The following is a 72089-nucleotide window of genomic DNA, read 5'->3' as shown; positions in this document are numbered from 1 at the left end:
TAATGATCCCATGTGGGAACCTCGCTAGTTGCCATGTTTTGTTTGTCTGACATGAGTAGGGGACACAGTGAGCTCCAAAATCACTACGGACCACATGCACCCACCTCACGTCTCCGGACCAGGCCAGGGAATGAATGGCAGTGTCTGGACCTCAGCCACTGTTCCAAAGAAGCATGTTGTCATTGACCCACCCCATAACACAGTGCCCCAGAATTAGAGTCCAAGGTGAGATCTCCACAACATCACAGAGGAGGCCTTGGAATGACTCCTGGGTCTGCAAGTGCATCTACAGAATGCTGCTCTGCAGACGCCACGTGAGAGAGACTGTGAGCTCGTTCCCTCTCCTACAAGCAGAATTGCTGCACCAGTACAAAAGGTTCATAGGAGTGTCTGTGTGTGGGGACTGGGAACTGAGTCTCCTTGTCCTTGTCATGTTCCAGTTTGGATTCCCCTTGGAAGAAACCCAGGAGCTGCAGACACCAGATCCAGCTACTAGAGAAATCACTAAATTGGAGGGAGCAGACCTTTGGTCTGTCAGCTCCAACCCCACCCACCGTGCCTCTAGTCACTGAGTGCAGGAGATCTCTCTGCTGGAAGCAATATAGAGTTTCCTGTCATCTCTGTGAGCTGCACACCAGAGTGTGCCTCCTTCCATGCACAGAGATCTGTTTTCAGCCCAGCCCAGCCCCTGCGATAAATTGTCCTCCAGAAAGAGGCACTACAGGCTTTGGATCCCTAAGTGCCTACCAACTCTTAATAAAGGGGCTTCCCTGAACCGAGGGACCCTGGAAGCCCCCAGGAGAATGAGCTGCCTTGGCTATAGTAGCTCTTACCCTGCCCCTGAGCCACTAGAGGGTGATGCCGTTCCAGCCCCAGGACCTGGAGCCTGGCTCTGGGCAATCTGCTAATGCCTCACATCCTGTTGGTTTTAGGTCTTTGGAAAGATCTTCTCAGAGGGGCAGAGAAGATTCTTCTTCCGGACAGTGCAGTGCTGGTCATCCATGACCCCCTGCTGGGCTGCTCCTCACCTACTCCCTCCTGGGGGAAGCCCAGCAGCTGATTGGGGACAAGGTAAGCAGTGGGATTAGACTCAGGAGATTGGGGCAGGGCCCAGGCCTCATTGCCATCCTATCGCCATTCGCTGGCCTGGCAGCAAGGAGCCTGGTGGGGAATGAGAGTGCTACTGGGAAAGGAAATGAATTCACTTCCATGAGCAGGAGGGAGCCAGTTTGTCCCCTGAGCAGCTCCAACCCAGCTCTTTAGCAAGGCTAATTAATGACAGGCATTACCTCATCATGGACTTATATTCTTAGGACACAGTACTATCACTCCTGGGAAGGGCAGGAGAATCCCCTAAGTACCATCTGAAAGTTTTTCCTGCCTGTCCCACAGGGCCACACCCAGGTCCCAGTGGCCTAGTGTCCGTGTCACCCCAGTCACCATCCAGAGTTGCTCCCATCACTGGCAGTCTAGGAGGTCAGGGACTGTCGGGTGATGGTGACTGATACGGCAGAGCTGAGGCACATGAGCGGGGGAAGGTTTTTCCTGCTGCTGGCAGGGCTGGGCCCCCTCTAAAGAGAACAGGAGAATTCAGTCAGCAGGGGTTGCCGACCTGCCCCATTCACCAGGGTTGCCATTCTGCGGCTTCAGCATTAGTAGCTGGGGTGACTTGCGGAAAGGCCTCAACCACCTCACATCCCACTTCACTGCTGCCAGAATCCCTCCTTCCCCACTCCCTGCTAGAGCCCCCCCTGCCAGAGCCCCCTCCCTGCCCTGCCTGGGGTGGAGGAGAAGGTTGTGAGAACCTGAGCTGCGTCCCTGGGTGGTTGGAGGTAGAACAGCTGCCAAGGGCACTCAGGGGAGGTGGCAGGAGCTCACCCTACAAAGAGAGGGGTTGGCACTGGAGATCACTAGGGAGGACAACAAGCAGTGGGGACAAGTCACCTCATCCTATCAAACCATGCAATGCTGCATCTCAAAGAGGCTTATATGGAAGATCCCTCCTCCTTCTTGAGGTAAGAAGTATTCACTCCTCTGGGCATGTGGGTCTTTTGGGGGAGAAATGGGGCCCCTGCTACATAGCCTGGCTGGGAGCTTCCCCCACCCCTGTCTGCCAGCCCTGGGACAGAGATGTCTTCATCATCATGGTGTCCCTGTTTTGTTCCTAGGAAGAGACTCCCCAGAGATGTCCTGGCACTTGGATTCCAGAGAGCATTTCGGCAGGGTGCTCCAGCCCCTGGAAGACAGCATCATAGAGCCTCATTCACATAGCAACTCTGCTCTCCAGCTCTGCTCCCCACAGCAGGAAAAATGAACCCCTTAGCTCCCAGAGTCCTGATTCTTTGAGCTCTTTGTGGTCAGCACTAGGGTTTATCCGGCTCTCACACCACACCTGACCACCTCTGAATGAAGAAGGGCCTGAATGTCAGAGTTCTCCTGGATCCAGAACTCCTGTTCCAGCTCATGGTGTCTGTGTGCAATCAGACCCTCTGGAAACCAGCCTGAAATACCAAGCAAAGACCTCAGCCCAATTACAGCAGAGCAGACATGTAATAAGATGACTTTTCCTTGACCTGGAGAGTCTGGTGCTGAGCCAACCTGATCAGGGAATTCCCCATAAAGAGCCAGGCTTAAGTAGAAATAGAGGCCAGCTGGGGAAAAAGTTAGAGTAAGAGAGAGATAGGAATCTCAGTGGAAAAGGGAAACTCTTCAGACAAGGAGGCCTGGGAGAGACCCTGACTAAAGCAAGGAAATGACTAGGAGACCCGGAGGGGAACTTGAGAAGAGAGGTAGGAAATGTCCCAGGGAAAACTGCAGCAAAGGTAAAGGAGCAGACCTAGCTGTGTGGTTCACTGCCTTGGACTGGAATCCAGAGTTGTGGATGGAACTGGGTTCCCATGCTGGTGCCAAAGAAGGGGGTGTACGAGCCCACAGAAAGGGTTACCAGGTCCAACAAGAGTAGCTGAAGATAGGCTGAAGAAGAGCCTCAGAGAGGGTGGAAGGACTTGCTGTCAAAAGCACATTTGGAGTCTTAGTTAATTTGGGAGAAGTGGGACCCTGGAAGGGGTACACTGGAGACTGTGACCTGGCTAGATGGCTGAATTACCAGGCTGAGGAAACCACCACAGTGCCAGAGCCACCGTCGACAGGGGTGCTAGCCCAGCAAGTACTGCCACGCTTACCTGGACAAGAGGGGGCACCTAGTGGTGAGTGACCTCTGTTAACAAACCCTGTTCTGTCCTGGAAACCCCCTGTCATTAGAGTGAGGTGGGGAGAATAGGGCGGGTGGTGTGCAGGAAGGGGAGAGATGGCTGGGTTGGCAGGCTGGAAGGGGATTAGAAAGGTGACCTATCTTGTGGGTGGGCTCCTGCTGGCTGTGTCTGGAGCACTATGTAGTTTCTTCTATGGGAAGTGCCTGTGGTAGGGGCATGCACAAGGTGGGGCAAGCAGGGGCACCCCAATAATCACCTCTGCCATTGTCCCCAGCTTCTGTCCTGCCCCCCTGCCATGGGAGTCCCTCCCCTGAGCCCATCCTTGCCCCTTTCTGCCAGGGTGGGAGTTGGACTGAGTGTGGCTTAAGGGGTGCACCTGAGAAAGGCAGTGCAGCTAGCACTCCTGCTGAGCCCCACTAGATGGCACCCAGAGCAGAGAAGCCCAGCTGGCAGTACAGCTCTGCTAGAGGGGGCATAGGGAAGCCTGCTGAGTCCCATCCCTTCTTCGCCTGCAGCTTCCATGTGCAACCTCAGGTTCCATGACCCTCCTGCCCAGATCCCTAATCCCAGTGCTGCTCAGGTCCAGAGCCAGGAGTCACTGTTCCTCCCACTTCCAGGTCACCTCTCACCAGTGGCTGTTCCCCTCCTTTGGCAGAGTGGGTGGGAACAGTCCCTCTCTCCTGGCTGGAGGGTTGATTTGACTCCATCAGTATTAGGATGGCTATGGGAGAGGATGGCAGGAGGGGTCATACAGCAAGGTCCAGTGATGAGAGCAGGGAGCGGGTTGTATTGCAGACCTGCTGCTGACTGGTAGCATGACCTTGGCCAGGTCACTGTCCCACCTAGTGTCTTGCTTTTTTCATCTCTGAAGTGGGTAAAATCCTGACCCACATTTAAAAAGTATTTGATTCTCTATTTGACTTCCCAAGTCCCTGTCCTCTGTGGCCCCACATCAGCCTGAGGCCCATTCTACGAACTTCCATACCCTTGTCACCCAGTGTACCCCACCATTACACTGCCAAATCTAATGCTGTCAGGCCACTGTGCAAACTGAAGCTGCATCAGGATGGTGCAATCTAATTTCTGCAATCTAATTTCCTGTGAGCAGCCCTGCACAGCATATTAACCATGGGTGTTGTCCTTCCCCATACCCATGTTGAGGTAGATCATCAACCTATACCTCTTTTTCAGGAGGAGGATGGCAGCTGGAGCTGCTGATATGGGGTGCGGTTGGCAGAGGTGGAAACAGCCCATGAGGTTAAGAAATGGTAGTGAGAGCCTCTTCCCTCCATGGGAGATTATGTTGCCCCTCCGTAGGCAATCCTTTCTTTCCTCACGCTGTGCTTTGGTTCCTGGACTCTGCCAGGAAGCCTAGCTCACATCTCTAGCAGCTTGGCTGTTCCATACCCTGCTATGTAGCAGACCCTCTGCAGAGAACTGCTCTGGGCAAGGACTGCAGAGCCAGCTGTCACCCTGTCAGGTGTAGCCCCAGGTTCCATAACCCTGATCCATGGTCTCCCTCCGCTGGCAGGCTCTGAACAAGGCCTGCCCAGAGCCATGGATGCCATACGAAGGAGCCTGCTGACAGCAACCCTCAGCACAAGCTCCAGCACATCTTGGAAGAGGGCAAAGTGGAGAGGGGCAGTGAGGTGGGATTTACCTTAATCTTGGGAAGTGAAACTAGAAGATCCACTTTTCTGTTGTGTTCTCCTAGCTGGGGCCCCATTGGGCCACCCTTGGTCAGAGTAGTCAGTGCAATGCAATGTTGGGGCCTTTCCTCTTCTGGTGACAGGGGAAGGATCTGGGATTCCAAGCCAGGCTTTGACTGGTTCTATTCAGCACTAACCACTTTGGGAGTGAGCGCATGTAAGATCCAGGAGATGCTCCTCAGAGCAGAATCACTGCTTTCCTCTTAAGGATACCCTGAAAAACACACGGATCATCAGGGAATCAGGTTTGTCCTTAATCACTCCCTTTGTCCAACAGAGAGCATTCTGAGGTCCCACACACAAACCTGGTGGAGAGCTTGGAACTGAACTGTATCCCACCTTAGTGCCTTTATTCTCACTTTATTCTCTCCTGCCCGTATTCGCTTTGGCCATTCTTCTATGGGGTCTGAGAGTGATATGAACAGGAAGTTCCTCCCCACCTGTTTTGCAGGCTCTGGGATCTGTCCCAGCCTCCCACATGGACACAGCTGGCCCAGCTGAGGGAGAAGTGAAGAAGGATGACTTCTTCCTGTCAAAGCAAGCAGTGTGGGTCTCCGTGAAGCTTAGATGGAAGATCACATATCCCTCATGAAGGTAAGGGGTCCCTGCTACAGAGTCTACCTGGAAGGTTGTCCTAGCCCTGGGACAGAGACCTATTTCTCATTGTGATGTCCTTATTTTATTCCCAGATGAGATATCCTGGATACTGCTTCCTGCAGGAGGTTTCAGCTACCTTCACAGTTCAGCTAGACATCAATGTTTTATACAATTTCTCCACCCTTTTCTTCTTTCCAGCTCTGCTTCCTCCAGAAGGACAGAGTCGTGATTTGCTGCCATTCAAGGGCTGAGGGGTAGCGCTTGTGTTGTCCCCACCATCAGCTGTTTTTACTATGAGAATCTCTGTAGAACAATGAAGAAATCTCCTGAACTTGTAGAACCAGCCCCCTCAGTAATCTCACCCAATTTCTTCTCATCTGAGCTGATTTGTTTGCATCTTGCTTTTCTATAGTCTGACTAGGGCTCACCATCCATTCTGGAGCTGAACACCAGATGAGACCTGATTATCTTTGACTTGCCATGTCATCATGTGGGTGATGGAGCTGTGTGTCAGAGAGGCCCAGCAGCAGATGTGGCCAGGAACAGGCTAAACAGCCTCCAATGACAGGTGAGTAAAACCATGGCCACAGAGACACCACAGGCATCCACGGGGACTGAATTTGAGCCCTTCACCAAGAGCACAAACCCCTCTCACCAAAAATCAAGGAGTAACCACAGATGTTATGCTCCCAGCCTCTCTAAGGTGGGTCAGTATTATCTCCAAATTCTGGACTCAGAGATGGAAAGGGATTGGCTGCAAGGCCACTCACTGCCAGAGGCAGGACTGACACACGGTACTGATACCACTCCAGCAGCAACCACTAGACCACACCCACTTCAAAATCCAGACAACCCAGGAGGCCTGACTCTGACAGCTAGGCCTCAAATGACAAGCATGAACTCCCTCCCATTCAGGAAGCCATAGATGGGACCATCTACTGAGACCCACTCTGCAATGCCACTGTCAAGAGACCATTGCTAGTGGGTGTCAAGTGACTGAGTAGGCTGCTCCTCGGGGCTGCCCCATTGGGTTTCACTGTGAACTTCTGGGAGCCACGCAAAGACTGCAGCATTGGAGAGACTCTCCTGCTCTAACAAAGAGTTTCTGTTGTCCCAGATAATCAGCTAGTGAGGCCAGCTTTCAGAATGTGGAAATGCTGTTTGTGATGGGCTGGAGAATTTACCACGTAGGTGGCAGCAGGCGCAGTCCCTGGAGTCACCATGAACCAAACCATGCACTCCTGACACTGAAGACTAACCTCCCACTGCTCTCAGTGAGGACTCAGATATTTACATGAGGCTGATGGATGGCAAATGCAGCCATCTGAAGAGGTGAAAGAGCAAAGCAGGGACATTGCCTGAGCTCTTGTAATAAAATGACTATAGTCAGGAGACAGAAGATGGGGAAACTCTCTGAAGGTGGCTGGCAGCAGCAATGAGGAAAAGCAGTTTGGCAGCCAGGAGATTAGAAATAAATCTGAAATTTGATTCGGAGGGCTTTTTCCTGTGTGGTGAAGGATTTGGAACTGGTCTCTTTACTATTAAACTGACTGTGAAAACTTTTCACTGACCATTCCATCTGAAATGGTCATGATCCAGCTTAAAGCTGAGCAGGATCATCCCTGCAATTTCATGCAGGGCAACTCACTTGAACCAAATTTTTCATCAGTGGTGTGTTCACTGTGTGTGTGTGTGTGTGTGTGTGTGTGACTTGAGACTGGGGGTATGTCTACACTACGGGATTATTCCGACTTTACAGAAACCAGTTTTTTAAAACAGATTGTATAAAGTCGAGTGCACGCGGCCACACTAAGCACATTAATTCGACGGTGTGCGTCCATGTACCGAGGCTAGCGTCGATTTCCAGAGTGTTGCACTGTGGGTAGCTATCTCATAGCTATCCCATAGTTCCCACAGTCTCCCCCGTCCATTGGAATGCTGAGTTGAGATCCCAGTGCCTGATAGGGCAAAAAACATTGCCGCTGGTACTTCTGGGGTACAGCCTCACCCCTCCCTCCGTGAAAGCAGCAGCCAACCATTTCACACCTTTTTTCCTGGGTGAACTGTGCAGACGCCATTCCACAGCAAGCATGGACCCTGCTGAGCTCAAGACAGCAATCATGGACATTTTAAACATCTTGCGCATTCTCATGCAGTCAATGCTGAACCAGGACCTGCAAAGCCAGGTAAGGAGGTGATGGCTACAGCAGAGCGGCAACGAGAGTGATGAGGCCATGGACACAGAATTCTGTCAAACTGCGGGCCCCTGCACTTTGGAGATCCTACTGGTAATGGGGCACTTCTAGCCATTGAACACTGATTTTGGGCCCAGGAAATAAGCACAGACTGGTGGGACTGCATAGTGTTGCAGGTGTGGGACGATTCCCAGTGGCTGCGAAACTTTCACATGCATAAGAGCACTTTCATGGAACTTTGTGACTTGCTTTCTCCTGCCCTGAAACGCCAGAATACCAAGATGAGAGCAGCCCTCACAGTTGAGAAGCGAGTGGCAATAGCCCTCTGGAAGCTTGCAACGCCAGACAGCTACCAGTCAGATGGGAATCAATTTGGAGTGGGCAAATCTACTGTGGGGGCTGCTGTGATGCAAGTAGCCAAAGCAATCACTAAGCTGCTGCTACGAAAGGTTGTGACTCTGGGAAATGTGCAGGTCATAGTGGATGGCTTTCCTGCAATGGGATTCCCTGACTGTGATGGGGCAATAGATGGAACCCATATCCCTATCTTGGCACCGGAGCACCAGGGCACCCACTACATAAACCGCAAGGGGTACTCTTCCATGGTGCTGCAAGCACTGGTGGATCACAAGGGACGTTTCACCAACATTCACATGGGATGGCCGGGAAGGGTTCATGACGCTCGCGTCTTCAGGAACACTACTCTGCTTAAACGGCTGCAGCAAGGGAATTACTTCCCAGACCAGAAAATAACAGTTGGGGATGTTGAAATGCCTGTAGTTATCCTGGGTGACCCAGCCTACCCCTTGATGCCATGGCTCATGAAGCCATACACAGGCAGCCTGGACAGTAGTCAGGAGCTGTTCAACTACAGGCTGAGCAAGTGCAGAATGGTGGTAGAATGTGCATTTGGCTGTTTAAAGGCGCGCTGGCGCACATTACTGACTCTTTCAGACCTCAGCCAAACCAATGTCCCCATTGTTATTGCTGCTTGCTGTGTGCTCCACAGTCTCTGTGAGAGTAAGGGGGAGACCTTTATGGCAGGGTGGGAGGCTGAGGCAAATCACCTGGCCACTGATTACGCACAGCCAGACACCAGGGCGATTAGAAGAGCACACCAGGAAGTGATGCGCATTAGAGAAGCTTTGAAAACCAGTTTCATCACTGGCCAGGGTACAATGTGACTGTTGTGTTTGTTTCTCCTTGATGAAACCTTCCACCCCTTGATTGACTCATTCCCTGAAAGCCACCCCGCCTTCGATCACAGCTTGCTTTCTAAGGAAATAAAAGTCACTCTCATTTAAAAATCATGTATTCTTTATTACTTAATTATAAAAAGAGGGAGAGAACTGACAAGGTAGCCTGGGTGGGGTTTGGGAGGAGGATAGTAGGGAAGGAAAAGGCCACTAAAATAATTTCATAATAATGAGAGCCTTTTGGTTGGGCTATCCACTGGGGTGGAGTGGGCAGGTACACGGAGCCTACCCCCACGAGTTCTTACTCATCTGGCGGGTGAGGAGGCTAAGGTACATGGTGAGGGGGGACGGTGGTTACACAGGGGCTGCAGCAGCACTCTGTGATCCTGCTGCCGTTCCTGAAGCTCCACCATACACCGGAGCATGTCAGTTTGATCACACACCAGCCCCAGAGTTGGATCCCGCCACCACTGATTTTCCTGCCGCCACCTCTCATCTCGAGCATTCTCCTCTCATCTCAAGCGTCTCTCCTATGCTCACGTTCATCCCTCCTGTTCTCACGTTGGTCCCTCCTGTCCTCACAGTCACTGGCATATTTCCTGTACTTTGCTACCACATCCTTCCACTCATTCAGATGAGCTCTTTCATTGCAGGTCACTTCCATTATTTCCGAAAACATTTTTTCTCGCGTCTTTTTTTTCCACTGCCTTATCTGAGATAGCCTTCGGGATGGAGTAGAGAGGCTTGAAAAATTTGTAGCTGCATGAGGGAGGGAAGAAAGGGAGAGAAGTATTTAAAAAGATACATTTTAGAGAACGATGGTCATACTCTTTCATGGTGACCAACACTGTTCACCTTACATAGCACATGTGTTTTCACTATGAGGTCGCATTTTGCATCTTAATATTGAGTGCCTGTGTCTTTGGTGTTACAGATCACAGATGCAGGTCCGGGCAGCAGAATTCAGCTTGCATGAAGCCATGGTAAGCCATTATCTTCCGTCTTCTGCAGCCTTCATCTATCCAGCGCCCTCCTTTCCCAAATAGCAAGCAAAGCCCGTTGAGTGCTGCTTCTTTCCTGTTAACATGCAGCAGCAGAAACCACCCCGTAGCTGGTATCTTGGAAGATCACTGCTAAACACCCCCTTTCCCTCCCCCCCAACTGTGTGTGGCTGGTATCATGGAACACCCCCCTTCCCCGCCCTCAACCGCGTGGCTGGTAGCAGGGAAGATCACTGCTAGCCAAACGCAGAAAAGCTCAGTGCCAATCACCCCCCGCATTTCCCTCCGCTTGGCTACTGGCAGGGAAGAATTTCTTTTAAGCCACAGGCAAACAGCCCAGTAGGAATGGCCCTCTCCGTCCCCTTACTTAAATTCCTGAATTTCAACCAGGTTACCATGACCGATATCGCTCTCCTGAAGATAACACAGCGAGATAAAGAACGGATGTTGTTTGAATGCCAACAATCACCGGGACCATACGCAGCTAGGCTTTGTCATGCAATGATTCCAGATTACTTGCTACATGCAAGGCATGGTCAAGTGTCCTACCATGGAGGACGTAATAAAGCAGCACTGCCCAGAAACCTGCAAAGGCTTTTGGAGTAGCTCCAGGAGAGCTTCATGGAGATGTCCCTGGAGGATTTCCGCTCCATCCCCAGACATGTTAACAGACTTTTTCCATAACTGTACTGGCCGCAAATGCATCCCAAGTCCTCAGGGCAAATTAATCATTAAAAAATGCTTGCTTTTAAACCATGTTTTATATTTACAAAGGTACACTCATGAGAGGTCCCTTCCATGGCTTCATTGTCTAGGATAGTGGCTTGGGAGGGCTGGGAGGGTAATTCCGTCAGGGTGAGAAAAAGCTCCTGGCTGTTAGGGAGAATGGACTGCTGTGTGCTCTCTACAAGCTCGTACTCCTCTTCCTCCTCATCTTCCCCATCCGCAGAATCCTCAGCCATGGCTGCGATTACTACCCCTACCTCGGAATCCACGGACAGGGGTGGATAGTGGTGGTGGACCCCCCTAGAATTGCATGTAGCTCAGCATAGAAGCGGCATGTTTTCAGCCCTGCCCTGGACTTTCCGTTTGCTTCTTTGGTTTTCTGGTAGGCTTGTCTGAGCTCCTTAACTTTCACACGGCACTGTACTGAGTCCCTGGTGAGGCCTCTCTGCATCATGGCCTTGGAAATTTTTTCAAAAGTTTTTTCATTTAGTCTTTTGGAACGGAGTTCTGTTAGCATGGAATCCTCTCCCCATACAGCGATCAGATCCAGTACCTCCCGTGCAGTCCATGCTGGAGCTCTTTTCGATACTCAGGAGACTGCATTGTTACCTGATGAGCTCTGCGTGGTCACCTGTGCTGATGATCTCTCCACACTGGGCGAACAGGAAATGAAATTCAAAAGTTCACAGGGCTTTTCCTGTCTACCTGGCCAGTGCATCCGAGTTCAGATGGCTTTCCAGAGTGGTCACAATGGTGCACTGTGGAATAGCTCCCGGAGGCCAATAGCGTCGAATTGCGGCCACACTAACCCTAATCTGACATGGCAATACCAATTTCAGCGCTACTCCCCTCATCGAGGAGGAGTACAGAAATCGGTTTTAAAAGCTCTTTATATTGATATAAAGGGCTTCGTTGTGTGGACGGGTGCAGTGTAAAATCAGTTTAACGCTGCTAAATTTGGTATAAACACGTAGTGTAGACCAGGCCAGGGAGTCTGATTGGCAAGAGTACTGTGCACTCACAGTTGCAACTGAAGTCAGTGGGAGTTGTACTTTGAATATATATTATAGCCTGCTCTATAATGCTACATTACTCTGAAAAGTTAGGTTCTTAGGGACAAAGTAGGAACCTATAATTAGCGGATATATTTGATTTTTATGGCTCTGGACCTCAGTTTCCCATTATAAATGTATTATGCCATTTTACTAGTCCTTGTGAAGCACTTAAATACTGTAAGGATGAGCCTCATAGAAAAGCCCATGAAGAAAAACAATTCAGTGCTCTGAGCAAGGTTCGAATTGTGTGGTAACTAAGGCCTGCAGCCACACATTGAACAACAGAGATTAAACAAAATATTGAATTGTTGCTTAAGTGAACACCATTGTGTCCACTAAATGAAGCAGGTGTCCCACTGAAAAAGTTTAATTACATGTCAGCTGCTATCTCAATGCATATGTGTGACAGGTTGGACCACAGAACCACCCTTGGGAACTGCCACCTGATATGCCTAGACTACCTCTAAGCCCATTTTCCCTGGCAACTTGGGACTTCAGTGCCCTGCCTGGTTTGAGCCAGACATGCTAGCCTGCTACAAACCCAGTCCCAGGTCTGAACAACATTCCCCAAAGGCAGCAGCTTAACTAAAAACAGTTTAAGAAATGTTCCTGTCTTCAACACTCGGATGCCCAGCTCCCAGTGGGATCCAAACTCCAAATAAATCCATTTTTCCCTGTATAAAGCGTATACAAGATAAACTCATAAATTGTTCGCCCTCTATAACACTGATAGAGAGATATGCACAGTTGTTTGCTCCCCCAGGTATTAATACATACTCTGGGTTAATTAATAAGTAAAACATGATTTTATTTAAATACAAAAAGTAGGATTTAAGTGGTTCCGAGTAATAACAGACAGAACAAAGTGAATTACCAAGCACAATAAAATAAAACACGCAAGTCTAAGCCTAGTACAGTAAGAAAACTGAATACAGATAAAATCTCACCCTCAGACGTTTCAATAAGCTTCTGTCACAGACTGGATGCCTTCCTAGTCTGGGCACAATCATTTCCCCTGGTGCAGCCCTTGTTCCAGTTCAGGTGGTAGCTAAGGGATTTTTCATGATTGCAGCCTCTTTTGTTCTGTTCCACCCCCTTTTATATCTTTTGCACAAGGCAGGAATCCTTTTTCCCATTTTGGGTTCCCGCCCCTCCTTCTACATGGAAAAGCACCAGGTTAAAGATAGATTCCAGTTCAGGTGATATGATCACAAGTCAGTGTAAGACTCCAAGCCTTCATTACTCCCAGCCTGACTCACAGGAAGGCCTGCAAGCAAACAGAGCCATCCACAGTCAATTGTCCTGGTTGATGGGAGCCATCAAGATTCCAAACCACCATTAATGGACCACACTTTGCACAATTACAATAGGCCCTCAGACTTATATTTCATACTTTTAGTTTCAGATACAAAAATGATGCATATATACAAATAGGATGACCACAATCAGTAGATTATAAATTTTGTAATGATACTTTACAAGAGACCTTTTGTATGAAGCATATTCCAGTTACATTATATTCACGCTCATTAGCATATTTTCATAAAATCATATCGAGTGTGATGTCACAATATGCACAAGGAGACTAACTTAAGGCTGCATAAGCAGTTTGTGAGCCTGGTAAACCAAGCACCAGCTCTGCCCAAAGCTGTAGGCATTAGCTAAGAACTGACAAACTCATGCTGGAAACCAAACCAGCTCATCTGTATGTTAGTTTTGTTCAAAACAGGTAATAGTCTTATAAAAATGTATTTAGTGTTTAGACTCTGAAATGCTTGTAAGTTGCTACATGCATTAATCTCACTTGTGATGTCTATTTCATGCTCTAAGAAAATATCAAAGTTTTGCTTTTGTAACTTTGAAAATGTTTGCTCTGAACTTGTGAAGCCAGGCATGCGAATCCTGTTTTCTCTTCCTCCCCGCAACCCCCATTCAGGATGCCTGTCAAGATTAAATGGGCCATTAAGGAACATTGCATCACAAAGGATTGGTGAATGGCCTTATCACACATTAGAAATGCCAGATGCAAAGGACCTTGTTGCATAGACTAAAAGACTAAATGTAAAAGGTAAAACAGGGTCACAAGAGAATCTCTCATCTTTGTTGCTTGAACTCTCACAGGATCAGAGACACTAAAGCAGGGGTAGGCAACCTATGGCACACGTGGCGAAGGCGGCACGCGAGCTGATTTTCAGTGGCCCTCACACTGTCCGGGTCCTGGCCACCAGTACGGGGGGCTCTGCATTTTAATTTAATTTTAAATGAAGCTTCTTAAACATTTTAAAAGCATTATTTACTTTACATACAACAATAGTTTAGTTATATATGATAAACTTAAAAAGAGACCTTCTAAAAACATTAATATATATTACTGGCACGCGAAACCTTAAATTAGAGTGAGCAAATGAAGACTCGGCACAGCACTTCTGAAAGGTTGCTGACCCCTGCACTAAAGTACAGCAGAGATCCCCAGGCTCAACCTGGATCTGAAAAGACAATTTGAATGGACAGATTACTCCATCTGTGATTTTTAGGAACCATAAATGGTAACTCATTTGTGTGTATGTTGGCTTGCTTTAATCTGCATACAACTCATTTTTTTTCCTAGTGAATACACCTTTAGATAGTTTCACAGGATTGGCTACAGGTGTTGTCCTTGGTGTAATATCTAGGTTACCAATTGTTTGGGGTAAGTGACTAGTCTATTGGGACTGGAATTTTTTTTTGAATATGTGACTATTTATCACTAATTCCAGTTTGCCTGAGTAGCAAGATAGAATGGGGACCCCAAGGGGACTGTCTGTGACTCCATGGTAAGACTGGGATTGATCTAGGGGTTCACATATTACTGCCTTAATGAAATCTAATTATAGAACACACCACCTGTTTGGGGTGCCTGTTCTATTTTTTTTGACAATCTGCTTTGAGGTAGGCACTCCTGGTTATGAACCACTCCAGACAGCATGGCAGCCTTAAGTACTCCAAATTTAAAAAAAATGTAGAATTAACTTTGCAAACAATCTTTTACAGTAGTTTTGTATGTAATTAGTATTGGAATAATTACTTTCCTTAATCACCTCAGGTAGGGGAGGCCACATAGAGAATTCTAGAGCCTTTTACAGTGAAGACTTGGAAAATATTTTTAAACTGCAGCACTGAAGTCACCTTATCTGCTTTGCTTTCTGTAGCACATTGACTGCTCAAAATCAAACAGATATATTACAGACTGATGCTAGCTTAAATTTTCTCATCTGTTTACACAGCAGTAATCAAAACCATGAGGCACTACAAAGCTTCTTAATTTCACCATAAAATGAATACTTACTGCAATAAGAACAGAGATGTGGATCTATTTTGTAACTTTTCCCATAACCTCCAGACATTTATTTTGAAATTAGGTGTATAGATACATAAAGCATAATCATGAAATATTTAAGAAGGGAGGAACACAAGGAAGAAAGTGGTTTTTTGCTGTTGCTTAAGGATACCAAACACTATGGACTTAAACCATTTTCAGTGAAAATGGTTTATCTCAAAGGGGGAAAAACGGTATTTTGCCCCCTCATGTCCTCCCACTCTGGCACACAACATGTGAGGCTCTAGCAGTTGATGGAAAGATAATGGCAAGAGTGTTTGGTGTAACTTCATTTTTCTTATTCTATGTAATGCAGTGGATCAGCGTCCTCATCACACCACCTGCCAGTACCTGACAGCAGTCAGGGAAGCTAATGATCCAACCAGCTCAACGAATTCCACAAGCACCGACAACCCCAGAATGCAGCCTGGGGACTTCTATGTCGTGGATCCAGCTCTACACGTGTTACAAATCCATGTGGAGGGTTTAATCGGCTGCCAAGCATGATTTACCTGGTGTTCTTGCTCATCAACATACTATCAACATCATTTGCTTGCAAGAGACACACGCGGCAACCGCTGAAGCCAAGTGTTACAGTATTGATGGCTTCAACCTGCTGTGCCATGTGTCACATCTGAGGCACGGCCGAGCCACAGATGGCATCTGCAATATCAGAGCAAACATTCGGCCGATGTATACTTAATTCTGTGACGCCATTCAGATTGTCAGTTTCTGGCTGGCAAATATTTACAAGCGTCAGCTGGAACCAACAGGTTCTACCAAGCCTGCCACACCCAGCTATCTAGGTCAGAGACTTCAACAGCCTTCATACAGACTGGGGATATAAGGAGGTTGATACGGACAGTGAACAACTTGCAGACTGGGCATCTGAAAATGATCTCGCCCTTATCCATGATGCTAAGCATCAAGGCAGGTTCCATTCTTCTAGATGGGATCATGACTACTCTCCTGACTTGTGCGGGGCCAGATCAGTTCAGTTCATGGCCATCCTCAGCCAGCAACATGCCGAGTCTTGGATAACTTTCCACGCAGCCAACACAGACCATCGCTGATCCATATCGGGCAACAGCCCCCGGTTGTCAAGACTTACAGAAAGAAGCGGTGGAACTTCTGAAAGACCAACTAGGAAAAATACCGAGAAGCGCTGGAAAAGAGTGTAGTGACAACACCAGCCCGGCATACCTCTGTAAATGAGACCTACTGTTGTTTCTGTGGTGCCATTTACAAAGCAGCCTGTGGAGCCATCCCACGTGGTTGCTGCCTGGTCTCCAACCCTGGTCTCGACGAGGAGAGCGCTGCCTTGCTCGAGCAGTATGATGCATCTAGTGACCTAGATGTTGCTAACCATCTGATTCAGTCATTGGACACTGCTCGCCGAGCCAGATGGGAGGAGACGACTGAGAAGATGAGCTTTACCTGCTCCAGCCACAAATGTTGGAGTCTGCTCCAACACTTTGCAGCAGCCACCTGCACTCTGCCGACCCTCAGTGACACCCAGCCAGATAGCTGGACCTACTTAAAGTGGCCAGAGCACCTTTGGAGAATCAGGCACGAAGACAAGTGAGGAACGAACGGTGTATGTTTAAACATGTACACCATATCAGAAGCTGCCCAAACAACACATCTCCAGAATTCCTGAAAAACTCTGGCCCCTGTGCTTTGCTTTGGCTTGTGAAATTCTTTACCAGGGTCATCAGTGAAGGCAGGCTACTGAAGATATGGCGCACCGCAAAAGTCATTGGCCTCCTAAAGCCTGGAAAGGACGCAAATCAAGCATCAAGCTGTTGTCCCATTTCATTACTGTTGGTGTGCTTCAAGGCACTGGAGAGCTTGGTCCTACAGCGCAGCACATATTACCCAACATGGAGAGAATTTTGAGCCCTGACCAAGCTTGCGTTCGCCAAGGCCATAGCACATGCTGACCACATTCGTTTAAAATGATTTACAGAGAAACTTGAAAACAGGTGCTGTTTTCATCGGTCTAACAGTGGTGTATGATATGGTATGGCACACTGGCCTGCTCGTGAAGATATCATGGGTCCTGCCACCTTGGGTCACGGGCATCATTGAACTGTTCCTCTGTGATAGGTAGTTCATAGTCCATATGGGGGAGAAGACAAGTGCTTGGAGACGACAGAGGCTCTGTGCTTTCTCCAACTCTGTTCAACCTTTACATCAATGACCTGCCAACAACAGAGTCACGAACATTCATTTATGCAGATGACATCTGTTGTGGTACCCAGCCCGGACATTTCACGAGTTTGATGCCACTTTAAACCAGGACATGATAAAGTTAGCTCACTACAGTTAGACTTGGCACCTCCAGCCAAGCGTCATAAAAACAGTCTCCAGTTTGTTCCTTCTTCATCACGCTAGCACAACCCAAGAACTGAATGTTTATCTGAATGGTCAGAAGGTGAAGCATGAAGTAAAACTGGTCTATTTAGGTGTTGCCTTAGACAGCACACTAAGTTTCCATGCCCACCTGAAGAAGACAGCAGGTAAAGTTAAGACACACAACAATCTCCTTAGCAAACTGGCAGATTCGCAGGTTCATCATCGGGTGCTCGTGCTCCAACTTTGCGGACATCAGCTCTTGCCACCTGTATTCGGTGGCAAAGTACTGAGCACCAGTATGGAGTTGATTTGTCACACACCAAACTGGTGGATATGCAGTTACATGCCGCTATGCGCATCATTTCCGGCACTCTGCGTCCAACTTCACTCCCATGGATTCCAGTTCTGAGCAATATTGCTCCTCCTCATATCAGACAAGAGGTTGCCATTGGCAAGTTACTGGAGAAAGTACACATCAACAGAAGCTTGCCGCTGCACAATGACCCTTTTAAACCACCAGCTACAGGTTTGCTGTCATGTCACCCTTTATGGTCTCATCCACCACTCCAGGATGTTAGGGCAGAAACACTCCGGCAAGAGGAATGGATATCTGGTATAATCCCCAACCAGTCCCTTGTCATTGACCCCACAATCTGCCCACCTGGTTTTGACCTGCCCCGTCATCAGTGGTCTCTGTTGAACAGGTTCCTGACTGGGCAAGGTCTCTGTGCAGCCAACCAGTATCACTGGGGCCTTCATGACAGCCCTTTGTGCAGCTGCGGCGCAACACAGTCGATGACGCACATGGTCGATGAACGTCTGTTCACTAGGTTCAGCGGTGGCCTAGAAGAACTGCATCACGCCACTGAAGATGCCATCACTTGGCAAAACGACTATGCACAGGCTAAATAAATAAATTACAACGATCAGTAACTGAAAATGTAAGAAGCAGGGTTAACTTATGTTTATCGGGATTTTCAGTTGCTCTAACTGCTGTGAGATACAGCTTAAAACTTTTCCAGTTACAGTCATATTTCCTATAGTAAGCAGTTTAGCTGGAGGCTTGACCAATTCTGACTTAGCTTATAGCCCTTATCTTTTCTTGAGCGGCAGCTGCGTGGTTGCCTTTTTAAAAATTCTTTTGGATTTGTGTCAGCACTCCTGGAACCATGGAAAGATTAGTAATAACTGAGAGCAGCTATGTCAGCTAGAGCAACAATATGGGCCTCTTGCTTCAGGTTTAATCAGCACGAAGGGGATCCCATGACAGCAGCACTTTGCTGTAGAAGCTTTATTGGTTTTGAACATATTGAAGCACGTTTTTACCCACCAGTTCTCTCTTCCCTCTCTGCTCTATACACACCTGACTCCACTCTATCCTCAAACAATTCTTTATTTAAAACACATTTTATTGTCTAGCATTGTAGTGCCTCATGGCCTAAGCCCAGATCAAGGCCTCATTGTGCTAGGTGCTGCACAGATTCATACTTAGAGAGGTTCCCGACCTTGAAAAGCTTGCAATCTAAACAGACAAGACAGATAAAGGGTGGAAGGAGAAATAGAGGCCTAGAGCTGTGAGGGGACTTGCCTAAGGTGACACAGTAAATCAGTGGCAGAATCAGCAATAGAATCAAACTCTCCTGGCTTTAGTCACTGGACCTTATTGCCTTCCAATTCTCCAGCACTATGCTAATTAAGATAACAATATAATGCATATTATTTATTTTCTGAGTGGCAATAATAGATACTCTGGTAAGCCAGTGGTCTCAGTGATCTCTCCCCTGCTTTCTATTGATGAACAGGATGGAGCAGACTGCCCTTACTTGGCCTACATGATCAGAAAGACCTGCTTTGCCATATAGTCATCATTTGTGGCTGTTTTGGGGTAAAATTCACTTTAGTCTTGAACATAAAGGTATGAAATGGCATCTTCATTGCACGACTAACTGAAGTGTATTTAATATGCCCTGGAGGGGGTCATCCTACCCTTACCCTCGCTTGCTGAGCAGGAGGTAGCAAGATGCCAAATCCAAGTGAAAGTCAGCAAGGGTGGGGACAGGTGGTCCTAGCTGGTGGTGAGGACTCTGTTTAAAGTGTCCTAGATATCCAGTGTTTAAAAGCAGAGCTGATCAGACTCAAGTCAGAGTCCCTGTTTCTTCTTAGAGATCTCTAGAGCTGAAAACACTGAAGAACAGAGCTAGTGGCTGAGCCTTAGGCCTGCTGGGAGGATAGTGGTGTGATGAAACACAGCACACAGGATGCAGCTGCAGAAAGGTTCCCTACTACTCAGAAAAGTCACTATGAGCTGAAATCACTAAAAACTGAGCTAGTGGTGGAACCTCTGAACATGGCATTGTAGCTAGCGGCAGCAGCTACAACAGTATTGCTCAACTCTGTCCTTCCGGGATGGGAGGTGAACCTATGTGAATGCACCTCTGAATTCTGAGATCTCACTGATCTTGGACAACCAAATGTGAGCAGGGTTCAGTAGAGAGAAAGTGGAGGGCCATGTTAAAGGGACATATCTCTGTTAGACTTTCACCTTGCCAGATGGGAAACTGAGGCAAAGGACTACTGCCTAAGATAGTGTGGGGTGAGTGTTTTCTTATGGTTTGCATACTTTTGAATCACTATTGCAATGTTTTTCCCAAAATTAATTCCAACTTCCTTCTGCTCTTGAGAACAGTTTCATTTTGTTATACATAGACTCAGTGCTTGTGAGTGGGGCAGTATTGCTTTTCTCAGATTGTTGGGCTGGGGCTCATGCTAGTGCTGTTTTGTAGGGTTGAGCAAGAGATATTGAACTTAGCCATTGTTGCTGCCATCACCAGCTGGCAGCAGGGTTACACTATCGATTATCATTAATAATAATTTATCTGGCAATTTCATCCAAGGATTTCAAAGCATTTTATAAAGATTAGTAGGTATCATCATTTTAGGAACACATTCTGATTGTATAGATAAACAGAAGCATAGAGGTTAAAGCCCACATCTGCAAATGTGTCTAATAATTTTAGGTCCTTTTTTTCTGGACACCTGATATGAGAAATGTAAAATTGCTGAAGTTGGGTCTCCAAAAAAAGTCTAAGTGACTTGTCCAAGGACTCTCAGGAACTCAGTGGCAGAGTCTGGAATAGAACCAAGTTTCCTCGTCTACTCATCATTATATCATTCGGCCTGCCTCCCAAATACTGACTAATCATACAAGATCAGTCCTTTATGTACGTCAGTAACTAAAACTTTCCTTTAGGGCAGGTCTTCATTCACTACCTGCTGTCTAGTTTAGACGTGATAAAATCGATCCCCCATCACACTCCTCATTGACTCCAGAACTCCATCTCGCGAGAGGCGGAAGCGGAGTTGAGGTCGGAGCGGCAGCGGTTGACTCGCCGCCGTCCTCACCGCCAGGTAAGTCGACCTAAGATATACTGACTTCAGCTATGCTATTTGCGTAGCTGAAGTTGCGTATCTTAGGTCGACCCCCCTGCTAGTATAGACCTGGGCTAAGTCAAATTACGGTGGAGGTGGGGTGAGCAACAGCATTGAACAGGTGTATCTGAAAGTAAAATCAGGCCTGCAAAGTGTAGCCTGGCCCCCTTCCTGTCCACTGGCCCAATATCACATTGTTCAAGACAGGATAAGTCCGTGTTGTGGCTTTTTACACAATTTGGGATACTGGGTGTCATAAACAGATAGTTAAGGGTTAATGTCTCTTTTACCTGTAAAGGGTTAACAAGCTCAGTGAACCTGGCTGACACCTGACCAAAGGACCAATTCGGGGACAAGATACTTTCAAATCTTGGTGGAGGGAAGTCTTTGTTTGTGCTGTTTGTGTTGTTCTTTGTTCTCTCTTGGGGCTAAGAGAGGCCAGACGTGCAACCAGATCTTTCTCCAATCTTTCTGAAACAGTCTCTTACATTCAAAATAGTAAGTACTAGCTAGAAGGCGGATTAGTCTTTTGTTTGTTTTCTTTATTTGAAAATGTGTGTTTTGCTGGAAGGATATTTTACCTCTGTTTGCTGTAACTTGTAACTTGGGCTAGGGGGGAGGGAGTCCCTCTAGTCTATATAAGCTAAAGACCCTGTAAACATTTTCCATCCTGGGTTTACAGAGAAAGTTTTTACTTTTTCTTTCTTTAATTAAAAGCTTTCTTTTTTAAGAACCTGATTGATTTTTTTCCTTGTGTAAGACCCAAGGGGATTGGGTCTGAACTCACCAGGGAGTGGCGGGGGGAAGAAGACGGGGAAAGGTTAATTCCTCTCTGTTTTAAGATTCAAGGAGTTTGGATCACAGTGATCTCTCAGGAAAAGTCTGGGAGGGGGAAAGGAGGGGGAATGGTTTATTTTCCCTTGTTTTAAGACCCAAGGGATTTGTGTCTTGGGTCCCCCAGGGAAGGTTTTGGGGGACAGGAAGTGTACCAAAACACTATATTTTTGGTTGGTGGCAGCACTATCAGATCTAAGCTAGGAATTAAGCTTAGAAGGGTACATGCAGGTCCCCACTTTCTGGACCCTAAAGTTCAAAGTGGGAATGATACCTTGACACTGGGCGTAAAATTTCTCCATGTGCTCTGTGTTGTGTGTCAGTGTGTATTCACCTCAGATCAAACCCACTCAGACAAACCACCAGGAACAAAGTTTTATTCTGTAAGAAACATAGAACAGGATTACAGTCCAGTAGCCTCCTCTCTGCTTGCTTGCCTTGTGCTCCCAGCTTCAGTTAGTGCTGAAACTTCCTGCTGCGAGAGGCAGAGGGTACTGCCTGGCAGGAACCAGGAAGTTCTCCCAACATGTCACTGTTTGTAGTCCACAATTTATAGTTCCCATGGCTGCTGCTGAAGCACACTGGACCTTGGGCTACAAAAGTTTACTGCTTTATTGTTAAGAGGTGCAGAGACTAAGTCACTTACACTGCACAACAGCAATGCACTTCACTAGATGGACCTACATAATACATGAACGTAGTTTCATGTACTAGCTACTGGCAGTTTAGCTATTTTCTAGCTACGTACATATACAGGCCTGTTTCTCAGTTACAATAAGGTCCCTTGATGCCTCTCATCCAGTGTAAACAGGCCTGCAAGTTCATGCATAACTTTTTCACACACTCTTTGAGGTCAATATTCCCTAGTAGAACAGTAGAAAAGGGACTTGGTGCAAAGAAGAATCTGGGCCATCGGCACTCCCCAGCACTGGACCATTAATACAGGTGAGCCTCCCCTCCTGCTTCCTTGGTCAGTGCCTACACATTTCAAAAGGTCTCTGCAAATACCAGAGAAGGAAATATTGTTTGGGGCAGTTGTGAAGGGAATTTCAGGGGCTGTTTACTGATCATTGAGTATTGTAATTATTACTGCTGCTGAGTGATTGGAGTATACCAAACCTCTCAGGTACTAGTAGTGTGCCAGGCGTACTATGACTCTGAGACAAGTGGTGAAGGCAGTTCAGTGGCTAGGTCTTGGAGGCACTAGCCACGGTAGGTCCCAATAATCACTTATATTTGACTAAAATGAGAGTGTGTTTTACTAGGGCTGGCAGGAAAAGGACAGGTTGCCTACACCTAACATAGCTGCAGGCAGGGGTGGCTCAAGGCCCCAGCACGCCAAGCACGTGCTTGGGGCGGCATGCGTAGGGGGCGCTCTGCTGGTCGCCGGGAGGGCGGCAGGCAGGCAGCCTTCGGCGGCATGTCTGCGGAGGGTCCACTGGTCCCACGGCTCTGGTGGACCTCCCACAGGCGTGCCTGCAGAGGGTCCGCTGGTCCCGCGGCTTCGGTGGAGCCACGGGACCAGCGGACCCTCCGCAGGCACGCCTGTGGGAGGTCCACTGGAGCCACGGGACCGGCGACCGACAGAGCGCCCCCCGCGGCATGCCGCCGTGCTTGGGGCGGCAAAATGTCTACAGCCGCCCCTGGCTGCAGGCACTTAAGCAGTTGCCTGGCCAGGAGGAAAGGAATGTTGATGACAATCATAGTGTCCGACTTAGCAGATCCATCACAGTATATTCTGAAAAATGTTATTTTTCTTTTAAGTTTCCCTATACACAAACATCACTGAATGTTTTCTTTGGCCCTTCCCATGTTTCTGTTCTGCTTCTACTACCCCACTGAACAGCTCCTGTGTCCACTTTGTTCTTCTGCCACTTTCCGTCATAATGAAGGTGCTAGCTTCTAGACCTAGGATGCGTCTCTCTGAATTAGTAACACAGAGCATTTCTAGTCAGCCGACTCCTTTACAAGTTCATTGGATGGAAACCAATGCAGGAATCAGGTAAAAGTACACCTGTGTATTTACTTGGTCCATGTAGAAACCCCAAAGAGCACATGTCCTCTTAGTGCACCAGTGATATGCAGTGCTTGCAGAGACAGATACACCTGATGAAAATTACTGATGTGGGAAAGTGCTACTATAATTCTTTCTAAGCTGTCCCAAGGCATTCCCTGCAGAGGATCTACTTCCCTTCAGAAGAAATAGGTATAAACTGAGCACAGTGTCCTTTTTTCTGTTCTCATTTCTACAATACCAAGCCACTTAATACAACAATTGCTTGTGTGCATACAGCAGAGAGCTCACAGCTGTTGAGCTCCAACACAAGCCCTGTACACGAGTGCAAGTGTCATGACCCTTTGTCTCACTCATTAGCAGTACCTGAACTGGGGATCTTCAGTATTAAAAGCATTCCCCTCTGACTATTGTCAGCACCAGGAACTGGTAGACACAATAGGCCTGTAGTCTGTCATGTGCACTGGCCACTAGAGAAGGACATGACACACACTGCGTCAGGGTGCTCTGTGCTTGCGTTGTTAGGAAAAGCTCATCCCTTGCACAGCAGACTTCAAGCCCTGCACCAGGCTGCCATTTCTGTGGGTCATCAGTGGGATCTGAACATTGGACCTTGACCATTGAAATCATGGACCTGTATCACATTATGGAAATCGTGGACCTGTATCACTCCATTAGCTAGTTACAGCAATTGGCTTTTATTCCCTTATGTGGGCCAACCATTGTAAGAAGACATGGCAAACACTGTGCCAATGCATGACACCACATAGTCCATGGTGGTCTTGGTCTCAAGTGAGGTGTCTAGATTCAAATGCTAACCACATATGGGTGGTGAAGGGTTTGAGCATTAGCCTGCTAAACCCAAAGCTGTAAATTCAATCCTTGAGGGGGCCATCTAGGGCAAAAAAAAATCTGTCTGGGGATTAGTCCTGCTTTGAGCAGGGGGTTGGACTAGATGATCTCCTGAGGTCCCTTCCAACCCTGATATTCTATGATATATATTTTCTCTTTATAATGTGCAATAGTTTGAATTTGATCAAAAAATTTTATGTTTAATTATTGGTGTTTGTAAAAACAGATACTAACTAGGAATATTGGCTCAAATTCTGTCCCCTGTGACAGGCAGGAAACTCCGGTGACCCAAATAAGGTTGTACAAAGGAGGGTGGAGGCAGAATTTCAGGCCAGCATATTCAAAATTTTCATATACTGTGAGTCAAACTCTGAGTTCAGCTCCCACTGAACTTAACAGAAGTCATGTGAATGTATCAAAGGACAGATATTTGGCCCTATGAATGAAAAAGAAATAATTCATTAATGTTTCTCATTGTAAAGTGTTAACACTTTAAAACTGCAATAATTGTATGGCACAAAAAACATGTGGTACAATCCATTTCCTTACAGATGTGATCTAAAATTAGTTCATTCTTCATTCTGACTCCATTATTGCCAGCAAGCCAGTGATGTGGAATTACATACTTCTTCACCATATGGTCTTTTGAGGATAGAGAGGATACCTCCTTAGTTTACCCTAATTAATACATTTCATGTAGCAGAAGTTCATTCTGATTCTTAATTTTATGTTAACTAAACTCTACAAATACAAAGGGGAAGGAAGAATTTACAATTACATGTTACTCTTGCTTTTTGTTCCTGTTGGGTTTTATTTATTTTAAAATCAAAAGTTTCCACTCAATTGTGGGGTAATATTTCATGGTTACGTATTAAGAAATGGTGAAGCAGAGACCAAGTTTAACCTGAGTTCTAATCCATCCAGATTAGTTTTAGATGTTCATGCTTTTAACTAAAAATGTTATCCTTTTCAAGGGTTAATTGCAGCAGAAAAGCAAGTTCTACATGTCAGGAGAGAGAAAGCCCCCCCCCCTTTTGCTGACTCATTTAGCAGAAAGATCAGCTGACTAGCAGCAGCTTTTTAACATTATTAATTATTATTATTAGTAGTAGTAGTAGTTATTTACTGTTAATAGTATGGTTTGCCCCCCTGGGGTTTTTCAAATGGTCAGGAAGACAGAAAAGATGCAGGTCAAGATGTCTGATTAAATCTGCAGCCAGCTAAACAAATATTGGGAGCTTCAATAGAGGGAGGGGCAAAAAAATTAACTGGGAAAGGTCATCTGGAAAGTTTTCAAACACTTGGTGCAATTTCCCAATTTATGGAAGGTTTGAAATATAGTGCATAACAAAAGTTTTCATGCAAACAAATAATACATCTACATGATATTTATCTGGAAAGTTTTGTTAAAATACCAACAATGTGCAACCAAATTAACACAAACATGAAAAAAGCCTTTCCAAATGCCACCACATCAACACTGTGTTGGTACTGGTTGTTCACAAGATGACTGTGAGTGGCCAATGTGATGCAGCTGTGCAAAAAGGCTAATGAGCTCTTAGACTGCAAGGTATTTCTAGTTGAGAGAGAGTGTCAACAAATAATATTTTTCTACACCCCAGGGGATAGCCCTGTAAATCCCACATTCATCATTTGTATATGTTTATATTGCATATAAAGCGTGCCTTCTAAGGTATCAAGGGAAAGGTTATGATCTGCTAAAACCCACTGATCCATCTAAATACAGTATGTACATTGTTAATGCATAAGTTATGAGATTGTGTTGTATGGTTGTCACTAAAATATGCTGTGGGTTTGGGAAATGCCCAGATACTAGCTCCACAAAGACAATAACTAGGGGGATAACCAGTGCCCAGGTGGATGTTGAACAACCATCAATAGCCATTGTCCAGCAAGGAGTTACAATTCAATGACTCACCTCCATAAGGCCACACCAAGGGAATTGCTCAACCTTGCCTGGGGACTCAGCAATGCCCACCAGATGTACTTGGACTTGTGTTCTCCAAGCACATGGACTAAGGGTATAAAAAGGGTATAAGGCCTTTTCTCCTCCCCACATCTATGCTGCGAGCAGCAAGGACACTGAGAAGACTGAAGACCCCAACAGAGGAGATTGGCCCAGGTTTCAAGGGTGAAAATTGTGTGTCTACTAATAGGATTGAGAGTTTAAACTGCATACTTATATTTTATTTTATTTTGTTTTGGTAATCACTGACTTTTTGCCCATCACCTATAATCACTTAAAATCTATCTTTTGTAGTTAGTAAACTTGTTTTACTGTTTATCTTTACCAGTGAGTTTGCCTGAAGTGTTTAGTAAATCTGCTCAGGTTTACAAAGGCTAGTGTTTATCCAGTTTCCATTCATGCAATCAGGTTGGGTGTGGGGCTCCACATGCGGTTGCGCTGAGTGATAACAGCACCTGGAGGGGTTTGCTGCTTGTCACTAACAAAGCATTGTGAGATACAGCCCAGGCTGGAGAGTTAAGGGAACAAAGCGGTCCCCACAGTCCTAGGCAGCACCCTGGGGATCCTGTCACATTATTACCATTGTTCAAGGCACTGATGAGACCTCAACTAGAATACTGTGCATGGTTCTAGTCTCCCATGGTTAAAAAAGATGATGGCTTCAAACTGGAACAGCTGCAGAGAAGGGTTACTAGGATGATCAGAGGAATGGAGAACCTACATTATGAGAGGAGACTTAAGGAGCCTGGGTTGTTTAGTCAACCAAAAGAAGGCTGAGGGGAGATATGACTGCTCTCAGTAAATACATCAGAGGGATAAATACCAGGAAGGGAGGAGTTATTTGAGTTAAGGTCAATGTTGGCACAAGAACAAATGGATATAAATAAGCCATTAGCAACTGTAGGCTTGAAATTAGACAAAGGTTTCTAAACACTGGAGTAATGAAGTTCTGGAACAGAATATCAAGTGGAGCAGCGGAGGCAAAAAGCCTAACTGGCTTCAAGACTGAGTTTGATAAGTTTATGGAGGGGTATGATGAGATTACCTACAATGGCATGTGGTCCATCTGTGACTGCTAGTAGCAAATATCTCCAACAGCTGGAGATGAGAAGAGCTCTGAGTTACTACTGTGAATTTTTTCCCAGGTGTGTGGCTGGTGGGTCTTGCCAATATGCTATATTTGGGGTCAGGGAGGAATTTCCCCCCAGGTCAGATTGGCAAAGAACCTCAGAGTTTTTTGCGTTCCTCTGCAGCATGGAGCATGAGTAAATAGTGGATTCTCTTTAACTTGAAGTCTTCAAATTGTCATTTGAGGACTTCAGTAACTTAGCCAGAGGTTATGGCTCTATTACAGGAGTGGGTAGATGAGCTTCTGTCGCCAACAATGGGCAGATCAAACTAGATGATCATGGTGGTCCCTTCTGATCTTAAAAATTGTAAACACATACAAAGAAAAAAACAACCTCTGATAAACTAAAACCAACTCCACCCAATCCCTTGCAACACCAGACTTCTATAGCCATTTCCAATCAACAAAGGGTTTCCTACACCCCTCCTGCTGGATAGTTATTTATAAATCAAATATTTCTATGTCTGAATAGTTTCTCACCAAACTTTCTTAAAAAAAATTACTTGCTCTCCCTTTCTTTTTGTTCTCTCTCCACTTGAGTTTCTCTCCATGTGCGGTTACCTGTTTCTTTCCTTTGTTTTGTTTTTTGTGTAAGCAAATTTTCTATTCTACTTCAGACCTTTCGGTGTCTCTCTCCTTCTCCTTGTGTTCTTCAGCTTACTCTTCCTGCTCCTTGCTCCCATATTCCCTCCTTCCTTTCCTCTCCCCGTTTATCCCTTTCTTTGATCCACCACTCTTTACACAGCTTCTTTCCCCTGCTCACTATCCTCAGACTCTTCTTTCCTATATTTTTTAAGTATCCAAATAATCCAACAGTGTCTTGCTTTCACTTATTCTTTGCCCATGTAATTGCCCTCTAGGGGAACTAGTTATTTCACAACAGTCCTGGTAGAGAAACTGAGCAGTGGTGGCTGCACAGCTCAAAGGTTATTTACACAAATGGTTGGGGGTGGGGGATGAGGGGAACTATTGGGACTGTGGGGCCTATCATTTCATAAGGAAAGGAGAGAAAGTACATTACAAAAGTCCTCACCAGTGTTTACCAAAGGAAGTGGTGTTTACCAAAGGTAGAAGATGTCTAAATTCATATTTATAGGCCTTTAACACCACATAGTGGAACTGAAGGAGATGTGAATGGTTTATTCTCCTTCAGGGAGGCTCATCTTTTGGAAGTTTGGGCAATGTTACCTGAAGGAACAAAAAAACCCAACAACACACACTTTCTTTTTGGAGGTGGGGTGTGGGTGGGTGGGGTGTTAAGTGTTTGCCATAGCTGTCAGAGTGGAAACCAAAGTCAGGTCTTGTGCTCTCTGGTAAGTTCATTGGCAGATAAAACTAGTTTCATGGAGTGCATAATTTAGCCTAGCTCTGCACTGGTGCAAAAGATGGAGGCAAAGTAACAGGGACCCTCTCCTCACTTCCACACGTGTGCAGGAGCAGACACATTGTGCTCCCTCCCCAGACACCAGGACCACACAACGCTATCCACACCAGCCCCTCCAAAATGAGTGGCAAGGACAAGAGCATTAGAGCCCTTCCATTCCCCCCGCCCCTGCACCCAGCAGACCTGAGTGAGTATAGAGGGGCGGTGGTGCGACCATGCCCCAGGAAGCATTGTGCCTGAGACAGGAACAGAAACTCAATTACTGGGCACCCGAGCAAGGTTTTAAGGCTTGTCTACACAGGAGAGAGTTTTACCAGTTGCAATGGTAGAGTAAACTGCTACATTTACACTGATATAACTCTCCACATGGACACACTCATTCTGATATTGTACTGGCTTTTAGTTTAGCTTAAATATCGTCCAAAGTGACATAAGCTAGCCTGAACAAAGGCACTCATACTGGAGTAGAGTTATACTGGTTAAACTACAGCCATTTAAATTGACACCTTAGTTTATACTGGTATAGCTTTCCTGTGGAGACAGGTCCTTAGATTATATAGACCTCCTTCCATGCCATCCCTATGCATAGACCTCACACCTAATCCCCATTTGAGAAACTCCTGCCACTTCTCATTCAAACCATTCACTTCTTCCACAAAGCCCATTATAAGACTGATCAATTAAGCAGAAAAATCAAATTGGCTAAATTGGAGCCATCCACAAAAGCCCAGATCAAAAACTATGTAATCACACCATCTTATTGCTGTAATTCTTGTCCTCCTGTTCCCCCCAGAGTTTGTTGCATCATTTTCATAATTAGGTCACAAGAACCTTGGGACAAGAATTGCTTTTATTATCTGTATTATAGTAGCACCAAGAGATCCCAAAACAGGGACTGGGAACCCACAGTGTAGACCAGGGATTGGCAACCTTTGGCACATGGCCCATCAGGGTAAGCCCCCTGGTGGGTTGGGCCAGCTTGTTTACCTGCTGCGTTTGCAGGTTTGGCTGATCTTAGCTCCCACTGGCCATGGTTTGCTGCTCCAGGCCATTGGGAGCTGCGGGAAGCAGTGTGGGCCGAGGAATGTGCTGGCCACCGCTTCCCACCACCCACATTGGCCTGGAAAGACAAACTGCAGCCAGTGGGAGCTGCGATCGGCCAAACTTACAGATGCGGCAGGTAAACAAACAGGCCTGGCCCGCCAGAGGGCTTACCCTAGCAGGCCATGTGCCAAAGGTTGCTGATGCCTGGTGTAGATGCTGCACAAATATAACAGTAAGATGGATTGTAAACTCTTTGTGGCAGGGACTAAGACAAGAGACAACAGCTAGATACAACAAGTGGTTTGGAGGAGCACAATTCAGCAGCAAGGTAATGATCAGAGCACAAAGCAGAAATGTGTCACTTACTCTTTTGGTAAAGCAGCTAGCACAGCGTTGATTTGCATCACAACATAATAATGCTGTACCTTTCCCACACTCCTTTGAGCAAGTCTCCAATGTTGCTGCTCCTCAGATGGTGGCTTCCTGACTGCCCCCAAAAGTTCCAGTATTTATTAGGATCATAAAGTGGCAAACTGAGTAGCCTTGCAGATCAGCACTGGTACGAGCCATCTGGTCACATGGAAGAGGTGAGTTTCACTCTTCTTCCATACTGAATAAATTGCTAAGGCTTTTCAGCATGCCTGCCTTATATCTTAGCTGTGCAGCACACTCAGAATACTGAAAATGAACATAAAGACCCACCCAGTACTGAATTTAAAAAATCACTATGAGCTACAATGTGCTTGGATGCCCCTAATGAGGTTAATTTGGGCATTCAGCTAAGTGGTGTAAATGTGAGTATTTATTTTTGTTAACAGATTTCCATTGACTACATAAAGGTCAGCGAGTGCTGCACCTTTCTTTAAAGCATAATTTATTTCTAGCCTCTGGGCAAGCTCATGAAATAGCTGACAGCTTTCTGTATTTCTACAGAACAATTTACAGCATGATCACCTTTTTCAAGAGGGATCGCTGTACCTATTTCAGTGTGCTCCTAATGATGAAATAAGTATGCTAGCATTAAAATGCATCTTTTGACAGTAACAAGCAGCAGAAATCTTGAACACTCCCTAGGCTAAGGTTCACAATCTATTTAAATTGGCCTTTCATGGCACAAGGTAAATAGCTTTAATTATCTGGCCAAATAGTCAAAGTATTCCTACATTGGGGGGGGGAGGTTAAATTAATACAGTTGGACCCATTGACAAGGTGCAAGTCTAGCAGATATTTCAGTGCTGAGACAGAAGTGGGTAGAAATTAATAACTCTTGAGACCCTCAGTTTATGACAATATTATGGATGTCAAAGTGTCAACTTTGAAGCTGGAGATTCCTAATAATAAATTAACGAAGGTCAATTTATATTGGCCTGCAAAATGTACTATACATAAAGTAAGCAGACCACCAGCAATTATCATAAGGAAAGGCTCTCACTGAGCTATGTACCTATGAAAGTTATAGACATAACACTTCATTAAATTCATCTGTGCAGGATACAGAAATATAGTTCTGCTGCAAGTCACGGAAGCAGTATTGGCCAACATGTGCTGTGCCTAACTTAAGATTTACTGGGAACTGCATTTATTTTCCACCCCTGCCACAGACCTACAATATTATATGCAATATTTATTGTATCACTAGTGGTCTACGCTCTGTAGCTTTCCAATTATTTCTATTATGTGAACGAAGAGAAAAGTAAGGTGGAAATAAATATACTATCTCTTTTTCAGATGAACTGCTGGAAATGTTAAAGGTGACACCTAAAATTTATGGCTTTGAGAGCTCAATTACAGGATCAAAGATTTGGCTGTCCAGCATTTTTAATTACATATTTTTTCATATAATATCTTGCTATGGTCCCTGTGGAGTCAAAACATTGACTTCATCATTGCACTCTCTATAATGACATTAAAAGGAAATGTAAGTAAAATGCAACTTCAGCCTGGCTGCATTCATGTAGAAAGTGATTTATTAAGAGATGCTCATTGTGGGCGAAGCTTATTTGAATTACTATAGATGGCTGTAAGAGACTTCTGTGCATCCAAAATTATCTTGAGTCCTTTCTATGAAGAGTGCTGGAGAGAGAGGCAATTCTTTATTTCTTTTACATACTCAGGGCTGCATTTTCAAGTGCTCAGCAACCAGAATTGAGGCCCTATTTTAAAAGAGTTTAGCACTCATTGGCTCCCACTGTATCACCAATGGGCAGATTTTCAGAAGTGCTCAGAATGCTGAGCACATTTCAAAACATGGACACTTATTTAAGAACTCAGCTCCCGTTTAGGGACTTAAATGCCTGGCCCTGATTGCTGGGGCCGAGTGCTTGTGAAAAGTCTCGCTGAAAGGGCTAGCTGGTGGCATTTAGCCATAGGCGTAAGCACTGCTTAGGGCAAAGCTCACCCTCTCAGTGGGGCAAATCTCTATGAATGTGCAGGAAGACTGATCAGGCTACACCAACCTTCAGTTTATCCAATATGTTTTGGTAGAGGTGGACAATCTGTGCCATAGGCACATGTGGGATGGGGCATGACCAGAGATCACTCAAGACAATCTGCTGCTGTAGGTAAGTTTTCAGTGTTGCTGCCCCCTCCCCCACAGTCATGACGGAGGAGCAGCCAGGTCAAACCTGCGGCCCTGCTGCCTCGGTCCACCTACAGCTAGAGCGGCCTCTGGACATGACCTCACCTTCTCTGCAGCCTTCCCAGCACTTTACGGATGCACCAAGGGACCACTGTTGACTACATTTGTGATAGGCCCTTGCATAGGCTTTGCAAGGTGAAGAGGATTCCTTGAATCTCTGCCCCACCACAATCGCATGCATGCTAGTAACAGCAGCACAATGGCAACATGTTTCAAGCAAAATTCAAAGAAACATAAATGATGACATTTACACAGTGACAATAATTCCATTCTGCCTCCCTAAATGCCACTTGTTTGCATTGGATAAATCAGGTTACTAGTAAAATGTGTATTAAATATGAACTAGAAGAAATATAACTTGGGACAGTAACTACAGTACAGCATGAGAACTAACTGGAACATTGTTTTCAGCTGGGAAACCTCACAGCAGGTCCAGGGTTGTCAATTCACATGATTTTATTGTGTGTCTCACGTTGTTTTTCCTAAAGTCCCAGCACCTGGAGTCATGTGGGTATGTGAAAATCTCAGTATCAGAGGGGGAGCCTGTGACGTTATTGATATAAACTGGGACCATATAGAACATGGGTTGCAAGCAAGGTCCTGTAGTGGCACCAAATCCTAGGTAAAGGGGGTCATATAAGGTGTCTAAGACCAGGTTACGGATTACTGGTTATAATTATGCTGTCTGTATGTCTGTAGCATTTTGGTAGTTGAAGTTATGAATATTGGCTGTATGCTGTCTGTATTGCAAACTTGTGTTGTGTTACTGGGAAAGATCCCAGACAAGTTGGTGTCAGCTCTTTTTAGCCTGCTTGATGGCCCATTAAGGACCATCACCTACACAATTGTCCCATCGAGAGAAGGCAGTTACACCCTGTGACTCAGCAGGGTGTGCAGAAACTGGCCCATGTGACTGCAAACTCCATTTTGCTGTAACTTTCCACAGCAGGAACAAAGGAGTGTTCTTACACTTGGAAAAGCCTATATAAGGCAGAGGCCTCATCTCCATTTTGTCTTCAATCCTGCTTCTTACCTCTGGAGGGATTTTGCTACAAGCTGAAGCTCTACACAAGGGACTGAGGACCCATCCCAGCGGGGGATGTTCTCCAGAGACTTGATTTAAACCTGCAGTTTACTCCATCACTGCTACAAGCCTGAACTAAGAACTTTGCCATTACTGTATGTAATTGATTCTATTTAACCAATTCTAGCTCTCATCTCTATCTTTTTCCCTCTATGAATAAACCTTTAGATTTTAGATTCTAAAGGATTGGCAACAGCATGATTTGTGGGTAAGATCTAATGTGTATATTGACCTGGGTCTGGGGCTTGGTCCTTTGGGATCGAGAGAACCTTTTTCTTTTACTGGAGTGTTGGTTTTCATAACCATTCATCCCAGGACAGGTGGCACTGGTGGTGACACTGGAAGACTGGTGTGTCTAAGGAAATTGCTTGTGTGACTTGTGGTTAGCCAGTGGGGTAAAACCGAAGTCCTTTTTGTCTGGCTGGTTTGGTTTGCCTTAGAGGTGGAAAAACCCCAGCCTTGGGCTGTGACTGCCCTGTTTGAGCAATTGGTCCTGAATTGGCACTCTCAGTTGGGTCCCGCCAGAACCACAACGTCACATAGCCATGTTAGTCTGTATCCACAAAAACAACCAGGAGCCTGGTGGCACCTTAAAGACTAACAGATTTATTTGGGCATAAGCTTTAATGGGTTAAAAAAAAAACAAAAACCCACTTCTTCAGTTGCATGGAGTGAAAACTGCAGATACAGGCATAAATATATATTGGCTCATGAAGAGAAGGGAGTTACCTTACAAGTGGAGAACCAGTGTTGAAAACCAATTCAGTCCACTCCCAATAATTGAGAGGAGGTGTCAATACTAAGAGAGGGAAAACTGCTTTTGTAGTGAGCCAGCCATTCTCAGTCCTTATTCAAGCCCAAATTGCTGGTTTTAAGTTTGCAAATGAATTGTAGCTCTGCAGTTTCTCTTTGAAGTCTGTTTTTGAAGTTTTTTTGTTAAAGAACGGCTACTTTGAAATCTGTTACTGAATGTCCAGTGAGATTGAAATGGTCTCCTACTGGCTTTTATATATTACCATTCCTGATGTCTGATTTGTGTCTATGTATCCTTTTACGTAGAGACTGTACAGTTTGGCCAATGTACATGGCAGAGAGGCATTGCTGGCACATGACGGCATATATCACACTAATTGATGTGCAAGTGAATGAGCCTCTGATGTGGCTGGTGTGGTTGGGTCCTATGATGGTGTGGCTAGAGTAGATATGGGGACAGAGAAGGCAATGGGGTTTGGTTACAGGGATTGGTTCCTGGGATAGTGTTTCTGTGGTGTGGTGTGTAGTTGCTGGTGAGTATTTGCTTCACGTTGGAGGACTGTCTGTAAGTGAGGACTGGTCTGTCTCCCAAGGCCTGTGAGAGTGAGGGATTGTTTTCCAGGTATATGCATCTGGATAGTCAGAGTAACGTCGTGGTATACCAGCTAGGCCTAAGAAATGTTGAGGGGGAAAAAGGTTATATTAACTCCTGCAAATATTACTCCGAAATGAACTTTTGCTCAAATTTGGTGTAATGAGTATCCAGTGAAAAGTGAGAATTAATGGAAAAAGAAGGAAACATAAGGGTTATGTGATTGGCTTGAAACTAATTTAAGGGGGTTTGATTCCCTCCTTTCTTGGGTTTGTACATGGGCTGGTTCTTCATAAGTGTGATATGGGACTGGGCAGCCATGCAATCACTCTACATTAGTAGTTGTGAGTTCAACTGTTATTACTTTTCGTTTTGAAGAAAATGCTTCTCAGATAATGAATATTATTATGATTACTGTTACTAGAGAGATTTGAGATCCGATTGATGAAATAGAATTTTCCAGGATAGATAGTAAATTGCTGATGATGCACTGGAGAGGTTTTAGCTGGGGGCCATACATGATGGCTAGTGGCGTTCTGTTATTTTTCTTGTTGGGCCTGTCAGTAGGTTTCCAGTATAGGGTGATGTTTATGTGACCATCACTTATTTGCACTGTAGTGTCCAGAAAGTGGATGTCTTGTGTGGACTGGTTCAGGCTGAGATTGATGCTGGGGTGGAAATTGTTGAAATACAGGTGGAATTCTTCAAGGGTGTCATTCCCGTGGGTCCATATGATGAAGATGTCATCAATGTACTGCAAGTAGAGGAGGGGTGCTAGGGGACGAGAGCTGAGGAAGGGTTGTTCTAAGTCAGCCATAAAAATGTTGGCATACTGTGGGGCCATGCAGGAACCCATAGCAGTGCTGCACAAGAGATCCACTTCCTGGACACTACAGTGCAAATAAGTGGTATAATTCAATTGTTTATTTTTTTAAGTCTCATGAGTTTAAAGCCAATCTAAAGATTTGAGGATTGACACATGATTTTTGAATGCATGGGCCTGATGCAACTCCCATTGAAATTGATAGGAAAGGCTCTCATTTATTCTGGAAACAGTTGGCTCAGCTCAGTTAAAGGTGTGGGAATCAGATCTGAATCTTTTTATACCAATTACGGGAAATGTGATATATACCAGAGATTTGGGGGCAGGAGGGAGAAATCGCAATTTTCAAAATAAGAAAGAAATTCATGTATATTTTTCCCCCCATTCCTTGGGTTATTTAATTGTCCTAATGACCAATGGATGATTGAAGTCAGTAGGGGATTGCTGTAGCTTTTCAGTCTTAAACACTGTACTATCCAGATGCAGAAGAAATAGGGAAATAGAGTCACACATAATATATTTTAAGAGCACGTGCAGGTGTATTGGCTCTGCCACTTGTGAATTAAATAAAAGTGGCTTTTGTTATAACTATTTTCTTCTTTCTCTATTATTTCACTCTTTCATTTAAGAGGAAAAGCAATTGAAGGATCTATTTTTAATAGTATTATCATGATCAGGTTTTAGCTGTTATATTTTTCTGTTAAGATTTCTCAGTTTAAAAATAAGTTATACTTAACTTTGGGGGAGATGCTCAGCTACTGTTATAGCTCTACTGACTTCAGTGCAGCTCTGATCACTTATGCCAGCTGAGGATCTGACCCTTTGTGTCTGAATTGATGCACTTAAAGTGAAATCTTTGCTTCATTGAAGTCAATGGGAGTTTTGCCATTGATTTCAATAGGGTCAAGATATTACCCTAGGGTTACAGTGTCTGCTGCCTCCCTTCCTCTGCCCACTGAGTTTTTGGAGGGTGAGTGTGTGTGAAATGTTTCCTATATGTCGGTTATTAGCAATGTCAAATATTACTTTGAGAGGTTCTATATAAGGGCCTGATCCAAAGCCCATTGAAATCAGTGGAAAGATGCCCATCAGTTTCATGAGGGGTTGGGTCAGACCTTAAATCCTTTAAAAGCAACAGCAATAATTTGAGATCCAAACATGCCTCCACTTTACAGACCCTTGGAGTTTCTGCTCTTGCAAAAGCGAGACTCCAATTACTTCAATGGAATTACCCTTGTTCAGCATATACTAGAATCAAACCTCACCACTGTCGTCGTCTGTTCTTGTAAATCGCCAGTATCAGAAATGCTGACTCTTGAGGCTAATGTTACAGAAAATATTAGCGCTTCCTGCATTGTTATTTTTCTTCTCTGTCCTTCTCACATATTTAGGCCTTGTCAAGATAAGTGGTTTAGTTCCAATATAGGTAATCATAAGCACATAACTATGAAACGTCAGAGCATGTCCGATTATTTCATGAATGGCATGGAGAAAATATGCTGGTTATGCATATCATATAGGAGGAGATGGAAAGGCCTTCTTTGAACAGCACACTTCTTTGTAAGTAAAGTACATTTTAAATCATAGGTATGAAAATATGTTTGTACCTTTGTGCACAAAGCCACAAATGATTCAGTTGCAATTCGGAAAGTGCATTGTCTCAGCAGAATCCCCTCCCACTCCTTCTCCTGGTGTGTTGTGCAGAGACAAGCTGCAGCGATGGCATTCCCTGCTAACAGTGCCAAAGCACACAAGTGATGCATTCAAAATGACTGTCCAGATCTTGAAGGAAGATGTCTGATTTTGTTCCATTAAGGACAGAACTGCTCCTGCAGATCAGCGAGAAACATTCTCTCCGAAATACAGAAGAAAAATATTCTGTCGCATTTCTGAACGATACTGTGGATGTTGTCTATCAACGCTAACACTGATAGAACGCTCCAGCATTATATGATTCAACCCCTGCCCCCAGCACTCCACTAGGATCTATGTGGAGGTCATGGATGTGTGGGAAGTAGGGGATGTTCTACACTGCAAGGAGGGCACCACTGACCCCCTTTGGCTGAATTTACATCTTAGTTTAAGCTCCATTGGTGCAAGGACAATGCAAGGTTTTCCCTAGGCCTAATCCAGCCTTCTCTTTCCCTCCCACTCAAGCACAGAAACTTACAGAGAGCCAACAGTGGGGTGCAGGGAACATAAGAACGGCCATATTGGGTCAGACCAATAGTCCACCTAGTCCAGTATCTTGTTGTCTGACAGTGGCCAATGCTACGTGCCCCAGAAGGAATGAATAGAATTGGGCAATTAATGAGTGATCCATCCCCTGTCATCTAGTCCCAGTATCTGGCAAACAGAGGCTTAGGGACATCCAGAGCATCGGGCTGCATCTCTGACCATTTTGGCTAACAGCCATTGAGGGACCTATTCTCCATGAACTTATATCATTCTTTTTTGAACCTAGTTATACTTTTGGCCTTCATGACATTCCCTGGCAATGCGTTCCACAGATTAATAGTGAGTTGTGGGAAGAAGTACTTCCCGATGTTTATTTTAAACCTGTTGCCTATTAATTTCATTGGGTGACCCCTAGTTCTTATGTTATGTAAAGGGGTAAATAACATTTCCTTGTTCACTTTCTCTAGACCACTCATGATTTTATAGACCTCTATCCCATTAGTCATCTCTTATTAATCTCTCCTCATATGGAAGCTGTTCCATATCCCTAATCATTTTTGTTACCCATCTCTTTTCCTTTTCCATCTCTAATGTATCTTTTTTGAGACGGGGTGACCAGAACTGCACATGCTATTCAAGGTGTGGGAATTATGACATTTATTGTCTTATTATCTATTCATTTCCTAATGGTTCCTAAAGAAAAAGAGAGAACATTGCTGTAGAGGCGACTGACCCTGCCCTTCTGGGAGAGCGATGGGAAAACTGTTCTCGGAGGTTCCCCTCTGTGATTGGATACAAAGTGCATAGCTAGGCTTCCTGTTAACACCAGGGTAGGCTTGAGATTAATTACAGAGAAGTCAAGAAATGCAGATTTGAGGTTCCCACAACAAGGTTAACCGGGGTACCCCATGTGCACCAGTTACAACAGGCTATTTCATTACAGTCCACCACTGTGGAGTAAGATGTGATTCAGTGTGAGGGTTGGCAAATTTTTTTCACTGACAAACGCAAGAATCCCATTGACTCCAATAGGAATTTGGATCAGAGCCTAGTCCAGTATTGGCCGATTTTCACCTAGCTAATCCACACTTGTAAAATATTTGCTAAGTAACTTGTCATTTTTGTACCACATGACAGGCCCAACCTTTCATCCATTCTGAGGATACTGACTCTTTAAGGATTGCTTAATCCCCATCCTTGTCCAAGAGTAAAAATGCATGGGATTTCCTTCACCCTAGTCCCTCTTTAAAGTTACCTTGGCTGTGGGAGTTCTCAACATTTCATTTTAAAAAGATTATTTCTTCCTTTTCTGATGGCTGAGTAGCACTGTCCCTTGCCAGGCTTGGTTCATTGGCACTAAACAGATTGCGATACCCACAGTTGGCTTGCTCAAGTTACAGAATGTTTACGCTAACAATTTGGAGAAAATGACACCGATGGGGTCTCCAGGAAGTAAAGTGCCAATGCAACAGCTTTAAAAAGCTGCAAGAACCGTGACTATAGTTCTCAGTGAAAGCAACAGCCTTATGTACTGAGTTAATAAAAGGAAGTCATTCAGAGCATAAAAAGTACATTCTACTTGTGGGACTGCTTGCTAATCCAAGGCTCTGCTAAAGCTATAAGTTCAGCTTCATTCATTTACTAAATATCTAGAGAGCCCAGATATATACCAGTGTATTGAAATGTTCCCTCAAAATGCCATTTAATAATAGATACACATACATGAGTCAGTCTTTTCATTGTCTCCATTTAGATCCTGATTCCACAAACACTTATGTACGTGCTTAACTTGACTCACGTGAGTAGCCATGTACAGGATCCAAGGAAGGGAAGGTCAAAACCAAACAAAAACCATGGCCTTTTAAAGAAGGCCTCCAAACCAGCCCGAGACAGCATCCTAGTTCATCTGTTGTTCTAGGAGGCAGATTGGCTTTTTCCCTTTCCTTTAGGCTTCAGGTCAGGGAAGGAGCACAAGGCTCTTATCTCAGGGTATGTCTACACAAGGATAAATGCCCTGCAGTTAGGATAGGTTACCTGGCTCAGGCTCATGGGGACTGGGCTTTTGGAGCTAAAAATTCCTGGGTAGATTTCAGGCTTGAGCTGGAGCCCGAGCTCTGAGACCCTCCACTCACACAAGGCCCCAAAGCTTGGGCTCTGGCCTACAGAGCAATTTTTCAGCCTTGGAGCCTAAGCCCCACGAGCCTAGATCAGCTGACCAGGGCCAGCCACAGGTTTTTGATCCCTGTGTAGAGAACAATCAACACACTCAAAAAACAAACTCCAATGCCCTGGAACTTGGGGCTCCAATTCATAGTAGCCAGCATGCCCTAAACACATCTTTCTCTGTTTCTATCTAGTGCAAGGGTGCTCCTTGATTGCACCTAGGTGCTTTGGCTGCAAGGTGCAGAATGTCCCTTAAATGAGCTGTACCTCATGAGGCTACTCACATGAGTCAAGGTAAGCATGTCCATAAGTTTCAGAGTGGTAGCTGTGTTAGTCTGTATCAGCAAAAACATTATGTCCATAAGTGTTTGCAAGATTGGCACCTTAGACTGTACCCATATGTGTCTTTAGAGCAGTTGTCCTCAACCTGCAGCTCAATCAACAGACAGCTGCAGCCATGTGACATCCTCAGGGCCATATAGGTAGTATATATATTGTGTGGATGTGGCTCACATAACACACAGAGAGCTGCATATGTGGCACACAATGGTAAATAGGTTAAGAACTGCTGCTTTACGGCCTGATCCTGCATGGATTAGACAGCAGGATTTCCAAAGGAGCCTAACAGAGAGTTAATTCTCTGATTCTAAGAACAGCCACACTGGGTCAGAGCAATGGTCCATCTATCCCTGCCTTCTGACAGTGGCTGGTGCCAGATGATTCAGAGGGAACAAACAGAACAGGGCAATTTTCAAGTGATCCATCCCCTATAACCCAGTCCCAGCTTCTGGCAGTCAGAGGCTTAGGGACACCCAGAATATGGGGTCGCAATCCTGATCCTCTTGGCTAATAGGCACTCATTCTCCTGAAATTCAGCGAGTTGGGCATCCAGCTCCTTTGACAATCCCAGCCAGACTGCCTCCTGGGAGGTGGTGAGTGCTCTCAAAGGAAGTCTGAAAACAAACAGTTCTAAAGAAAAGACAGGAATAAGGAGGAAATCATCAGGAGAACATTGACTAAGAATCTCAACGGCAAGACAGATCACCCTTTAATAAATAGCACACATGTGCACGCAAAGTATTACCATGTGCTCAAACACTGAATATTTATTTCCATATCCCTGTGGGGAGGGGAACTCCTAATCAATGATTTGCTCTTATTACAACTACTTTTAGGACTCACATAGTATTACAATGAATCTGCCCAGCTAATCTGTACAGTGTTTAGACTTCCTTTGTGGATAATCCAGTAGCTGACAAATACATAAACAAACATCTTTTTAAAGTTCACATGGATGCCCCAGCCATTGCTTTATCGAGTGCATCTAAATCACTTACTCTAAACACTTTCTATGTTTTAGCTTTATTTCTATTTATGGCCTGATCCAAAGCTCACTGAAGTCAACCAGCCCATAAACCTCAAGAGCCAGATTCTGCGCTACAACTCTCTAAAGCGGACGGCTCAGTGGCAGGTTGCCAGAATGTTCTAAGTCCACACGCCTGAAATAGATCTTAAAGCAGCGCAAAACTCATGGGGGGCAGGGTTAGAGCATGGGGCAGAGTATGGGGGCAGGTGTAGTTTGTCACAGTCATGCTGGGTGTGGTACAGTCAAATTAAAAGAAAAAAAAAAAGAGAGAGAGAGAAAATGTGGTCCTTAGACTTCAGCACAAAAACACACAGGCCACAACTGGGTTAAAAAAACAACCATGCTTTAAAAAGTCAGCCCAAAGTTGCATGTTTTCAGCTACTTTGGCAAACTCATTTATGCCTTTGCATCTCCCAAGTTCTGCTCCAAGGGTTGAAGCAGCCCCTGTTTATGTTCGAACAGCCCACCAGGACAAACACTTTTATTGAAACAGTTTTCCTAACTCTAAAATATATATATTTTTAAAAAGGGAAATTTTGTAAAACACACACCAAATATCAGTGTTTCCTGCATAAAACAACTGGCATTTTTTGACACACTCTAGATAGGCAGCAAAAAGCTCCAATCAGATTGGGCCTGGGCCTGAGACTTTCAGCACAGAGGTTCCAACCCTCTTAGGGGCTTGTGTTAGCTTTGAAAACTATCTCATCGTCACCTCTCTGTAATGCTGTCTGCTGAGACAATGGGGATTAAATGCCTCAGCTGAGTATTATATAGGAGAACCAAAGATATATTAGAAAGTAAATCTTTCAAGGAAAACTGCCAAGCATAGTTCTCTCAATCATAACAGCACATCCTATGATGTTTAGATGGATTACTAAAAAGGTCTAACCCAGATGCAGGTATGGTACCTTTTGTCATAAACAGATAGCTAAGGGTTAATGTTCTTTTACCTGTAAAAGGGTTAACACAGGGAACCTGAAACACCTGACCAGAGGACCAATCAGGAAACAAGACTTTTTCAAATCTGGGTGGAGGGAAGTTTTGGGTGTGAGTTCTTTGTTCTTTGTCTTGGGTCTGACCCTTTCAGCTCTGAGAGTGATTTTTCTATCTCCTGGCTTTCTAATCTTCTGTTTCCAAGTTGTAAGTACAAGGATAGTAAGACAATAGGGTTATATTGTTTTCTTTTGTATTTACACGTGTGTAGTTGCTGGAATGTGTTAAATTATATTTTTTGGATAAGGCTGTTTATTCATTTTTCTTTTAAGCAATTGACCCTGTATATTGTCATCTTATTACAGAGACTATTTTTAATGTCTTTTTCTTTCTTTTTATATAAAGCTTTCTTTTTAAGACCTGTTGGAGTTTTTCTTTAGTGGGGACTCCAGGGAATTGAGTCTGCAGCTCACCAAGGAATTGGTGGGAGGAAGAAGTCAAGGGGAAAATCTCTTTGTGTTAGATTTACTAAGCCTGACTTTGCATACCTTCTGGGTGAGGGGGAGAGATTAGATCTCTCGGTACTAGTGTTTCCAGGACTGGAAGCAGGGAATCTCCTAGGATCGTCCAGGGAGGGGAGCCTGGGAGGAAGTAACAAGGAAACAAGGGGAGGGGGTTATTTCCCTTTGTTGTAAGACTCAAGGCATCTGAGTCTTGGGGTCCCCCAGGGAAGGTTTTGGGGAGACCACAGTGAGCTAGGCACTGTATAATTCCTAGCTGGTGGCAGCCGTACCAGGTCCAAGCTGGTAACTAAGCTTGGAGGTTTTCATGCTAACACCCATATTTTGGACGCTAAGGTCCAGATCTAGGAAAAAATGTTATGACACCTTTAAATCCTTGTATTCTCTTTGGGCAATTCTGGTCAGGAACAGTGAAACACTGGTGTTATTTGCAAAAGCTAGACAAGAAACCTTAGTCAGTTAAAGTGAAGTCTTTATCCATCATAAAGGCACTATATGAGACAAGAGTTCCTCTTTGCACATCAGCAGGCCATGACAAGTGATTCATAACAAGAAACTGAAATAAAAACACAGGGCTAAATCTATCCCTGGTGTATTGAAACTGTTATGAATTTTATGGGATGAATTTGCCCCATAAAGTTTAATTCAGACAAGAGCCAACTCCTAATAATTCAGAGTGATAGTTTACACTAGATAACTTCCTACTCGGCAGCCAAAAGTAATTGCATAAATAAAACAGCTTGGAAAAGCCACATGATACAAAACACAGTTTAGATGATAAAAACATGGAAAATCTGCGTATTGACAAGAGTTTATCCAAAGCATAATAGTCTGAAAAATGAAAAAGTGGTTGAGCCAAAACTGCATAAAAAACTCAATTCCAAACAATGTATCCCACTTAAAAGTAATACAGGAAAGACATTCATTCTCTACAAAGTGTTACGTCCCACTTGTATAACGTTCCCAGCATACACACAAAGAAATTAGATAAGAACACAAAAATACTCTTGCTGGAAGGTTGCAATATAACCTAATGTATTGATTGGAATTCAGAACAATAACACCCAAGACCCTGAAACAGAGAAACAAAGCAGGCTGCTCCCTGAAACAGAGAGGCATAACTCACTTCATCTTGCTGGAAGCTGGCTGTCTGCAGACTGACTGCTAGGCCCAGATTGCAGGCTTCCCTTGGGTCTCCCTAGCCTATAAGCAGAGCCAGGAAATCCCCTGAAATTTAAAGTGATAGCCTACAATTTTAACACAGTTTTCAATACACTGGTCTGGAATACAGAAATTTGTATAGCATTCCACAAAATGGTCATAGAAGTGCAGCATAAATGTAATAAAACTCTCAAACTTATTCAGATTTTTAAATACCAAAAGAAATAGGTCCCCACAATATATAAGCTTACATTAAGACAAAATATAGGATTTGTCTCTCTTTTTGAGTGTTTGCTTGGCAGCACTGGAATTATAAAGGGGGAAAACACCCTATTAATGTGAAAGTAGATCCCAAGCTCCATTGATGTAGAGAACACTCACACAGTGGTAAAGGCAGAAGGAATATTTTCCCCAGTCATTATGGTATCTGTATTTATTTGAAGGGAGTGGATGGATCAAAGCTATTGATATTGAAAAAAAGCACATCTGTGGATACTAGTATCATGGGGCTGATAAGCCAGGCACAAAACTTGCCAAGGAAGGAGTTAACGCTTCATCTTGAGCAGCCAAAGCCCTGAACTAGATGTCATCAATCCACCTATCAAGCTTAATGAAACAGTAGGAGTTCCTTGGGGGAATGGAAAACCCTAACTGGTTGCAGACACCTGCTTTCCTAGAGGATGGGGAATATAAACCAGCAGTGTTTTTAAGAGGCCTGATTCTCCACTGCCTTGAATCTAATATAGTCATCTACACCTGTGCTGAGTGGGTGTAAAAGGTGATTGTTCTGATCTGGTAGAGCTATACACCCATGTTGCACTGGACCAAATGACTTCGTGATGTATCAGGCAGTGGAAAATAACACCCAGTGCGTCTCTTTAGTTTTCATTTCAGCCACAGGAAGCTCCATCTTTTATGTTTAGACACTGAGCTGACAGGAGGTGTCATTTGTTGCCTTTTTGCAAAGGGAGTATACAATACTCCCAGATGTGAATGGCCTTACAGTTCTTTTGCAGCACTCAAGGAGCAGGACACTGGAGGATCAGGCCACCCAACAACTGACTTAAGCCCTGTGATGCAACCTCCTTTTTCTTTGTAACTAACTTCTCCAGCAACTGACTCACTGCAAAATGATGGTGTAAAACTTCTGGAGAAATGCCTGGCAAGCAGAAGAGTTTCCATGTTAATGCATCTCTATTTCAAAGATCTAAAAATTTTGCATGTGTTAAGGGACATGTAGGCACCTGCAAGCACCAAAAATCAGATACAGGGTCTATAGGAAAGCAGTGGCTGTATGTCTATTCTGCTGGATGTGTCTGCAGGCCTAGAGATGGGTGGAAACACATTCAGAAACAAATTATAAAATGTCTGACTTCCAGCAAAACCCTGCTTAACTACCAAGGTGGAAATAGAATGGAGGGTTAAATTCAGAAATGATACCAGTCAGTGGCATTAGCAATATTTTGGAGGAAAGACTTAAAATTTTGTATGATCTTAAAAGCCACTTTCATTAGATTCACAGTAGTTTTACTCTGAAAAGTGACTATCTGAACACAGATCTCTGCATTAGGAGGCCTATATGGGACTTCAGTGACAAAAAAAGTTTTTGCTGCTTTACTCTCCTATTAGCTTTGTGGAGCTGCACTCTGTTCCACCTTGTGCACCATCAACAGAATTATTTACCAAGCTGCAACTGGAATTGTCAGTGTTTGAAGACACTGTGGGTTATGTAGGTATAATTGAGACCATAATTTGGTTTCCAGAGCCTTAATTTTGCTGATGATGACTCTCAGAACCTAGCCAAGTTTGCCAGGCTGGCAGTTAATACCCGTAGAATGAGAACATATGATCTCAAAATTGAGGGGAAATAAATATGAAGCCCTATTATACCATTTTAAGGTTCATTTTCCAAGCAGACCTGAACTGTCAAGGAACTATCAAGCATACAAAAATAGAATGGAGGAATACTACCACACTAGAGAGAATTGATATATTCAAGCTAATAACTAACTCAGATCACCCACTCATCCCCCAAACCAAATCTGAACTCTTTATATATTCAGATTGAGTAAAATAATTCCCTGTCTACTTCCATTTCTACTGCCTAATGCTTCCCAAATGATCCCTTTTTCCACACCATCCCGGTCTTGATCAATTCTCCTGCTCTTCCACCACACTCCTATTGCTATTTCCCCATCCATAAGATCCTGATTCTGTTCTCCTGGATCCAGTACCTGACACTCTCACTCCCTCTGCTCCTAATTCAAAGCATATATTTGCACATTTAGAGGTCAAACCACCATTCAGGTATAAAATGGAGAAACGTTGATGGGGTGTCAGTTCTAGTGGATCGTAAACAATGTGTCATTGTTACATAAAAGACAAATGCTGTATTGCGTGTTAATAACAATATCACTTTAAAACTAAGCACTGTTCACCCTCACAAAGTTCCCCATTCAATTTGTCTGTCTTTTGAAAAATGTGGCAGTCCGAACTGGAGAGAGTTCAGAGGAGAGCAAATTAAAAGTAAATGGTCTGGAAAATAAAAACTGATATGAGAAAATTCAGAGCTAGACATTTTACATAAGAACATGAAAATGGCCATACTGGGTCAGACCAAAGTTCCATCTAGACCAGTATCCTGTCTTCTGACAGTGGCCAATGGCAGGTGTCCCAGAGGGAATGAACAGAACAGATAATCATCAAGTGATCCATTCCCTGTCGCCCATTCCCAGCTTCCAGCAAACAGAGGCTAGAAACCCCATCCCTGCCCACCCTGGATAATAGCCATTGATGGACCAATCCTCCATGAACTTATCTAGTTCTTTTTTGAACCCTGTTATAGTCTTGACCTTCACAACAACATCTGGCAAAGAGTTTCCCCAGGTTAACTGTGCATTGTGTAAAGAAATTCTTCCTTTCGTTTGTTTTAAATCTGCTACCTATTCATTTCATTTGGTGACTCCTTCATTCTTGTGTTGTGAGAAGGAGTAAATTACACTTTTGTATTTACTTTCTTCACTGCAGTCATGATTTTATAGACCTCTATCACAATGGTTCCCAACCAGGTGTCTGGGGCCCCTCTACGGGTCCCTGAGCAGGTTTCAGTGGGGCCTCCAAGCAGGGCTAGCATTAGACTCGCTGGGGCCCAGGGCAGAAAGCCAAAGCTGCACTGCATGGGGTTGAAGCCTGGGGTTCTGAGGCCCACCACCCAGGGCTGAAGCTGAAGCCTGTGCAATGTAGCTTCATGGGGGGCCCCTGTGGCACTGGGTCCCACACAATTGCCCTGCTTCTACCCCCTAATGCCTGCCTCTGCTTTTATAAGCAGAAAACCAGTTATTGTGGCACAGGTGGGAGGTGGAATTTTTATAGCATTTTGGAGGGGTCTCAGAAAGAAAAAAAGTTTGAGAACCTCTGCTGTATCATATCCCCCGTTAGTCATCTCTTTTCCAAGCTGAAAAGTCCCAATTTTATTAGTCTCTCCTCATACGGAAGCTGTTCCATATTCCTAATAATTTTTGTTGCCCTATTGTGAACCTTTTCCAATTCCAATATATATTTTTTGAGATGGGGCAACCACATCTGCATGCTGTATTCAAGATGTGGGCATACCATGAATTTATATAGAGGCAATATGATATTTTCTGTCTTATTATCTATCCCTTTCTTCATGATGCGCAACATTCTAGTCACTTTTTTGACTGCCACTGCACACTGAGTGGATGTTTTCAGATAACTATCCACAATGACTCCATGATCTTTTTCTTGAGTAGTAACAGCTAATTTAGACCCCATCATTGTATATGTATAGTTGGGATAATGTTTTCCAATGTGCATTACTTTGAATTTGTCAACATTGAATTTCATCTGCCATTTTGTGTCCAATCACCCAGTTTTGTGAGATCCTTTTGTATCTCTTCGCAGTCTGCTTGGGATTTAACTATCCTGTAGTTTTGTATCATCTGCAAATTTTGCCACCTCCCTGTTTACCCCTTTTTCTAGATCATTTACAAATATGTTGAATGGGACTGGTCCCAGTACAGACCTCTGAGGGACACCACTATTTACCTCTCTCCATTCTGAAAACTAACCATTTATTCCTACCCTTTGTCTCCTATCTTTTACCCAGTTACCAGTCCATGAGAGGACCTTCCCTTTTATCCCATGACAGCTTACTTTGCTGAAGAGCCTTTGGTAGGGACCTTGTCAAAGGCTTTCTGAAAATCTAAGTACACTATATTCACTTGATCCCCTTTGTCCACATGTTTGGTGACCCCCTCAAAGAATTCTAGTAGATTGGTGAGGCATGATTTCCCTTTACAAAAACCATATTGACTCTTCCCCAGTAAATTCTGTTCTTTACTATAGTTTCACCCAGTTTGCCTGGTACTGAAGTCAGGTTTACTAGCCTCTAATTTCTGGGATCGCCTCTGGAGCCCTCTCATGTTCACCTTTTGCAGCTAGAATACAAAGGGGCTAGGTAAGGGAGAGAGAGACATTCTTTATCCATTGCTGAAAAAGGTTTGCAAACCATAATGACTTAGCTATGTGAATTAAGTGAGTAATTAGTGCAGACATCTTGGGATTCTGTATGAACTTTCTAAAGCTATGCTAGTGCAAACCAGGTTCCTGTCTCCTTGTAACAGGAACAGTCTTCCACATTTTGAGGCTAGAGAAAAATCGGTTGAAGAGAGACATAATTAGACACTAACCTTTATAACATCCTTTTGTAGACAATTATTGTACTGGGACAGACCAAGAAGAAGTAGTTTCAGGTGCAAAAAGGAAAATATAATTTGAATGTTAGGGAAAACTTTCTAACATAACGCACAGTAAGGCAGTGAGTAAGCTGTAAGAAATTATGAAATTATGGTCACCGCAGAGACTTAGGGTCAGAATAGGTATCCCTATCTACTGGTAATGGGTTAGGAAGAATTAAATCACATCTGCCCCATAAGAGCATAAACCAACTTCTTCATGCAGCCCCTTCTCATCATCTGTGATCCCCACAACCTTCTCACTTTTTTGTTCTGTGTCTTACGTAGTTTTGTGTTTGTTTTACTTTGAAAAATCTTTGAGGCAGGGAATGTGTGGGAGTTGCCGCTACTGCCTCAGCAGATAGAGAGAATGGAAACCCAGCATAAATAGTGGAACTGGGGTATGCTGCTTTAGAGGTTTTAGATCCCGCCCCATTTCTTCTGGACCTTGCTGAAGTTTCTTCCTAGGGCTGTTCATCTATCCAGGATAATGATACAAGCAAGAAGGGGTCGGATGGGAGAGATGAATATTCATCTGTTTAGTTATGTTTCTATATTTCTGCCAAGGAATTGGAATAGATCAGTGGTGGCCAACCTGAGCCTGAGAAGGAGCCAGAATTTACCAATGCACATTTCCAAAGAGCCACAGTAATACATCAGCAGCCCCCCATCAGCACCCTCCCACCCACCGGCAGCTCTGCCAATCAGCGCCGCCTCCTCTCTCCCTGCACCTCCCGATCAGCTGTGGCGTGCAGGAGGCTCTTGGGGGTGGGGGGAGGAGTGAGGGCACGGCAGGCTCTGGGAAGGAGGTGGGAAGGGGTGGAGTAGGGGCAGGGACTGTGGCAGAGCCAGGGGTTGAGCAGTGAGCACCCTCCGGCACACTGGAAACTTGGCGCTTTTAGCTCCAGCCCCGGAGTCGGTGCCTATACAAGGATCCGCATATTAACTTCTTAACAGCTGCATGTGGCTCTGGAGCCACAGGTTGGCCACCCTTGAAATAGATAAAGATAAATACTAATTAATTCTAGTTCCATAGTTTGGTTTGGTATTAAAGAGGCCTCCTATTGGAAAATCTACCACAGTGAATATAGAGAAAACTTCAATATCTACCAAGAGTGTAAAGTTATCAAAAGGCCTTAAATAAACAATAGCCAATGGGACAATTAAGACTAAAATGTCTATCCTTGCTTGGATCCAAGGTTCATTTGGGGCTATTTTACCTTACTCTTGTTTAGAAAGAATCTGTCATTTACAGAATAAACCTTTATATTACTTGTCTCTAGGCAAAGATTTTGTTCTGTTGTGGAATTAGATGGTGGTGGTGGTGGTTTTTTTTGTTTTTTGTTTTTAAAGTATGGCATATTTGCTAAGCGTTTTCCTTAAGGTATTATATACAGATAATTATATTCCTGTGTCGGTTTAAGGAAGTGCTCTTCTTCGTATACTTTCATTAGTTCAGGATCATTTTATAGATTTTTAATCACTAATTTTATTACTTGAAGTATAGCTTGTATCAAATGTATGATAGCCCCCAGTTTTTGATTAAATATTTGGCGATCCTACACAAGAACAGTATTACTACCACTTGCATGATAGTGATTGTGGAATTTGCTTTCTAGCAAATGCATCTGTCCAGATTTTGTATTTACATGGAAGACAGAATACAGTCTGCTGTGGAATTAGCAAAGCAATAAGTAGTGAATGTGCACTTCCAAGAGTTTTGATATGTTTGAGTGAAAGAAAATATTTTTACATTAAAAATGAACTCTTCAAAACATATTTCCTTGTCAAGACACACAATTTGTGTGATGATACATCTATGCCAAAAGCAAGCAAGCAAACAAACAAATAAATGAAAAAACAAATCAAAACCAAAGCAGGTGCTGCTCCTGCCCCATTGACTTCAGTGCTGCAGGAACGTAGAACATCAACACTTTTGTATTGGTAGAACATACCCTATATACCCCTATGTGCACATATAAATATAGGGTGATCCATAGTGGTGACATTTCAAAAATCTTCTAACAAGAGACTCCCATACATTCGCCACAATGTACTTTGAAGCGTGGGGTGGAGAGGAGGGAGCTGTGGGGATCTCTCTATGGAATTAAAAACAAAAACAAACACAGAGCAATCTAGTGGATTATGAGCCAGCTCAAATTCCTATTGAAGTCAAAGGAAAACTTTTGGCTGACTTCAATGCACCCTGTAAAAGCTTTTCTCCTCTGAAGCATTTCTATGAACTCCATGGATAAGTCACATAAGCTGGGATGAGGTAGCAGTGTCCAGAGAGAGGTTGATTCCATCTAAAAAACAACCTAGCTTCAGTTGGATGTTGAAATTTTAACACAGAGCTCCTAATAGTCCCTAAGAGCTGCTTCCCATACATCACTGATCCATAGGCAGATCTGCTTTTCTGCAGATTACCAGTGTAGAGAAATTATTCTAAAATCCCCCTCTGACTTGGTGGGTGGTTGCGACTGTTGTGGGAAGGTGTGATGGGGTCTGTTAGGTCTTCTCTACCTCCTGCGGGAGGGGTTCACACCCTGATACCCCCTACTTAAGGATAACATGCTCAGACTTGGCTATTGATGCAATTTAGTTCTGCAGAGGCATAGAAGGGCAAGAGATGACACTGACCAATCGGGAGCCAGCGGGGCAGATAAAGTTCACCTACATCCTCTGAAAGGCAGTGCTGAGTGATGCTGGGATGGAGAGGAGCTCCTCAGTACTAGTCCAGAACTCCAGGGTCAAGTCACATCCTTTGCTTAAACACTGTGACTATCGCTGTGTCATGGGTATCAATAGGCACTATAACCACAGGCTCATACTAAATGTCATGAACTTGGCCACTTTCACATCTGGCAGGCATGTCACTGAAGGGGTTGTGCAATCACAACATACCCAGCCAGCCATATGTCTAATAATCAAATTTTCTTCTTAGTCTACATCTCATGACTGTAAATCTGTCTCCTGCAGAAATCTCCTAGGTTTATATATAATTTGTCTCCTCTGTGGTAGGACTCTCTCATCTACGGGAGTTTGTCCCACATTTGCACTTTGGCCACTTCCATCAGGTCTCCCCTTCCTCTGGGTAACTAGAGGAGCACACAAGTCTCTTATTTCCCTCTTGTTAGTTTGTTTTTTTGCTGGGAGAACTAAATTACAATTCTTCCTTCCCAGCATGCACGCTCAGATAGATTTAATATTTTAATTGTGATTGAAAAATAGGAACAATTCCAAAATTAACTTTGTGTTACACCTGAGTTGTGCCACAGCAGTGGGCACATGACACAGCCTACAGCTGGTGTTACCTGGGGTTCCCTAAACCCAAAGCTCTCAGTAATTTTACTCTCTGTGAGGCGGTGTAAGGAACTATATCAATGGAGACTCAGCATGTCTGTCTGCTGGGTGGTTGGTATAAATCACAGAAAGTCAAGTGCTTTTACCTAAAGCCTTTATTTTATTAATCTCCAGTACTCTCACAGGAATGCCTTCGCTCAAAGCTTCTCCTTTATTTCATCTCAAGCACATACAAACACAATAGGCTATAGAGCATCACCAAACAATAGTTACCCATGGTCTGGAGAGGTCTCGAGTGGCCAGATGACAAGATTCAAGTGGCCAGCTACCCGCCTGAAATGGAGGATTCCAAGAGATGTCTGGAAGGTCAAATCCAAATTCCTCAGACCTGTCTACCCCTTTTATGTTAGTAACGGCTACAGTTTAATCAACAACATGTCAGTCAAAGAAAAAACATTAAGCAGGGATGTTTTAAGGTCTTAATCCTGCCCCTGTATTTCCACACAACAACAGTCCAAAGATATAACTAGACTTCTTGTTTTTTCACAGATGCTTACCCGAGCGCAGGGGTCGGGAACCTATCAGAAGTGGTGTGCCGAGTCTTCATTTATTCACTCTAATTTAAGGTTTCATGTGCAAGTAATATATTTTAATGTTTTTAGAAGGTTTCTTTCTATAAATCTATAATATATAACTAAACCATTGTTGTCTGTAAAGTAAATAAGGTTGTTAAAATGTTTAAGAAGCTTCATTTAAAATTAAATTAAAATGCAGAGCCTCCCAGACTGGTGGCCAGGACCTGGGCAATGTGAGTGCCGCTGAAAATCAGCTCACGTGCCACCTTTGGAAAGTGTGCCATAGGTTGTCTACCCCTGCCCTAGAGTATCAGGGAGGACACAGAGCCAGGCTCACTCCTTGTGATTGCTGCCTCTTCCCTCCCAACTTTGCCTTAGTTATGCTAAGTTTCTGCAAAGGCCTACTAAATAGCTACTCTTATCAATAAGCAAAATAATCAATATTCCAGTACTGGCAGTGGCCTAGGCATTCTGCTGTGCTGCCAATGTCTGCCCTAACACTGGTATCATAGAAAAGCCAAAAATCAAGTGGATGAAACCCTATTGTGGCCTTACTTTTGTACTTAACACAGCATGCTGAAACCCCTTTTAACAATTTGGATAAACAATTTCCATTCTGTTCAAAAAGAATCCAGAGAAATTCTCACACATTTTGATCATCTTGGATGTCCAATATCAGAAGGTGGTAAATGAATGCTCAGAAATATTTCCAAGTTGATTCATTCAGGGTCCAAGCTGAAGCCCAATGAACACAATGGATTGACTTGCTGACTCTGATAAGCTTTGGATGAGGCTGGTGTATCTCAGCTTTTGAAATTTCTCAACATGCCAGTCTGACTATTGTGGTCACAATTCCCCTTTAGCTAACACACGGGAACAGAATCTTAATAATTTAGTTTGTATTAGTTCTTGATGAAAAGAACAAAAGATATTGTAGGACAAAAAAAAACATGAAAGCCAGCTATCAAACGCTTTAAAGTAATGTTCATAATCCCAAGAAAAAAGAGAACCATTCTTGTGCCCAATCATATCCTCACTGAATTCAAAGGGAGGTTTATCATTGACTTCTGCGGGATGCGGGAGACCTTGATTTGTCTATTTTACTACATATAACTATATGAACATTTAAAAAGGCAGATTTGATTTATTGGGCTAGTTTCCTGATTTATACATTGCCAAGAACCCCATTCCTTCCACCTCTCAAAGTATATTGGGATCCTATTTTCCCTTGCTAAACCACTGTATTATGATTTAGAGTCCCTTTGACTTTGTTTAAGGAGAGGTATAGAAAGGAGAAAGTGATTGATTCCAGGTCTGTATTTTTTCATTTCCTTCTCTACTCACTATACTTAAGCAAGGAGATTAGCATTTCATATTAGGATCTTTCCACATTGGTATTACAAACTTTTCTGTGTCAGAGCTGTACTGACACACCACAAATACATTTGAGAAATGTATTTTTAACCAGGATAACATTTGGCCTCTGTTTGTAGCCACAAGCTGCCTCTATCTTTTTGCACCTGCTAGCTGACTTTTGGACAGAAAATATGAGTAGTGCAAACCAGATTGGCTTGCAAAATTCCAAATTGAATGCAAAATATGCAAATTGAATGAAATACACATGCAAATTGTGTCCTCACAAAAGAGAATTCTTTTGAAAACTTCCTCTGTACATCTCTGAACATTATTTAAGGTTATCTTAAGACTAGAATTTGTGCATATGTTCCAGATCCAATGTAGGATCATCCAGATAACTTTTCTAGAGATGTTGATAACCTATTATGTCATTAACAAATCCTTAATTTCCTGTATGGAATCTCACCAAATGATTGCCCAAGGGGACTAAACTGGTGTATATAGAACCCTAGATATGTAGGATCCAGCACAAATAACTAAAGAAGAGCTCTTTTTTGCACTTATACTTAGATACAATTATAATTTGCAAAACTGCAGAGTTTAAGGCAATTTGCTTTTATATTCCACTATGCGACTGACCTAGTTGGTAGAGATTTTCATTTTTAAGAGTTGTACAAAAGTCAGTAAAATGATTAAAGTGTTCTCTCTAGACTTCAGGAGATGACTCAGGGTTTACTGTGGCTGTGATGGACAGGAATGATTTGTGCCAATTGTGATAAGCTTGATGTGAAACTGGCAGGCCACACTTTCATTGGTGGGAATAAACTGTAAGAAATATCTTTGACAATACTAGTGTGGTCCTGAATGGGGAAAGAGAAATTGAGGGGTTTTGTAACAAAAGAGGAGTAATCTCCATGAAAACCATCAGAGAAATATAATATCCTGTTCCAAAGGGGGAAAATAAAATCAAAACATCACTTTGCAGCTGAATCCACATTTTAAATTGAGATTCCCTTACTGTGTGTTGCATGGCTAATTTAATTATGTATTGAGCATAAGCTCAGACTGAGCAAATCTTTACATTCCTATCATTGGCAGAGGTTTGGCAGTGCATAACAAACAATTTATTTGCTCTCAATAACACAACATCAATACTGTTTTATGAAGGAGACATTCCACAATGCACTGTAAACATAAATATGTATACTCGTAGATCTTGCTAGTTCATGGTCTATCCAGAAAATGAACCTGGTGTTCACATTGTTTAATGCATTTAGCACATTCATCAGAAGTTAATACTGGAGTACTCCTCCTGAATATCAATTGCACCTTTGAGTCTGGGTTACATTGTTTTAAAATCTGATTTGGTTAGTTGCATAACCAGTCATGACATTGACTAATAAAATAGATATCCAACTATATGTTCCATCGATTTTTCCCTTAGTGAATTAATTGAAAATGGTATATAGTTATTGACTGGGGCATTCAGCCAATATGTTTTAAAAGAAGTCATAAAACTGATGACTACATTTAATACATCAATATGAAATTTAGAAAAACTCTGTTAAACTGTAAACAGTTAAAATCAATAACTGGAACTATTAAATATTCCAGCATACATCAGTATCCCTACTACACCCCCAAAAATGCTATCTAATCCATTCATCAGTAAACTTTGTCAGTGATTATTTTATGTTTTCTTCCAGGTTATTGATTAAAAAAAATGTTAAATAGTGTAGGGTTCAGACCGATACCTCTGGAACCCCACTGGAAACATACCCGTTCGATGATGATCCCTCATTTAGTTACGTTTTGAGACCTATCATTTAGTCAGTTTTTCATCTATTTAATGTGTGCTGTGTTCATTTTCTAAATAAAAAAATCTGCCAGTGTGGATCTGCTTGCAGGATCATGAAGTAACATGAAGTAAGTATGATTGAGTGAGAGAGTCTTATTCCCTGATTAAGCCTGTACAATAAACCCCTGCCACTTTTTTTTGTACGTTCCAAAGTATTTCTAAAAAAAAAAAAAATCTGACTTTTTTTTTAAAAATCACTCTTCTAGGGCTCAAACCAACTCTCTTTGAGGTCAATGGAGAGCTTTGGATTTGTTAGGAGTTGGCTTGGATCTCTATGCTGTAAGCAGGACTTGGTTGGTGGGAACAAAAAACCCCATGTATGTTAGCTGCATTTAAACACAGCACTAAAATCTTCAAATACAAATCTAATAAAAATCTGAATTTCTAAAACATGAGAGTCTAATTCTTATTCATCTATACTTGCCTGCTAGGTTACCTCTTGTCAGGCTTTGTCTCATCTATCCTATTATAATTAGTAAAGTGGGAAAACACATTCATCTTCTCTTCAAAGCAGAAGACTATCACTTTAATTTCAAGTATGTCAAACAGCTATAGCTGTTGGCAAACAGCTATAGCAGGAGCAAAAGGCAGTGGAGGGAGGTTTTCTGAAGAGGATTATGGAACTTTGCTACATGAAACCACTACTGGTTGGAAACCATTGCTGATGGCTATTTTGACAGAATAAGAATGTCCACTAGGGAAAATAAACATAAAGAATAGTGAAGGGCAAGTATAGGAGCACAAATAACATGAGATGCAGTTAGGAGGTCTGCTGTTTTACACCAAAACTGGGGAAGGGAAAGACAGCACTGATTATGAAAAACCCGCTTTCCCCCTCTCTGAAGAGCAAGTATCTGAGGCTTTTGACTATGCTAATGGTGTCAATCATAGTAAGTGGATTATTTTTGATGAAATCTTTTTGAAAAACAAGATTGTAACTCACACTTTCACTTCAATGAAAAGGTCGCATTGGAGAAAAAGGAGCTTGAGCAATCCAATGATCAGGCCCCTAACAGAGCCTGAATACTGTTGAGAATTCACTACTATAAATCACAATGTATGGCCATCAATTCTGATGTTCCTAACTGAATATACTGCTAAGGAGTAATGTATCTCACTAAAGTGATCCATTGTTACTTCAAAGATAAAATGTTAAATTTGATCTAACATAATAATGACATCAGGGATCCATTTCTACACACTATGTAGTATAAATATAACCTTAAAATGCAACTGGTGCATGTTTCTGAGCTAAGAATGATTCATTACACTTCCATAGTGCCTTTTATTGAGGATCTCAAAGAACTTTACAAACATCAGCTGATGATCTGACCCACAAATTATTTAACCCTTATAACATCCCTGTAAGATAAGTTAACAGTATTGCTGTGAGCCCAGTTCTGCAAGTCAAGGGGACATGCAGATGCTCATCAGTTCTGACAACCAGGCTACTTATTTAGGTGCCTACCCTAGGCATCCAAGTTTGAAAATTTCACTGTGAGTGTTTCGCCAGAGTTTGCACAGCAAATCAGTGTCAGAGGTGGAACCAAAAGGTAGGAGCTCTGCCCTTTTCCTCAGTTAATCACATTGCCTCCCAGGTGACAAACCAGAGTACCAAGCTCTAACGTAGTCATGAACTAAGTTTGTGCACATTTGTTAAGGGTCATACCAAGAATTAAAAGAATTGCAACACTGCCTGGTGAGCTGGATTTCTGTCATGTTAGTAGGACAGATCACATGCCCCATTTGCATTTTGCAGAACATTGAGCAAATCTGCCCAACAGTCCGCATTGCCTTAAATGTACTACATTTAAACTCTAGGGGCCAGATCCTCAGCTTGTGTAAATAACTGTAGCTCAGTTGAAGTTAATGGAGCTATGACCATTTCCACCAGCTGTAGATCTGGCCAGGTTTTCTCAAAATGCTATTTTTCCTCTCTACACCATCTTCTTAAAAAATCTACATCATGGGTCAGATTATGCCTTGGGCCATGCCAACTTCTAGTGATATAGTGTGGGGTGCAGGAACTTCAATGGCAGAAAATCCCCCTAGAGAGGGTGCCACTGCTGCATAATGTCCTCACAACTCCAGAAGTTGGTGGCAGTGGCTAGGAAAGAGCTGACTAGGGTGCTCTGAGATGTGCTGATGAAGGCAACTTCCACTAGAAGGGCTACTCTGGGGCAACCCCTTAGGAAAGGTGAAGGGTAAATGTTATGTGTCCTCTTCCCTATGGGAAGCAGTTGCCTCAGATCTGTGTTTATAGAGTGCCTTTTCGTTATATCCAGAATGACACATTCTTGGGATAAGGGATTAGATGGGCCAACTACCAGTAACCTCCCTCCAGCCTGACAGTTCACCTTTCAGTATGACCCATTGTAGTCTCCCTTTAACCAGTTCCTTGTCCTCCTTTCAATTCTGATGTTAATCAGTCCTCTACTAGTCAATAAAACAATGATGTCTCTAGCTGGTAATTTGAGTTTGGATTTACTCCAGAAGCATAAATCTATGTTGTGTGGCTCTCTTTGCTTCATGATGTGTCACTGTCACCAGTTGGCTGATGAGTGATTACAATGGACAAAGAAAGATAACTAAACTGATGATCAAACTCCATCAAGTCAGGTCAATACAGCATTTCTAGCTCACTTGTCTTATATACATTTGTGCATAGACAGTTTCTTCTTAGTCCATATGTCCCCTGATCGTATAATAAGCAGCATTAAATGAATTAGAACTTCCACTGACATCTGGCATGCTTTTTGGTTTTCTTTTTGTTTTGGGGATCTTTGTATTTTTTCCCCCTCCTTGATAGCTTTCTGATTCAGTTTTCAACAGTTACACAATCCCATGTCTGTTTAGGACACTGTATAGGCTTTATATGGCTAGGGACACATTTTCTTATTTGTCATTGTGGAGTATATTGGGTACCATTTTTTCCACTGAAGAATTTTGCCCTTAAGCACACTGGTTCATTTCTCTTCTCAAACAGGAAATTTGTTTGGGGTCCTACATGCTATTTATCTCTCATTCCTTCAATCTCTTCTACTTCCACTATCCATTTCCGCCATACTTTCCCTTCATCCACCCTTCTCTCTTCTTTTATTTTACCACTATCCTGCCTGCACTGCCAATATCCAGACACCTCTTCTCGCTGGTCTCCAGATTTATTCTGCCCTCTTCTTGGTCCACCAGTCACCAGATTTCTCCTTGTCTTCTGGGTTCTTCCTGCCAAGCCAGGTGCTGCTGCCTTCAGCCATCTCTGCATTCTGTTTCCTCTAGTTCCTGGTGCTTCTGTCTGCAATACTGCCCATTGTCTCTATTGTAGTGGCAGAAAATATGGGTGGGGGGGAAATCTGCAGATGTGCAACACCACTTTTCAATGGGGAGATTTGAGGATGGGATATGCGTATGGTCTACCAACAACTCAAAGACAATGTGCTATTTGGAATCCTGATACCAACCCCAAAGACCACCATACACAGTGCCTACGTGTCTCCCTGATCCTTCCCCAAGCTGTTCTTCTGCAAATTGCAGTATCTTTTCTCTGGCCTGTTTATTCCAGAGCTCCCTGCTACACTATGAAATGGAGAGAGCAGTATGAAGAATTGCAACTCCATGTAAAAAAATTGGAAGGGGGAAGGAAGAGGAATAAAAAGACAGGAACTTGAAGTCACTTTTAATGGGACATCAACAAGTTAGTTAAACCATGGATCAGAAGTATATCCCCCGGTCCCAACCTCTGGATGAATCTATACAATCATGTTGACTAGTAAATATGAATAGCCCTACTATTTGCATGAGACTAGGGTGCCGAGATAGCAAGAGTGAAAAATCGAGACGGAGTGTGGGGGGTAATAGGTGCCTATATAAGACAGAGCCCCAAATATCAGGACTGTCTCTATAAAATTGGGATATCTGGTCACCCTACATGAGACAGACCTGGTGGGGATAGATATAGAATCACACAAATGAAGGGCTGAAAGGGACTGTAATAGGGTGCCCATCCCACACAGGTGTAAAAGGGGTTAATCCTGGGTGTGAGCAATGGAGGTGAGTCCTCCAAGCAGCCCAGAATGGCTGTGTTGGAAGGGCTGCAGGAAGCAACCAATCAGGGCCCTGTGAGCTCACATAAAAGAAGCTGCTGGGGCAGAAGTGGTCAGTTGCTCCTGGAGCTCCAGGAGTCAGGACTGTGTCTAGCAGGCTGATAGCACTGTGGCACTATGGATAGAGCAGTTACTGGTAGGGACTGAGGAGGTGAGAAGGAGCTCCTGGCTAGATATTAGTACTGACATGCTAAGGCCTTGAGGTAAGGGTGAAGATGGTGCTGGGGCCACAGAGAAGTGGCCTACGGAAATGTACTGAGCAGTTGGAGGGGATGTAGCACATGACTGATTTCTACAGGGTCTCTGGACAAGCCTTGGTCATCCCCCCCCACTTGCCACTGGGGAAGTGGCATGACTGAGATACTAACCCCCAGAAGAGAGGAACACAGATGGTGACACAGGTGGAGGGCTGAGTCATGAAGAGGATGCCACGGTTCCTGAGGCTATGAGAGTGGCTGCAAGAAGATGCACTAATGGTGTGCAAGCCACAGACAGGAGGCATCAGCCTCAAGCTAATCCCCAGAGTCACCAGGAGGAGGCGCCAGTCCAGTGGTGAGTGATGTGCCCTGTGACAGGGTCCTCAAGAGGTCATCTAGTCCCTCCCCGCCAAGCTGAGGCAGGATTAAGTATACCTAGATCATACCGTAGCTATTCCATTTCTTTGAATCTGCAGCAGTAAGCCAGGCAAGGGGAATATAGAGAGGTTCTAGGAAGAATCTTTAAAGATAAGTAGAGGAAGAGTCAGAGTAGCTTTCAGGATAACACTGTTTGTATTCTAAAAAAGTTTCATGTTTAGTCTTAGAAGAAAGTGACTCATATGAGTCCTTACCACTGTCCTGTGATAGACCCGAATTCAGAAGACTGAAACATGCTCCGTTTTAATTTTTCTTTGTAAAAATTGTGCCTGCCCAGTAAATGCTTTCTGAATGTGTTTTCTTCATGCAAACAATAACAGGGTGCAGCCTGGTTAGAAGGCTACATGTTAAAAATAGTATAATCACATTGGTCATATTTATTCCTGGTACAACTCCATTGACTTTGATTAGCTTGCACTAGGGATGAGTCTGACCTGTCATCAACAGGAATTATTTGCCATAAAAAGGGAACTAAGATACCTTAGAGATGATACAAGCCATGGTTGTTATGCGTCTTGTAGAACATAGCCACTGCAACTAATGCAATGCATTAATGTGATGTACAGTAGATTTCTGTAAGTCCATGCTTATGTTACTATACTGGACATATTTACATGGAGTATTTCCATTCAAAGAGTAATAGCTGTGGTTAGCATACTGACCACACACAGCGCAGTCCCTGAGTTGATTAGTAGGGGTACTTTTTAAGCAATTAACAGAAGGGAGGGCTGTAACTGCTGAACCAGCAGTACAGGTGGACGTGATTTGCTGCTGACCAAGTTTCATTTGAACTCTTTGGCACACCTCTAAATCAGCCAAACAGATAGATTTTTAATTAGTTCTGTCACTTCGTTTTCCGCGTTCTTAATATATGTCAGACTGTATGTCAGGGAACATTAACATCAACTTCAAACTAGATGAAAATATCCATAGCAAGAATAAACTAATAAAAACAATAACAAAACATAATTAGGGTACAAACTGGGAGGTTGGCAAATTTATAAACGTGGTAAATCTGCATTCATGAGACTTAAGAGATTCACTTAAAATGAAAAATAAAATAGAACTAATTGGTTTGCAGTACATTTATGAAAACATAGAGCCAGATCCTTAAGCTCATACTTACTGGGATACTCCTTACTCATGTAAATTGCATCACAGAAATCAGTGGAGTTATACCAGGGGCTCCAAAACTTCTTGAAGCACAGCAAATACTTGACACAGGTGAAAAGCAAATTTTTGTGCCAGACATCACAATGAGCTAAATCTCACAGCAAAAGAAAAGAAAAGATCTTCACTTCAGACACCTTCCATTTATAATTGCACAGGACAAAATAGATCCTGTTAGTATCAATGCCCAAATCTATGGCACTTTTTGCATAGGTAAGGCTGCAGAATCAGCCCCACAAATAGTAATGCAGCATAAATAGCGGCACTCAAGGCAAGGTTAACCTGATAGCAAGAATATAGTATTTCATTGCTTTATTACAACAATATTTCAGAAGTCTAGTGATGGTGCTTATATGAATGTAGTTAACTAGATGCAATGCAATCTACATTTGAAAATATCTGATGTAACTGTTTGCAATAAGAATGTAGTAGTGTATTATAAAGTTTTGTCTTTAAAAGCACCAAAACAGATTTTCTATATATTTGTAATTTTCCATGATAAACCCTGGATAAACTACCTATTTTCTCTAGCTCTCATTCTACTAGGAATACTGTTGTATTATAGCAGGCATTATATCAGAAGTAATGTCAACATATAAGAAAAGGAAAACAGCTTTAATCATAGATTTTCAAGAAATTATCCTTTTTCGTTCTGATGAAAATGTCTAACATGTAAATAGGCTTAATCAGAGCAATATCATTTCCAGCAGTGGGAGTGCTAGCGGAATTAAGAATAGATGGACTGTCAGAGAGATGTAATAATGCTCAGTGGGACAGACATCTCCCAAGGCTTTATCAGCAATATTACAAACATGTGAATGGTGGAGACTGGTTGATTTAATAAAATGTTGCCATAGCACTAATCATCTGATTGCAAAACTCATTTATAAAGAAATGTTCTTTTTACATGTTTTACTGGAAAATATAATTTATTATCTACAGGTTCAAGTTTAAATGATAAGTACAAAAATCATGAAGGAACTATTTCTGAGCTTCAGTCACTTAACAATAATCGGACGAATCCAGAGGGTCAGACTCCACTTTTAATGGTTCTGCTGAGCTTAACTTTGAGCCCAGATCCTCTGAGTTACTGAGAACCCATGGGTGGCAGGTGAACATGCCCTTGGGGGAGGTTAGCCCCCAGCCCCTCCCCCTCTATCTGAGGCCCCTTTTGCTCCCCCACCAGAGCCTAGAGCACACCATGCCCCCTCCACCTTGTGTGCCCCAGCTCTGGACAGGCGGTGCTGCTGAAGTGCCCCCAGCCCCAGCGTGGTCTCAGTTCTGGGAGGATGGGTGGTGGCATGGTCTTGCCACCACAGCCCCGAGCCTGCCTGCCCCAACCTCTTGACCACAGAATGGAGCAGCAGGCAGAGGGGGGCCTGGTGGGTGGGGCCACGCTAGGTTGTTGGGGGAGACATTGCCTCCCCCTGCCTACCATACCTGCCACCCATGTGAGAACCTCCTGAGAAGTTTTGGGCTAGCCAGAAAATAATCATGAGGTTTCAAAATTCAATTTTATTCTGATGTGGAATGAATGAGAATTTTTGTGGTGGGGGGGGGAAAACTGAGAGAGCGAGACCTACTCACTGGTAGAATAGCCAATGGCTCAGTGGTTGGGGTATGCATCTTGGAGGTGGGAGACCAGGTTCAAATTCCAGTGCTAAATCAGGCAGAGCAGACATTTGGTCTACCACCTCTCAGGTGAGTGGCCTGGGCGATTGGCTATACTATGGCAGGTCTTGCTCTAAATTCCATTCTGATCCTGTGAAATGTTCCTGATGAAATTTTCTAAACTGATACATCTCCATGAAACATTTTTGTTGGAAAACGGATTTGTTGAAAATTGTTTGGCCAGTTCTAGTGCTGAGCACCCTTAATTACTATTAATGTTAGCGTAGAACCCAAACTGTGCCCTGACACTTTCAAATACAGAGGAAAATACAGACCATGCCCTGCGGATTGTACAATCTAAGGCTCTGATCCAGCAAAGATATACACATGCTTACCTGTACACATAAGCAGTTCTATTGAAGTCAGTGGGATAGCTCACATTCATAAAATCATGCAAATGCAAGTCTTTGCAGGACTGGAATCGCCCTAAAGCCGACCCTGCCTGTCTCTCTTCCAACAGTGCAATGAACTTGGAGAACAAAATGGCTGCCAAACCCTGCCCATAGTGGGTGTGTTTAGGAATTTAAAGGTGCAGTGAAGAGGAAACAAAAAGCATCACACTTTCATACCTGCTTTCTTCACTTTTTTGTTCCCAATAATTTAAAAAAATCTTCAGTGCTTCACTATTTAGGATGCCAGAGATAAACCTTCCCAATATTCAGGTAATGCAGCTGGCCAAGCAGGAATAGCCACATAGAAAAACTGATCACTTCAGGACATACAGTACATGTTGCAGGCAAGACCTGTATCTCATTATTCCTCTGTAATAAAGCAATCCTCAAACTCACTTTCTTAAACTAAACTTTAGATTGTATATAATTTGGGGTTTCTGAACCTAAAGTGAAAGGTGGGGAGGGGAAAAGGCTAGGGTTAGGGTTTCAAAACAGTCTATAACAGCATGAACTAAAATCCTTATAGGACAATAAATACGGGATGAAGGAAACACAAGTGCTTGAATATATTTGTAAATAAATGAGAGGGCTTCACTCTGCTGCTATTCTTGGGGCCCTGTTGTTTGGTGTTTGTGACAACTGCCATTAGATCCTGAAAATGTTCTTGAATCCTGAATGATTCATGATTCCTTGCCTGGAAGATTATTCATCAAACAGTTCATACCTGAAGTGCATTATTGTTCATTAAATCGGTGTTTGCTATTTATCATTTGTTAGTCTCCTGTTTTAAAAAGTTTCCTGCATCCAATCGGGAAGCATACACATACTGTATTGTCATAACTTAGGACCAATTATAAGCCATAAATAGCAAGTAGGCAAAGGGAATGGTTTCAAACACTGAAAAGAGTTTGTCCAAATTGTTGTTTGAATACCACCTTTAAATACATATGTAATACATAGAAATCAGTACACCTCTACCCGGATATAACACTGTCCTCGGGAGCCAAAAAATCTTACCATGTTATAGGTGAAACTGTGTTATATCGAACTTGCTTTGATCTGCTGGAGTGAACAGCCCCGCCCCCCCTCACCCCTCCAGAGCACTGCTTTGCCACGTTATATCTGAATTCGTGTTATATCGGGTCACGTTATATCGGGGTAGAGGTGTACTGGTTAATAAACAATTCACAAACAGAAACTAGGGCTAAATTCCTAGTGAATATTAATTCATCCAGTTCTAGTCAATACTTTTATGCAACATGTATCTTGTTTGCCTTAATGGAAGACACTGTTCATACCAGAGGTAGCTTAAAAGAAATACAAGTTTGTATACAAAAGCTACTCACAGGATTGGAAGAAAACAGCAATGTTGGGCCACCTATTTCTTTCAAAATAAAGTAATGAAACTTAGTATTTGCTAGGATCAATTATTCTTGTTTCATGGATAAAAGCAAGATGCCTGGCAGGAGTTTTAGTTCCTTTTAATTATGTAGACTTATACATAGTTAAACAATGGATCTGAGAAGAAATGTGTGAAATACAAGATGATTTATAGGGGAGATCTCCAAATGGAGAATGAAAATGCTTCTAGGCTACAATGTTGTTACACTTCAACCTGAATTCCTAATTTAGTCTTATCTTCAGATAAGTTAGACTCTGCATGCAAGAACAATGTGGAAAGTAGAAAAAGAAAACTAGAAGACAGTAAGAAGAAAACAGAGGAGTTTCTATACTTTTCCTATTCTTAGGTCTATCTAATTAGATTAGTGGTTCCTAAACTTTTTCATGCTGCAATCCCCTTTGGGCTCGCCTCTGTTAATGGACATACGGGGGTCTTGGAGGTGGAGTGATTAAAAATTAAGTGTGTGGAGGGAGAGGGTGAGTGTCAGGTGCTACTCCTGGGGGTGGAGAGACCGATGGAGGGGAAGGTTGAGTGCTGCCTCTGGAGGGTGGCTGGCCTGTGAAGGGGGAGAGTTGCAGAGCAAGCCAACCCCACTCTCACCCTGCAGTATGGGGTCACATTGCAGTGCTGTTCAGCTTTGATGAGGCCAGATTTGAGGGAGTGGTATTTGTGACTCCATGCATCAGGAGCCTGGTTACAAAGACTGGAGCAGGGAGCCAAACCCAGCCAACCCCATGGGACAGGAGTCACTTCAAGCAAGACAGGGTTCCCTTCCCCCTCCCCTTTCTCAATGTCTTGTGACACCCACCTTCCCCTGATACTCACAACGCACAGTTCAGGAAACGCTGAATTAGGTCATCAATTCCAGTCACTTTGGGTCTTATTCTCAAAGGTACCGAGTGCTTGCAACTTCCACTGAACTCAATGTTATGTCCAGTTGCTCAAGTTTTTTGAGCCAAAAAGTGATATGGATTTTCCTTATACAACCCAAAATTCAAGCTCAATAATAAATTTCTGATCACTTACACTGTGTGCAATTGACAAATAAATTAAACCACATCTAAAAATCTTCCAGTGACACTCCTAGAGGGACAAACTATGGGCTTTAAAAAAAAAAAAGATACTGCCATCAAGCAGTGATTAAGATTTAGAATGCATGCCATGTTTACAAATCTAGAGTTTAAAATGTATTTTTCACGCAGAGTCTTTCTCTGCATTTTCAAAAGGGGGGAGGGCTGGATCCCATGGTGGGACTCATTAATGAAAAAGTCTCATTGGCCTTACTAGAGGCAAACACTAGATTTAGTTTTATTATGGTTAAGTGGAGAAACAGCAGATCCCGTTTGAGAGTGGGTTCATGAAGCCACAAATGTACGTCATCCACCACTCAAAATTCAGGGGCCCTTTGGGACTGGCAAGATGGATGAAGCAACCCATGCGATCTTACACTGTTACTAGCTCCATCCCCTTCCAGCGCATAAGTGGCCTGGTAGAGATGGCAGCAGATGAGCTGGCGGTCAGAGATAGAGAGACTGGAAACAGAGGTGAGAGAAAATAGCAATGTTAAGTGATGTGAGATGGCAGCAAAATGAGCCAATGCAATTTGGGGGCTAGGTATGCAGACAGAATTGGCCTTAGAGCTAGCTGGAAAATGGAAATCCCTTCCTGTGGAAAAATGTCATCTGTGTTTTGGGGTTGGTTTGTTGGGGTTTTGGGCCCCTAATTGGGATGAAAACTGAAAATTGTGAAGTTTTTCATGGGAAGCTGGGAAACCAGCCAGCAAGGAAAGCTGAAATCCTTGGGTGCACAGTTTACGTGGCAGTTCACATGGTGGGTTGCCACTGACCCTGGCATTTCATGGAGCCTCAGAACCTGAGAGCTTGGTAAGTCCCAGCTCCCCAGAGGCTCAGCAGCTCACCAGAAGGGCATGTCATAGGACTGTGGTAACAGTCCCTCTCTGTAAGGCTAGTACCTCAGGAGGCCAGAAAGAAGTGTGAAGACACTGCGCCTCCCTAGAACTTCCCATGGCCTCTGTGGGTGTCCTCACTGAGGTGCTGGTAATAGAGGAGCTGGAGGTGCAGCAGCACCTCGTGGCTTGAAGTAACAATAGCAACTGATTGTGCCATAGGATTTACACTTTAATTGAATGACTTTCAGCAATCTATCACACCATCTATAAAAATTGTCCAAGTGCCCCTTCGGTCTTCAAACACCCAGGGATTTAGTGGGTCTCTTTCATTATCTAGCAGGTGAGGGAAGGGGCAAATTCTTCCAGTAATGGAATTACATGGCAGCAATTCCAAAAGCTGAGATACTGGGTTTAATGGTGAGCATCTCTGAGTAGTTGGCATTTCCCGCAGCCAGGGAGATTTGACAGAGAATTAGGAGATTGGAATGGAAGATTAAAAGATATCCTTACAAGATGTAAAATATTCCTGAAAGGGAAATTTCTTTCAGTATATACAGTAGAATGAAACTACATACAGAGGGTACAATTTAAAACAGAATAAAAGATAATGCCCATTTATTCTAAAATAATTACATTTATGCCACTGAACAAACGTCACATGATTATTTTTAGTGTTATAACCTTTAAGTATGAAAACACTTTACCTCTGAGATTAGTGTAATTGTGCAGAACAGGGAAAAATGCTACTAGGATATATTTTTGTTTCAGTAGCTGGAGTGATAGGATATTTTATATTATGCATGTACAATACATTCAGTTTTAATTCAAATTACATAAAAGGCACTAAAGTCCTATTAATCTCGTATATTTTAATGATCATTTTACTGACTCACATTGACAATAATATTTTAATAATTCAATAAGTGTCAATTCAATAATTCAGTTTTATATCTCTGACAGCTGGTGGAGATGTTAATAGAATCTAGCAATTTAGACAATATATGAGAACTGAGATAAGCAAATTAAGATTACCCAAAATCTTAGTTAGAGACAGTATAATTTCTGATGGGCTATGACCTCAGTACCTAAGGATTATCATATCCCTGTGAAATTAGATGAACAGATAATGAGGCAATTACCTGGTGAACTTTGCAATGATAAACAAACAGTGCTCCTAGTGGATAGTCAGAGTGAACCATTTCCAGTGTCTGGAGAACATGGTGCAATTTGTCTTTACACTCAATATAAATTATTTAAATTTGCATATATTAGTATAAATAAGAGGAACTAAAATGAATTGTACTGTTTCAAAAGGCATGCATATTTAACTGGTACAAATAGAAGTCAAATTTACTTACAACAGGCTACTCTTCACAAGCAAACCAAGAAATTGTATGATTTATATATTTAATTTAGTAATTAATATTATTGAGGAGACAATCTCTCTTTGAGATAAGCTACATTTTGCATTTTCTTAGCCTTCAATAAATCTACTGTTTTACTTTAGGAGGAAAATAATATAAGCTTGGAAAAATCTGAGTAGCTTTACATAGTGCCTCATGCACAGAGCAAGCTTTTTGGATCTGTCTATCTTACATATTTTTATGGCCTCTATCACCCTAGTACAGAGGTAGGCAACCTATGGCACGTGTGCCGAAGGCGGAACAACTCTCACTTCCCAGGGCCTGGCCACCGGTCCAGGGGACTCTGCATTTTAATTTAATTTTAAATGAAGCTTCTTAAACATTTTTAAAACCTTATTTACTTTACATACAACAATAGTTTAGTTATATATTATAGACTTATAGAAAGAGACCTTCTAAAAATGTTAAAATGTATTACTGGCACACGAAACCTTAAATTAGAGCAAATAAATGAAGAATCAGCACACCGCTTCTGAAAGGTTGCCGACCCCTGCCCTAGTATCTGAGCACCTCACAGTCTTTAATATATTTATCCTCACAATAACTTGGTAAGTCTGATTTGCATTTCTTTTGCATTGGTATAAATCAAGAGCAATGGACTAACTGAAATCAGTGGATTCAATTCTGATGTCACTCTGGTGTAATCAATGCTAGTGAGTTACACTACAGTAAAGTGGGGTGAGAGAGGAGAATGAAGGCTTTGAGACTATGCATTGTACTATATATTTGCTATTGTTTCACAAAGTATTGTTAGAAATAATCTGTAGTTATTACTTTATTGCTATCCACATTGAAAGAGTTTCTGCTAATAGTTTGGTGGTTTATGTGAGGACATGTGCACTTTTTATTTAAATCTGTAGCAATTCTTCACCACTGATGCATGTCAGTTTCTGCATAGTCACCTAAATGTGTTACACTTGCTCAGAGTAGCATGGGTGTTTTGTATTGTTTTTGCAGGAACTTGAGTTTAACTAGCCTCCAATGAGGCAGTAACACATTCAGATGACCATGATGACACTTGCTGTCTGGTTCACTCAACTCTAAAGTTACTGAAGAGAAGAAAGAAATTCATTACTTAAGAGAAAAGAGTAACATTATATAAAATCAGACTGTCATTCATGTCATTTTAAATTAAGAGCAGATAAGGCATGGTGTGTTGTGACTTTGTTTAGCAACGGGGGATATGAGCAACACTTCCAATACAGAGAGAAACATCTCTGTATTCACATGTTCAGATACCTTGCTTATATACCTTACAAACAGACTCACAAACACAGATGGGTCAAAACAGAAGTGATTTATTTTTTTTGGACCACCTGAAACTTTGGCAGAGGCTGGTGAGTGGGGTAAAATGTGATCTGGATCTGAAACTTCATCAGCTTTGGTTTTACAAAAGAGAATCCAGCTGACTAGGGATGGCAAAATAGAGCCCAAAAGGCCAAATATACTTGCCTTTTCCAATTTCATGCCAGTGTACATCCACTGATTTCAGTAGATTTACTGTGGAGTCAAATTGGGATACTGTGGAGTCTGTACTTTGCGGCTAAGTTCTTATCTATGTTACATACAGATGTAAATCAGGAGTAACTCTACATAAATCAATGGAGTTACACTCTGTGAAACTGGTGTTAGAAATCAGAATCAGGCCCTTGCGGTGTATATTGGATTAATCCAACTGAGCTTCTGAGTTTCCATGGCCCCAATTCAACAGTCCGTACCTAGTCAGTGACATGCTTAAGAACAGACTTAACTATAGGCATGTGCTTAACACCTATAGATGTCAATGGGACTTGTGAGTACATGCTTAAATGCTCTGCTGAACTGAGGCCCCCAACAAGCAGAGTAGTAAAAGTCAAGGGTTGAGGTCATTGCTGAATGGGACCCAAAGAGTCCATTTGAAAAAATGAAATGCTTGTAGGCATCTGTTTTCAAATGTCTGTAAACTGAGGTTGCAGAACTGCTTCCCAGCCATAAATTAATTCAAAGGAACAAATCCTCTGCCCCTTTCATCCATCCTGTCATGAGTACCTACAACTCCAAAAGGCAGGTGGACTGGTGCTGTGTGGGAGTATGTAGAGAAGAATCCATGCAGGGGGCTCTACACCCAAGGATCTCAAAGCACTTTATAAATTATCATAGCAATGTAGGAATGGAAGGGACCTCCATAGGTCATCTAGTCCAGTGCCCTGCACTGAGGCAGGGTTAAGGATTATTTAGACCATCCCTGACAGGTGTTTCTCTAACCTGTTCTTTAAAACCTTTAATGATGGAGATTACACTGTCTCCCTAGGTAATTGTTCCAGTGTTTAACTTCAGTGACAGCTAGGTAATTGCTGCAATTTAAACCTATTACTATTTGTCCTGTCCTCAGTGGATAAGAAGAACAATTTATTGCCCTCCTCTTCATAACAAACTTTTACATACTTAAACTTATCTTGTGCTCCCCCCCACCAGCAGTGTTCCCTCTAATTTTTCCCACCCATGTGCGGAATGAATTTTGTTATGTGCACCAATATGGAGGTGAAGTGTGGCAGGGGCAGAACTAAGCGGTTCTGAGTGTGGGAGGGGGTTCAGGGCTGGGGCAGAGGGTTGCAGTGCAGCGGGGTGAGGGCTCCTGCTAGGGGTGCGGGCAGGCTCTGGAGTAGGGCCAGGGATGAGGGACTTAGGGCTGGGAAGGGGCTTGCGGTGTGTGTGTGGGAGGGTGAGGGCTCTGGCTGTGGGTGCAGGCTCTGGGGTGGGGCTGGGGAAGAGGGGTTTGGGGTGCAGGCTGCCATGGGGCTGTGACAGTGAGAGAGGACTTCCTCCAGCCCTCTCTCCCTGCAGCAGCTCCTGGGCTGGGGGGGGGGAAGGGTGCTCTCCCACGGCGGTGGCAGGTCTGGGCCAGACCGGGTTGAAGCTGGGGGAGAGTGCCTCTCCCGTGGTTGCGGCAGGTCCATGTCTGGGATGGGTTGGGTCCAGGGCTGGGGAAAAGAAATTTCTGCCCGCTGCAGCCCTGAGTGCCTGTGCAGTGCTAAATAGGCTGTTGTGAGGCTGCAAAGCTTAGAGGGAACTTACCCTCCACCATCTTCTCTTCTCCAGACTTAGCAAACCCGATTTTTTTCAATCTTTCCTCGTAGGTCATATTTTCTCAACCATCAGTCTTTCTTGTTGCTCTCCTCTGGACTTTTTCCAATTTCTCCACATCTGTCCCACAGAGTGGTGCTCAGAACTGGACACAATACTCCATTTATGGCCTGATCAGTGCC

The 72089-nt window shown here is 43.5% G+C and overlaps 2 long non-coding RNA genes across 2 annotated transcripts in view; both read left to right on the top strand.

Moving 5' to 3' along the window:
- LOC115644926 overlaps positions 1 to 6080 on the top strand; it is a 9828-nt gene extending 3748 nt beyond the window's left edge. Inside the window, exons 5-8 of the long non-coding RNA XR_003998634.1 lie at positions 933 to 1071; positions 2169 to 3206; positions 5373 to 5515; positions 5931 to 6080. This is a non-coding gene — a long non-coding RNA (uncharacterized LOC115644926). The remainder of the gene's footprint in view (positions 1 to 932; positions 1072 to 2168; positions 3207 to 5372; positions 5516 to 5930) is intronic.
- A 29082-nt stretch (positions 6081 to 35162) lies between these two features.
- LOC115644925 lies at positions 35163 to 60990 on the top strand. Its single transcript, XR_003998633.1, has 4 exons — positions 35163 to 35615; positions 40603 to 40610; positions 44274 to 44279; positions 60981 to 60990. It is a non-coding gene; the product is annotated as an uncharacterized LOC115644925 (long non-coding RNA).
- The last annotated feature ends 11099 nt before the right edge of the window (positions 60991 to 72089 follow it).

This window comes from Gopherus evgoodei, chromosome 2 (genome assembly GCF_007399415.2).
Source record: "Gopherus evgoodei ecotype Sinaloan lineage chromosome 2, rGopEvg1_v1.p, whole genome shotgun sequence".
NCBI lineage: Eukaryota > Metazoa > Chordata > Testudines > Testudinidae > Gopherus > Gopherus evgoodei.
The sequence above is the reverse complement of the archived record's forward strand: the minus strand, read 5'-3'. Positions and strand labels throughout refer to the sequence as shown.